A 72,089-nucleotide genomic window follows, 5' to 3' on the forward strand; every position below is an offset into this window, starting at 1 on the left:
TGATTCTATGATTCTATGACCCAAAAAACCTGTAGGCAGACCTAAGTGAAAGTGACCTTCTTATGAGAATTACCCCCAACCTTCTTCTTTTCTTACTCCAGGTGAAACAAAGTAAATGAAAATACTTTGGAAATTCATTTTATAAGGAATTTCCAAGGCAAGTAAAGTATTTTATTTCACTTGAACTGCTGTGAATCTAAACAATTTTAGTAAGTACAATTAAAAAGGTTCCTATTTGCACATACTGCTATTATCAAAGTTTTTTTCCCCCAAAGCAAAGTATCATTGAGATTGGTATGTTTTCCTCCACTTAAGTTTAATGAAAGCATTACTTTAGTTAGATCCTCTTTCAAGGGAAACTTGGAAGGTATCAAAATGCTACCTAAAATGCTACCTAGCAGAAAATCCAGCATAAGTACTGCTACTTTTGCAGTCCTTTAGAGGTTCTTCTCCTAAATAAATAATACTTAGATTTACAGTGTCTGCCTGGTGGCTAGTCACAAGCATCTTTCATCCCAGAGACAAAGAAACGAAAGTATCTGATCTTGAGTTAAATGTATTCGAACACTCCCCTCCCTGGCTCCTGGCTTCTGAGACAAGAAAACAACTTAGCTGTTGTAGCTTTGCCACCTCATCATCACTGGTGGGGAAGGGGCATATCCATCTTCATGATCTCTGTTTCCCTAATCATGCAAATGAATTTGTATCTTGGCACTGGAACTGGACTATTCCCCTAAGTTCTTAGCTGGTTGTCATTAAAATTTATTGGAGTTATGTCATTGGTTTCAATAGGATTGAGACCATGCATTAAATTCTTCTTCCCTTCTTCCCACCCCATCCCTCATCTGCCAGCAAGCGTTACAGACAAGCAATGAACAGGAACTGGGAAGTTTGGGTATGACCATTATCTTTAGGAAAGACTAATGATTTGTATCTATATATTCAAAGGAAACCATGTCACATGAACAGATCCAACCCTTGTTGATTTCAGCAGAAATTATGTACCTAAATACCTCTGACCATCTTTTCCTCAGATTTAATTCAACAGCAATCATATGTATCACTGACAGCTGATGGTAACATCCAGGATGTGCTCTTCATGTCTCTTGTGCTTCCTCCCTAATGTCCTTAAACAAGTACACAAACTGTAAAGAATGCAAGAATTTACACTTACACGTCACTTTGTGTTGTATAGATATGATCAAATAGGGACTCTATGGCCATCCATTTAACAGGTATCCGACCCTATGAGGAAAAAAAAAAAAGCAGCAATGCAATTACTGGTCAGAAAATTAAGTTTCCAAGTGGAAAACCAAGATATTTATCTCCAAAACTGTAACAGATGCTCTATCCATACTCTAATGCTTTCCAATGGACTGAATGATTTGGCATTTCATAAGAAAAACAGTGAGAAGAACAATTGCAAGAGCTTTTAAAACCACTCATTCATTTCATTCCACACATTAAGTAATCTAATTATGTACAATAAAGTGTTGTGTCTTTTTTTTTTCCAGATGGCCACTATTTTCAGTGAGATACACCCAACTCTTAACAAAAAGCTTCATCAAAAGAGTCATATCCTTCAAACATGAATATCTGTCTTCTAACATGATATACACCCTTGCTTTGGGGAAATCTCCAAAGGCAAAAGTGACGGGGAATTATGATTAAAGAAAAAGAACTCATTTATATCAGGGATGATGCATAAATGTCAGCACGTAGATGTTAAGATACCTCTGGTTTCAGAACTGTACCTGGACAGTCACATTCAGTTACTGGATACTAAACTGAACTTACAGGTTGCTACTTTCCACTGTCAGAAATTCACTGATAATATTTGAGATTTTCATGAATATCTGGGGCAGGTTTCTAGCTTTGCTAAATTTCCAGGATGTTTCATAACCTTCACAGGATCACTAGCATTCATATGCCGTACTTCTTGTTCTCATGAAATGCAGATATATATATATATATGCAACAACTGTTTTAGTAGGATTTGAAACTTGTCAAATTTGTCTTTTCCCTGTTTCCCTATGCAAGCAGACAGATGCTTCTTAGGCTCTGAAGAATACGACAGCAATGAGCATCTCCAAAGCAAAGAAAATATCCATTCAGTCCATCAACACCCTGGCAAATAATATGAAACTGCCTTTATGCAAATGTATCATTCTTAAAATACAGAGCAACTGATGTAGACCAGTGTAAAACACCAACGTGAGAAGATAGCTAAATGAATGTGGCACAGCCCTTTTATATACGATCACGTCTTCCAGAAGGTGTGGCTTTTTCCTTCAAAACTTATTTTGACTTATGAAACATTCACACAAACTGGCCTGAAAAAACAGGCAAAGCTATACTGAAAATTCACAGTATTTACAGAAATCTTTTCATAAAATTCTAAAATTTTCACACGCAAAAAAACCTGTTGGCAGCTCATTCATATTAAGTCAGAGAGGGAACTGAACCAACACGACTCATCAACGAGTCAACAGAAAGTAGTGTTCGTGAACGTCAGAGTCTGGGCCTGGGATTGACTTGTAAAAGTTCTGCTGAAGTCAGTGACGGATGCAAACAGGCAGAAAGCAGGATTTGGCTTGCTGTATTTGACAGTATTTTTTTTGAAGAATAAATCAATGACAAGCCTTATCTTGTCTCAGAGTTACTATGTTCAAGCGTTTCTTTTCAGGGAAGTGGTGCCGTGACCCAACAGCTTGTCTTTCTACGAGATCTCGGTCGCAGAGCCCTACAGGTGAAGCATTATGTGTGCTGATCCTGCCGTGAGCGCTGCAAGCAGGCAGAACTGTATCTAGGCACTGACGATAATTTACTGTGGCAGGCAGAATAGAATGGCTTCAAATAACCTCTGGCAGGTAGCATTAGCAGCTAATCTACCCCAACCTGTGATGTACCAGTTTGATTAAGATTTGGTATTTTTACTAAATTAGGAAGTATTTGTAGGAGGCCCTTGCTTCTGGTCTTCTGCACAGATGTGATAATTCCTGAAATTAGGATCTTTATAGAAATTGTCTGCATTTTTTTAAACTCCTTGGGATTTTTTTGTTCATATTTTTAATTACAAATAGGAAGAGACAAAGAAAAATAATGGGGGTTTTGTGCTTTCAAGCAGTGTGGTGAGGAACTGGATAAACGAGAGGGCCCACCTCATTTAAAAATGGGCTGCCCCCTACCTGTAAAAGGGTTAATGGCTGAAAGCTCCTGCACTGAAATTAGGTATCATTCTTCTGTATTTACATTAACAAAACACATGCTATTTTTAAGCATCCTGTGTGGAGTCTCTAGCCTTAAGAAAAAGAAATAAATTATTACAGACTATTTGTCACATCGCTTTTAAAAACCAGCGGACCTCATCCTACTCTTTACATTTTGGTCTGCAACTTTTCACAGGATCACAGAACCGCTGGGCTGGGCAGGCACCTCACCCCTCTGCTCAGAGCCAGGTCAGCCTCAGCAAGTTTCTTGAGACCATTTCAAGCCCGACTAGATATTCTCTGGGCAGCCTGTCCCAGTGTTTGATCACTGTTATAGTAAAAAAAATCTTTTTTATTCCCCTTTAAATGAATTTTCTCATATTTCAAGTAGTGCGCATTGTCTCTTGTCCTGCCACACTGAGAAAAGCCTGGCTCCTTTGGCTTTATTCCCTCCAATCAGGTATTTACACACATCAAGAAGATCCCCCTGAGCCCTCTTTTCTCCAGGCTAAACAAACCCAGCTCTATCAGCTTCTCCTTGCATGTCAGATGCTCCAAGGCCTTAAACACCATAGTGACCCTTCTTTTACTTTTATTAACTTCTACATATTACAAATAAATCTGTTTTATTGATAAGTCAAAAAAAACCCAAAGAGATGGAGGAGGTTATGGCGACTTTTTTTTTTTATGCATATATATATAGATTACCATCCTACTGATTAAGCTCATCATTTTGCTTCATCTTCATTTTTATTTATTTGAAATAAAGAATTATTTTAAGTTAATTAAAAAAATAGCTATTAGAATTTTATTCTGTGCTCAGGTCCTGCAGTATAAATTCACTCTCTTGACTAGGTAATAATTCCCACTACTGTGTTTAATGTGCACTGTACCTTGCTCCTCTTGACATATGAATCTTCTTCATATACATCACGGGAGAGGCCAAAGTCAGAAATCTTCATTTTGCGCCCTTCTGCCACCAATACATTTCTGGCTGCTAAATCACGATGGACGAGCTTTTGGAAGAAACCAACAACAGTGTTTACGCTTCTTGTGGAGGAACCAGCTGCTGACATGTCCAGCTATCACAAGGACGTGCTCAGATCACTACTGCACTGCCCTACCTTCATTTCTGCAAGGTACTGCATTCCTCGCGATATCTGCCACGCAAACGAAATCAGATCGCCCATTGTTAAGGCTCTCTCATCAGGGTTATCCAAATAACTTGAATTTCTGTTGCCATCACTACCCACGTAGCTTGGTCCCACTTTTCGACTTTCCCTGAGAAAACTGCGCAAGGAGCCGTATTTAGCATATTCGACAATTAAATACAGTGGGCCTGCAATAAACCAACACACTGATAAGTAAATAAGTAATAGATATCCATTTAAACTTTTTTCTTTTCAAAAAAGTCTCTTATAATCAACACATTGTTTTAAACAGTCAGAGGCTCCAGCCACACCTGGCCTTTACGTAAAAAGTACTAAATCAGCCATGGAATCATAGACTACTTTTAGCTTACATCCTCTATGCAAAGTGAGTGAGTTTCAGCTGAAATCAAAGCAGAATTCAGGCTCTTGCCTATATTCCCTCATCTAGGTAATTTGAGACTAAGAAAAGAGACAGCCTGCTTACAAATCAGGTCTGTGAAACAACCTAACTTAAAGAAACTTAAAAAAAAAAATAAAATCAAAATACTTTTTTGGAGTGTGTGATAATGAGGTCACAAATCCTCTGCTAATTCCAGCGTTATATTTAAGGTGCCTTCTCAGAGCACTTAAAAACATTCTGACATTTCAATCCATTAGTTTCTCCTCCCCATTACCCACATAAATAATATCCACTCAGTGCTTTAATGCTAAATACATTTGTCTGCTCCATCAAAGCCCTCCCACCCCATACGCTAATGAATTAACTTGGTATTTATTAAAAGCCTGTGACTCAGAAATAATTCACTTCTTTTGGAATGAAAAAATACATTGTACTGAGAAGAAAAAAAAATCCCACCCGCTGGTTCATTACCTTGCTAAGACTCAGAGATGACTCAGTCCCGAATTATTTTCTCTGTCTACAACTAAAAGTGCCACTTGCAACAGAACTGGGTGGGCACAGGTGGCAGGCTTCTGCCCAAGGTTGCAACATGCATGCTGTGATTTTGGGCTGCATAATTAAAGATGCACAAGGAAGAGGATGTTGCCACGCAACTTCATTTAACACAGAGAGCAATTATTCAGACCAATCCCTATGCACAGCAATGAATATGTACTTCACTGGCAGTTTATAATACGTGTCTGAAAATTTTCCCCCTTGAAATATACCTTTCAATAACAGTAGCTTTCAGCAAGTATTTCACAACAAGAAGGAGAGAAAAGTTTTCTGACAGAGGAGAACTGAGTGTCAATCCAACTGTCCAGCTGTATTTTAACAAAAGGATCTACAGCTGGGGTTTTTTTGGTGGTTTGTTTTTTTTTTTTTTCCCCAAAAGGTGCATCTCAGTCCCTGGCTCAGGCCTTCAAAGTGTTGCTTTAGTATGATTAGTAACAACAATAATCAAAACCCCATTCAATTTTAACCCATATTTGAAAATGCTTACTAAGCATCAACATAATATAAAATTATATATTGACTGGAAAAGAAATGGTAGAAGATGGTTTAAATTTATCATAGCTTCAGAATCAAAATGTGTATTGAAAAAAAAAAACCAAACACAGGAAGAATGCTTAGTTACACTGAATTAGCATTTCCCCTTCCCTTCAAACATCACTTTTCTTAAAAGTCCCTCATTTTTTCAGCCAGCAGCAAATTTAAAAGGTGCTCAGCAATTACTAAGCAGTGGTCCAAACCCACCAACAAACTGCTTTTTATTTCCTTGTTTGACGTTTTCATCTCAGTAAGAAGCTTCTAATATTTACCATCTTGACTGCAGGCTCCATAAAGTTTGATGACATGAGGATGGTTGACCTGTTTCAAAAGGTTGAACTCTGAAAGCAGATCTCGCAGCTCACTCTGGGAAGCATTCTCTGCAGAAAGTGTCCAAACACACAGTTGTAGTTAGCATTACTCAACAGTTCTCTATGTACCATCTGAAATATGAGATCAACCATTTCTCCTAGGATTAGCAAGAGGTTGGAAAACTCCATACTTCCCCACAGAAGAGGTATTTCCCCATCTCCCCTTTCCTGCAGTCATTCAGAGGAGAACCAAGTGACTGGGACTGCTACTGTTCTGGCTTGGTAACCTGCTTTAATCATCATGCTGCCCTGACATAGATGACTACAGAGTAGTAGGTCAGCCAAGAATTAGAACCAGAGCCTGCAATGTCTTGAAGGTGCCATGAAATTATTACTGACCTTTTCTAGTGTTCTAAAGTAACTTCTTTAGTGTGAATCAGTGCAATCAAAGCTTCAGAAACATGCAAAAGCCAAGATATTATGTTGATCAAAGACAACGACTCAGCTCTTTTAATTCCCATGATACAGCCCTCTCCTCGTAAATAAATTTTCCAACAGAGTAAAAATCTGCTGTCTACTGACTTAAACTTGTAGCACGCATCCAGACTTAAAGTTCAGAAGCTATATGTACAGCTCAGATTCATTTTACTGGGAGATGTGTGCAGACTTCACTCATGTCAGTGGGAATCATATGACAATATATATCCCCTAGAGGCCTGCTTAGCCTTTCAAGCTTTTTTTTTTCCCAATTCTTCTAACAAACTTCCTCTTTGAATGCACTGGGGCTTGAAGGAGATCTTTAGTCATAAAGACACTGTAGGTCAGAGATAACCTGCTTTCTACCTCATCCTTAATCTCTGACACACAGAACCTCCCTGGATAGTTCCTACAGAGTGTTATTACTGGGCAGTTGACAAGTATGTGGTCACCTTTACTTAAGGCTAATAAAAAAAAAGCTCAGCTTCTGCACTTTGGTACCGTAGTGTATGTTTTTCCATTAAGAGTGTAAGCACCAAAGGATTTATTTACATATCTATTTAAAATACGTGCGCTAATAGTTTACCCTGATCATGATATTTTTTTATTCTATTCTACTGTATGTTTGTATCTGCCATATCTTATAGCCTGAACCTCCACTCAGACTTCACTCTTCTACCTCAGGGAGTGCAATATCAGATAGTCTCTCACTACTGACAGGGACTACCAAAAAATACGCATTTATTTAAAACAAAAATTAACAACGTCAACTTAATGCCTGTGAAAAAGTCCTATTTTTCTAGCTTTAGAACTGTGTAGCAAGTGGAAGAACAGGACAAAGTCTCCCTGTACTGTGCCTATTTGTCTGCTGGAAAAACTAACTTCAGTAGTGCACAAATGGAGAAAATTAGCTCTGAAAATTTATGCCCTTTGTTTTTACAAATTGCAAATAATGTCTGCTTATGTACTGGCTGGTGTTTTCCCCTTTACTTTTATTGTAAGGAGGGCATTTGTATCATGCAGTAGGTTAGATTTAATTCATATGAGAAAAGCAGTAACAATGGGCTGAAAAAATTATCCCTCTGTTCCTTTAAACCTCCATCCATAGCTCCAAGGCTATTTTGGCTCAACTAATTATTTACTGCTCCTCGTTCTCTTCTGAGTACACAACCCCACATTGACAGAGCATGGAGAGTCCTACTCTGGCCTGTCCCTGCCACAGATTGTGCCCATCTACACAGCTCAGGCAGGAGATAGCTGTTCTGCAATAAGCAGGAGGCTTTGCCCATTAACGTACTGGTATACACACCATTCCCTTTTAAAGCCTGGGGCCTAAGCCACAGAAAGATCAGGCAGTGTAGAATCTCTAATACCTGGACAAATCACCTCCTTTGCATCTGTTACAGGGAAGGAATGGGTGATGTTGGCCTGATCCAAAATAACTGTCCTTTATACTTCCTGACAGCGTTATAAAGACCACTGTGAACTAATGCAATCTTCCTTATACTTGAGTTGTCATGTGTTAACACTGAAGTTAAACCAGTAACAACAGACAAATATTTGCAGAATGACAAATGTTCTCCACAGTCAAGTTGGAAAATAGAATTTCAGGTGACTATCTGCAATATAATTTACATTACAAAGGGTTTCATCAGTGTTACTGTAAATGTCAGATCAATTTATTGAAATAAGGTGCTTAAAATAAAGGGTTACTCCTTTGCATTATCAATTATGTCAATTCTTTCCTCATAATAGCTAGGGAAAGCTGAATGTTAAATTATCTGCAAGTAAAAGCAACATGTGACACTAAGTGCACAAATAAATATGAAATGAAATCATTACTGACTTCTTTTGTATATATATTCTATATATAACCAGCACATAATGATACACAGGTCATTACTTAAGTAATGGTTAACTAGACTTCACTTCTGAAAAGAAGTGTTCCAAGAACTTTATTCTTAGATTTTCTCCACTGAACATCTTGCAATGCAGGCAAGCACTTCATAATGCCTTTTTTTTTTTTTTTTAAATAAAATAGTGGTATATGCAGCATCTTTGCTCTCAAGCAGCAGATGATACATTGGGGTTTTTTTCCAGTACAATTTCTTTTTCTATATGTGAAAGAAGCAGGTACATTTGGGGCTGAAAAATACAGAACAGAGATGGGAGCAAGAGCTCAAGGTCTCACATTATCATCTCAACATTATCTACGCACACTTTGTCTTCCCCTAGCTTTAGTCTTTGGGAAAACTGAAGACAACAGGAGCCTGGTCTATTCAATCCACTTTGGCAGAGGTCCTAGTAATTGTAAAGCTGATCAGAAAGTATAAAAGTAGATTAAATTCTCAATTAGAAAAGTAACTTGATAGGCCTATTATGTCTCTTAACATGATTATAACATCTTTTACTTAAAAGGCTTTGTCAAAGGAAACTGGGTAGAGGGGAAAAAAAAAAATCAGAAAGCTTTAACAAGCCCTTGCAATATTCCTATCAATGCCAAACACAATTAAATACATTTCCTATGTTAAGTCAGAGGCTTCTTGCACATCATAAATTAGAATTTGTGGAGATTACTTCCTTGGATCAATGTGATGCAAGCTCCAAAAGTAAGAAATCTGTCAGAATGTAACAGAATGCTGGAAATAGTAAAGGCTGTGACAATGGTTGGTTTTAACTGACCTTTTACGTTCATGCTAGGCCTCTGGAAATCCATTCAGAGGTTACAAAAAATAGTTTTCAAATCATTCCAGACCCCGATGGGAATGTACCTTTCAGCATTTTCACTGCCACAGTGGTATAGCCAGCCCTTCCCTTGAGTCGGAATGCTGTTGCCTTGACAACCTTTCCAAATTCTCCTTCTCCAAGAGTCTTGCCCAGAACCAGGTTCTTCCGAGGGAATTCCCACTTTGGATCTTCCTGTAGGAAAGAAAAGGAACCCTATAAGGTGAAGCAAGAGAAGATGTGGCTAGCTACACCTGAAGCATTTCTGTTCAATAGGAGACCATTCTTCAGGAATAGGTACACTTTGGTGTGCAAGGTTTGGTTGCTCTTTTTATCAGCGTATTCCTATAAAAGCTTCTGAATCCCTAAGTATTTTGAAAGTGTTTTTTTCCATTGCCTTGAAATCACCTACTTCAAACCAGGCCATACACATAATCTATGAATAACGACTTATATTTACAGGTCTGGGAAATTGGATACAAATGAAAAATGAAGTGATACAGGATAAATGTTTGCTTTAAGAATAACTATGAGTACATGACCTTGGACTTCAGAGAGAAGCAAATCAGTTTTACTCACAAAATAAGGCTTTCCTCTTAAGAATTAATCAGAGACAACAATCCTCCTCTTACAAAATCAGTCTTATTAAGCCTTACAGCTGCAAAATGATGACAAATGTACAAACCAGACAAGAAATTAAAGCAAACTGAACACAAGGTCTGTGAAGACCTCAGTTAGATTTGGTGTTGCCATATCATATGAAGTGGCAGTGTTTCTCCACCATGTCTGTCCATGAAAACACACCAGCTGGCTGGCTGGCATCCTGGAGAGTATGCGATTCAACACGGAGAAAGCTACATTAAAGGTATGATAGTGTGACTGGGCAAAAATCCTTAAAACATGGCTAAAACTCACACTCCAACTGACCTACCCACAGCCTGTTTTGTTTTAAACCTACCTTTGTTGTGATACTAGGGCTCATCACAGAGGCTAAAAACCTACTGATTATTACTGTTTAATTGGACAAAGGAAAACCACACCACTGGCAAGAGAGTTATATTTAGAAAAAAACTTTGGCTCAAATTAGGCTTAAGATGTTACATTATAGTAAATCATAACAAAAAATAAAAGAAGATATGTTTTATCCCATTACTTATTAAGTATCTTCAGTTCCCTGCCAGTACATATGGTTTCTGGTTTAGTTGCCTGAATTATATTTCTATGAACAGACTGCATTTCTGTAACATTTTCTGCATGCATAAACAACATGATTTAGAAACAAGACAGACAGAAGAAGAGCGTGAAAAATCACATCAGACTTACTGGTATTTTAAAGGTGTCTACAGACACCTGGTTCTCCATGGAATCTAAGGAAGGCCGGCGGACATTAGTGGAAGAATAACTGATGGGGTAGGACGGGGCTGGGCGCCGGAATGTCATTTCTGCAGAGGCAATAGGTGGCTTTGGAGAATTCTTGTGATATCGATGGATGAAATAGGAAGAAAGGAGCACGGAGATGATGAAGGACAGCAGCACTGCCCCTGCTATCACAGTCTTGCACACTTCATCACATAGTTGCTCTGTGGACCAAGAAGAGCTGCTTAGAACTCTGCTTGTTGTCACCTACTTCTGATTTAGCAGTGCACATCACACACACACAGGTGTGACATAAACTGAACTCAAATTCATTTAATAACCTAGAGGAAAAGCTAATAGCTAATTCCCACTAATTCCTTTTTTATTTTGGACACCAGCAGATAATTGTTTGCCTAACTACCTATGTAAATATAAAGATAGATAGGTTGACCCCATATTCCTTATCTTTATAAATGTAGGCTACTCCCGACACTCTTTAAGACCCAGCCTACCATATGTTGATCTTCTGCTACCACTTATCCTTCTGGAGACCCATGACTGAAATTTGCTTGTGGACAGCAGTTTATGTTAGAGCCATTCAGCCCATCCAATACAGTCTTCTTCAAATGTGAATTTAATAATTAATGTCAATTTTTAGCCATTAAAGGACATTACTCTTCTACCGTTTTAGATTATAAGAAGACTTGGAATATTTCTGCTTTATATTTAACAGAATTATTTCTGTAAACATTGCCTAATGCTGCAGCTGCTTCTAAAGTAACATCCAGTTTTCCTCCACATTTACGACTTCCTTTTTTGCAGAAGCACATTTAGTGTCTTTGGAAACTAAGTTTCTTTAAGCTTATGTGCCCCTAGACAGCATTCCTACAGAATCTCTTCTTGAAGAAACCAAGATCCAAAATACAGTACTTGCACTGTTGTTCATCAGATAATCTTGACTTCAGATACACAGTTAACTTAGCAACACCTGCAACCTGTACCCCAGAAAAAAGTGAAAACAGCACAATACCTTTCCAGAACTTAAAAAAAAAAAAAAAAGGCAAAGGCAAGCAGCTCTTTTTCTTCTTATGACTATGGAAAATTTACTTGAAAAAGCAAATTGAGATATATTCCAAACAATTCAGTTTTAAAGCTGCAAAACACTGTATTTATTTCACACTGTATTTATTATTAGCAATAATACGAATTATTTTTTAAAAAAAAAACCACAACCAAACCACACAGAACAGTATTTAATCCCCATCAATCTTTTCCAAACACCTGTGTAGAGCTTTTCTGTTTAAACAAAAGTCAATGAAAAAAGTAATCCACTCCTCTTAACACCATGGATGCTGGCTATCTCTGACATTCTGAAGCCGAGATTTTCAGAAATGATTATGAGGCTGGAATCACTTTGAAGTAATAGAAGTGGTTATTCTAATTCTCCTAGCCATCTTTGCAAATATCAGATGAGTCTCACTGAAATGCAAATGCTGCTGGAAATTGAAAGGACAACCAACCTGTTTGTCATATAGTAATGGATAAAAGAGAATTTTTATCCAATGACAGAAATAATCCCCCTCTGGAGATTTTTCAGGCTCCATAGTAGAAGTCAAGGTGCCAGTTCTTAATTAATTTTATTTTAGCAGTCTCTGACTAAAAGACGTTCCTTATTAACATGCCCAGAAGCTTATATTGTTGTATATATACAGATGGGAGATACAAACAGAGAAAAATATTTATATGAGAACAGCAGATAATGTTGAAACTTACCCTTGATATCATCTTTCTCACAATAACAGTTCTGTCTTGGGAAGCAGTAACAAATCCCATGTCCTGACTTAATTCCAAGATTTCCCGTGCCTTTCCCATGACCACCAATAATGTCTCCACCTAATCAAATACAGACACAAGCTAAAATTCTCACATGTAGTTAAAGAAGAAAAAAAAAAAAAGGCTCCAAATTTTCCATGGGATTATCCTAGTATGTACGTGAAATTTGTCAGGGCAGTACAGTGTGCAATGAAGACTGGGATTCCTGAAAATTAGGGTAGAATCTAAATTCTGAAACTTCTGAGATCCCAAAATGAGATGATCTTGGACTGGTTGAACATTAAACCTTGATTAGCAGTTATTCCTGTTATGGAAGGCTCTGGATTCAAATTTATCTGTAATAAGAACATAATGATTCTCTTTGCATTGCATAGGTGGGATACTTTCCCAGTTTCAGGTACCTCTTAAAACCTTATATAGAATCCCATTATTTAATGCCAAATATCTACCTCAAACAATCGTCTCTTGGCTGTCCTGACTGTTACCTCATAAAGCATTAGAGTTCTGTATCAATGAGGTCTTCTTACATTTTAAAATTCTCCCTAAAATATCTTCTCTAATGTACTTATTTTAGTTTCTCTCTACCACTGCCATGTGTTTTTTTATGCATGAGATGAGGTACAGTCCAGCGTTACAGACCAGCAGCCTACAGACTTTAGTTCCGTTCCTGGTTCTGATGCCAATTTCCTCTTGGAAAAGTCATCATACTGTCCTGAATAGCATTTGTTCCATTGTCAAATGGAGATGATAATAGTTAATCATGTCTGTAAAATGCCATGGGACAGTCTAGTGAAAGCACGAGAAGTGCCAAGTGTGATAAAAAAATGAATCTTTTGTTATCTAAAAAAGCATTGTTTAATATTAGGAAAAAAGTGCAGCAACTCATACAGAACTACTCTTGATTCCAAGCAGGAGTTCTTCATGCAGAGTGATTGCAACTATAATTCCAAGTAAATAGCATTTTTTCCTGCATATATTATAAATATAATATAGACAATATCTGTTGTGTTATTTTTCATCTATAAACTGCCTTTCATCACAAACAGCATTGTATAGACAGAAACCAATCAAGTTCTCCAAGTTTAGCTGTCTTTCAGAAAAATCGCCTAAACCATAAAGGGATTCAACAGATGAACAAGTTTTTTTCAATATAGTCTTTTTATTTCAACTCATTTTCCTCCATCCCATCTAAATTGACGTTAGAGTGCCGGCATGTTTCTTTTTCATTTCTTTGGTTGTGTAACATAAATTGAGGAAGAGGGTATTCTTTGGCAACATAAAGGCAAACAACCTTTTTTAGAAGAAGTGAAATGGGGACCTGACTATTGAAGCAAAATAGATTTTGACCATCCTTCTAGAGGCCACATCTACTAAACTCTATGCAGCTCAGCTGGTTGATTTTGGAAGAAACTGTCCTGAGACAGTGCTCTCTGAGCTGACACTTGTTGTTTGAAGAAGTGTCAGTGTCCCCAAAAATTCTTGATTATCCCCTCACCAGCCTACTTTATTGCGAATAGGTGATGAAATAAAGTTTCCATTCACCTCAGAAAAAGCACATATATTTGTCTATATCTGCCTATGTTTGAGGACCTGGAAGAAGGGAGAAGCAGGGGATGAGCAGACCCCATCTAAACTGTTCCTGAGTGAGGGGTTTGAAGACAAAGGTGTTTTAAACAGCAGGGAAAGGAGTAGTACATTTTCACTGCAGGTGTACACACTGGAAACATGGAGCTTCTATATGCATTCCAGGGACACAAAAATGTACTCTTCCACCAATGCATTGCCGGTAGGGGAATTCCAAGACTTATCAATATTGTTTTGAATTGTGTGGTGTTTCACATGCTTCTGTTTTAAAGGCTCTCCCTGCTTCAAGGTCATTTGGAAAAGGAAAAACCACAGCCCTATCCCACACTATGTAGAAACTCCAGAAATTCAGAAAGTGAAAACACTGGTGGTTGGACAAAACCAGAGGCAGTGTTTGACTACTGCTGAAAACAAAGACATACAACTTAGCACCGTAATTTTTTTCCATTGTCAGAAAGCCAAAGTTCAGAGGAACTACAAAGAGCAATTATTAGCAAACGTTTAGTCAGATTCACACACTGCAACCAGCCCTGAAGCAGTTACTGACTGCAAGAAAGTCTCTTCTTAGAATGCAATTAGGTTGCCTCTACTTGATAGGCCCAGCCACAGCACCAGTTGTTTCAGCTGAGTGCCCTTGGATGAAATATTCATAGTGTTAGTGTGAGAAAGCAATTTTGGGACTCAAGTACATAGCTATCATAATGATAGATGAATTATAAAAGTACTTTACCAACTGTCTGTGCTTAAGGAATATCCTTATCTCCTCGCATCTGGGGCTTTCTATTCATTGCTTACCATTCCCAAATAAATGTCCCCTGCCGGTAAAAGCTGATAGTAGTACTCCTGCACCTAGGAGCTCCCAAAACACACTCAATTTCATTGTCTCTAAATATACTGCTTTTTGGCACCAGCCCAGTTCTGAATTGCATCAAATCACGTATAAAATTATCCAACTCGTGCATTAAAAAGGCATATAGAACATCTTGAAACCTTGTCTTGCTTGCTTGCTTCTATTTTCTAGTAAGAAAGTATTTCTTTCAGGCTTCTGTTGAGCAAAACATCTGATGCTGCATATGTTGCACATTAAAAATTTTAGCACTGCAGCCTCTGGCACAAATATTTCCAGTTTGAGAATGACAACTGATTACTGTTATTACCAATAAAGTATTCTTTTCAGATGATTAGAGGAGTTACTTGCATTCACTTCAAGCATTTCTGCCACTTTAACGATTGTTTTTATGCATTCGAAGGAAATAATTATCTTTGCTATAAAACTAATTTACAATACACAATCACATTCTTGCATGTAAGAAATACAAAGATGCCTCTTTATGTATTTGTTTCATAGACGGACGTAAGTCCTAGCCCCTAAGAAAATGCTAGATCCTCTAAGACTACATTTTACAATGTAAACTTGGAGTATACAATGTCAGAGCCAGAAGAATTATTCAGAAATATCTGTGTCTGTATTCTTGATTTAGATACTGATAGATAAAAAGATCCACTTCAAAATTATCATCTCTTAGAAAAGTGAAATTGCTCAAGTACAATAAAATGTTTTTCTACCCTTTATATCTTCAGGGTGATTTGTGAACTGCAGGTATGAGCAGATATATGAGTAGAACATAGAAAGAAGTGTTCAATAAACCATACAAATGCATTTGAATTCTACCTTCATAAATGCTATTCATATGAATCTCTGCTTGTATCTTCAAACAGATAAGGCATTGGGCCACTTTGATGGTCACCTGTCAAATAAGGCAGGTGCATTTCCCCAAATGATCCTATGTAAGCACATTTATTTTAAATTTAAATTTGTTTCTTCTTATTTAAATGGGAGGGAGTTCAAATAGGCATGGGTTCTACCATACTGTGCTGAAGCTTGGAAATAGGACATGAACACGCTGAAAACCTACACATTTCAGTAAATACCTGCACTGAAAAACACGACCTGCAAATTAACAGGGGGAGCAGAATGAGCATTGCTGAGAAAACCTTATCTTCCATCACTGTCAGCCAACAGGTGTTGGCTGGCTGGCTTAAAAAAGAACAAGGAGCATGTAGACATGGCATCTGAGGACACAGTCTAGTGGGTAGGGTAGTATTGGGTTGACGGTTGGACTGGATGATCTAATAGGTCTTTTCCAACCTTAGCGATTCTGTGAGTCTGTGAACATTAGTCCACATAACCTTAAATCCTTTGTATGATTCAAATGCAGGTATGACAATGCAGAGATGGCAAACATGCTGAGCGTGCAGAGCGATCTGGGACCAAGAAAGTCAAACTTGAACAGCAATCAGCAGCGTCACAAAAAAGCCCATCCCAAAACATTTCCTTACTTGTGCAGTCTTGGGGGCAGACAGAGGGATCTTTGCTCTCAACTGCATCACACGTGCCATCCGGACAAGTCTTGATACTGGGGGTGCAGGTGGAATAGTTTGTGGTGATCCCTGTGAAGACAGAAACAGACAGCTCCACAAATAGCACGAGGCTTTGAAGGAAAGCTGATCACACCTTAGGGCATGCTGACACACCGAAGAACAGGTCACTTCTTTTTAAAATAAACACTTATGAATGTCTGTAAATACCATCCATTGAACTAACAGACAGACCAACAGCTAAAAGCAACTGGAAGGAATGTATTTTTCACTGTTTTCTGCTTTGTGTCTCTGACAGCCCTTTGGGTATGTCACTTGCAGTTACAGCGAGGATTGCTTGAAAAAGAGGTAGTTGACCATTTTGAGTGTGCAGAGTGGCTTTCACAACTCAGGATGTCTCTACACAATTTCACATGTATTTGAATGTGAAGTTACAAGTAGTTGAAGGGAATTTGTGATACTCATACCGTATGAAGGGATAAAGCATCAACACAAGCACTGCTCTGGAAGAGCCAACAGTACAGACCACAGAAAACAGAGACGCTGCTGTGTGCTCACGGACTGTCTGCTGGGACATGTCTGCTCAGAGAATCCTTCCAAGGAAGTATGTTCCAAACTCAATTCGTAATCGCAGAGATTATCCTGCAAGCCGCACATCACCTGTTCCGGTTACACTGGTGCAAAACCAATTCAACACCTTGCATTTTGTGTATCGTGTTTGACACCACCAGGGACAAGACCAAGAATGACCATTCCATCTTGACAGATTTTTCCCTCCCAGTGCATATTTTATTTGGGTATTATGATTAACCTTTTAGCCACAGCTGCTGTGTACGTTACAATACCATGTTATCCAGCCAAAATAAATCAGTTTATATCTACAGAAGTCAAATGCACAATTATGACTAACAGATCCTTGAATTCACACAACAGCAAGGTACCTTTTCCACTCCCCTGTCTCCACTGGCATCTTCCTGTTAGCACTCCCAGGCCACCACACTCTTCGCATTCAGCACGGTGCTTACTCACAGCGCAAGAGTCAGGGCAGTCCTCTTCTTTTAAAACTGTTGGAAAGAGCGTTTGCTGTCAGGTCAGGACAAGGGAGATGAATATGCAAGTAAGTCAGCTTAAATCAGATGGAAAACTCTGTTCTAGGTGTAGATAGGAAGAAAAGAAAGATGAAGAAAGGAGAGAAAGTCTGAGCTATCAGTAAACTTGAAAAGCAATTAAAGTCCAGATGTTTCTCTTCTGTGAAACAGAAAAACATGATGGCATAGTTATCTTTGCTTGACAGCACACTGTCAATGCCTGGGACTGTAGAAATGTTCTAACATATTGATAATAGAAAAATGGGAACTGTAGTACTTATAGCAACACAAAGCTTTTAATTAAGGGAATAGTAGTTGGGCTGCTGCAGTAGTAGTGTATTTCAGACAGCACAAGCATCTTGCAAAAAGCAAAGTCCACCGCGTGCTTTTGTTTCTTCTTCCTCAACTCGTTTGCTCTTGCCATAGGAGCCGTGATACGATACAACCGAAGGGAGGCAACTGTCAGGTGGAATTGTAAGGTTCTGCACGAAGTGTGATACGGTTTGGAGATAAATTACTACATTTCCAGTGTAATCCTGTCCTGCAGTGGCTGTTGCTGAATATTTCTAACATTCTGCCCTTATGAACTTCTCAGTAAAATAAAGTCAGTGCAATTGCTACATGAATGTTCAGCAAAACTGGGGGTTTTTTGAAGTAAAAATTGGATAGAGAAGTGGAGAGAAAGATGATTGAATACTTGGGCCAGAGATTTGTGGTTTCACATATGTATACTTTTTTTTCCTTCTATGGAAATATGTCAAATAGAAAATAAAGGTGTCACAGACAAACAAAAAAGTTCTTCTTAATCAGATGTCAGCAGGACCATTAGGAACTGCGTATGATACACCACTTTTCTGTGTATTAGCTCTTCAAACAAATACCTGCTACAGGCAGGGCTGAATCAGAACTCAAAACACAAACTTTGCACAAACACATTATCTTCTAGTTCAGGCTGATTTTCATTGTTAATGCTATCAGTTTATAGATCACCCTACTGATGCATCATCTAATACCAGTAACACTTGTAAATAGTGTTGATTGACTTAAGTACTTACGAGTTCCTTCCAATACAATGGTCAGGAGGGTTTTGGCATGTTTCCTGCTCTGCTTGTCCGTAGCTTGAATAGTATATTGTATTTCCTTGCATTCAGGTCTGCGTAGCACAGAGGAATCATTCACATAAAGGCTTCCGTATTTGTCTTCTCGGCCTTGAAGTATGCTGACAGGATAGCAGCTGACATTGAGGGACAGTAACTTGTAGGTGATGTTCACACCACGGAATTTCAGACAGTTTTCGATGCAGATTTTTCCTATCTAGGCTCAAACACCAACAAAGAAATCACAGACAACAGAAACAAAACTATACATAAAAGAACAATAAAAAAATATTCTATGCTTCCCAAAAATATCTGGAAAAAAATTGAGCATATTACACAGTCCAGAATTCAGCATTTAAATTGGGTTTACAGAATTGATATTTTACACTCAATGCAGTACGTGAATGCTTCAAATGTGATTTATTCTCAGTGAAAATGAAGTAAAGCATTGCCATTAACCTCAGGCCAACAGTGGAAATGCAAAAAGCCTTGACCCAGAGGCTCAGCGATATTTGGTGCCCACTGGTGGTGGTCAGCAGTGTTCAGTGAGAAGACGACCCTGTGACTGGGAAAGTCTGAGTTCAGTCCTGCTCTGTCCCAGGACGATCAGTGAGAAAAACTTGGGTTTTGCTTGAGAAAACAAACAGCTCAGTGTGAACAAAGCTGAGACTATTTTCAAATAGGATAGAAATAGAAATGCCTAATACATAATTTTCACAATATTACAGTCCAAAAGTTTCTGGCCAGCAGAGCTCTCTGAAAGCCTTAAAAGGAATAAGAACTTCATTGTTTCCCATTTGCAGTTTTTTATACATTTTTATCTAAAAATGAAAATATGTTGGTTTGCCATATTTTAACTTCTGCCTGTGAGAATATCTATGATAGAGCACTCTTCAGTCTGAAACAATTTATCTAGGAAGCACAGGAACGTAAAGCCCCATCTCCTTTCCAGCTCCTGTAGGAACTGGTCCAAAGCTCACTTTGTTTTTTCCATTCACAGGAGTGGGATTCGGATCAGGTCCAGAGGCATTGGCTTTCCTTGCAGGGGAAACCACAATGTGAAGGGTGGGGTGTTATTTAAGGGAACTCGTTGATGGATTCTTTTCAAATGCTGCAGTTGTGTTTTCAAGTAACACCACTGCTGGTAAAAGCATATCTGTACATCTTGGGTTTTAGCATTCTTATTAAAGAATGTAAAGAAAAAAACCCACGAAACAAGCTTTTGTACTAAGACCTCTTCCTATGAACCTCGAATATTTAAGTCAGAGAGGAAGATTTTGCAGTCCTAGAAGCATACTTTGTCATAGGATAGTCCTACTTCATCTAACTTATTCCTATTCACATCACCGACTGCTCTCTTGGCACCATTCGCTGGGGGTTTTTTGTTGGGGTTTTTTGGTGGCAGTATAACATACAAAGGCTATTAAAGCAATCAGAAGCTGGGCCATTTCTTCCAGGCTGTCTCCTCCCCACAGCATGCTGGGACTGGCAGGAAGAAAAAGAAGTAAAGACAAGACTTCAGCTGTTCATAAACCCTGTCTAGACACAAGGTCTAGACAAGTCCCTTACAGAACCACGTCATCTTTGCTTTGGTGCTGCACTGCAACTGGCAGTGTTTGCAGCTGCTTAGATGGTGTTTCTTTGATGCAGTAGGAGACCATAACCATGTTCCATGACATTAACTTTATAGACTAGATTAAACTGCCCTTTCTGCCTATTCTATCATAACTGCTTTTTCCAGGCACCTTTTTGTTCAACAGAAATTTCCTGCAAAAGGGGATGGAGAAGACAGCATATATTCCAAGTCTCTGCAGAACACACATTCCTTAGAGTAGTGCATGGGCCAGTTTTGCTTTTCTTGTATAATCCGAAGTGAAGCTAAAAATGCCCCCTCTCAAGAAATTTCTACAGAAAAGATGGGCTTTCTCTTTTTGACTGATTCCACCAAGAAAAGCTCAAGCTTGTAACTTTGCCCTACACTGCAGGTTCTGAAGACAGCACAGCTCTCAGAAGCAGCAGAGCACGGCCCCAAGGGAAGGAGGTAGAAGCAGCCCAGTTCTTCTTTCTCATGAGGAGAGTGAAAAATAGCCTGGTACTCAGGATTAACATCAACATACAGGGGAGGAAACTAGAAAGGTGCATTTTGCAACACAGTTAGCAAAATAGACTCTCAGTAGTTAACACAGAAAAACCATTGTCAGAAATAGGAACAGAAAAATCCATCTTTTGAGTTCCAGAGTTTAATAAAGTCTGGAAAATGATAATGTTCCACTTCACTGAATCCCAGGGACGTTCGGACACACAACCTCTCTCAAAATCTCAGCCGATGTTATTCATCATGTGTCTCAGTAAATGTCAATAGAGCTTTAAGTCCTTTGATAAGTTAAATGCCACTGGGCAAGCCTGTACCGTTAGGCCATGCTTCTGTTATTCAATTCATTTAGCTGCTCAAATAGACAAATGGCATCAGCCCAGCAGTTAATCATTTCTTCACGCTCTTGTGTTTTCCTTTGGGCAAGAGACAGTTCAGCCTTCATATTGATTTGGCCCAGTAGTTTTCCTCGCTGCTCTGGCACATCACAGCTAATTATGCAGACAACTTTAATTATGTGAAGTGCTGGGGACTAAGCTGCTTACATTGACTTGTGCTCCAAGCAGAGCACACTGTAAATTCAAACCTTGTCTCAGAAGCGGATGGCACTTTAACAGATAGAGAACACCATCTCCAGAGCCAGGATGAGTTTTGCGATTTGCTGGTCGAGAATCAGAACAAAATCTCTTTGTGAATTTGTGTTTAGGCAGCACAAAGAAAGATCTCTTCCCACAGACTTGCCGTTGTTCTTACCAGAAAAAGTCCTCCCTGCTACTACTGCCACCCAGTGAAACTGCACTGTTAGTGGGAAGTGCCGTTGACTCCAGAATCCTTAAAATACCCTTTTCAGGTGTTTGACCGTCCTGACAACATGCAAAACCAGCAACTTTAAACGTAAACTGGGTTGGAGTTTTTTTTGGTTTTGCATTCTGGAAATAGAAAACTATATACTTCCAAACTTCAAACAAAGGTGTTGAAGCAATCTAGGGTATGCACAGATAAACATGGTTTAACCAAGTTTAATTTAGAATTCATTCATTTGTTATATTATTGTATGCATACAACTATACATAATAATGGGTGTGTGTATATTAATTCATCCATACCTAACAGTTATGTTTCCACACTTTTTACAATTATATTCATGTAGTGTCATAAATACATACAGTTGGGGCCCATTTCTACATGCTAAGAGCTACACTACAAGTATCTTACGTACCTATGCTATGATTTCTTTTGGAGGGAAACCCACTGTTTTCACCCTATGTCCAGGCAAGAGTTTTTTTACACTGCTGAGAATAAAGCTTTCATGATCTGGTGCTGCAAAAAAACCAAACCTAGCATGAAAAATATTGTGGTCTGCACAAAAAGCAAAGAATATATTCTGAAGTTTCTAACAGACTGCAAATTTAAAAGTTGCAGCCACCAGGCATCACAAAATATCATAAAGAAGGAGCTTTTTGTAGGGGGCCAGCTGTGTGAGCACACTTGGTATCTTTCTCTTTTTTTAGGACATATAGGGCAGGCTACGGGTAAAATGTCCCTTGACAAAGCAGTAGCATTTTTATAGGTCGGGAAGGCCTATTCCGTACTCTCAAGCTATAGTGCACATCATCAGATTAAACATAAGGACATGCAATATATCTAACCTTCCTTTTTCTTTCTTTTTACAATTAGCCAGAGGCTTACAGATTAGTAAAACTGAATTCTTCCTTGGAAGTCTTCTAATGAATTGATTTTCTCTGCAATTGTGGTGACCATATTTTAGTCTCACTCCCCCCCTCTCTGCTACAAATACAGTGGCAGCTTTATAGCTTTATTAGCTAGGAGGTATACATTCCAGCAGCTCTCCCCACATGGCTCATTACTGATGTTTTTAATATTCACTTTCATAACATTAGTTATATTGAACTAGTTCCTTATTAATGAACATGTTCCATAGGAATTACATTGTAATTTTCACCTGATTAATGTCAACCTGTTAGAAAGTGTTTCTGGAAGGCATTATTAATGGGAATGGTAGTGATTAAGCTAAAATGAGGGTTAAATTAGGAAACATATTAATTACTAACCAGCCATTATCTAGAGAAAAGCCATTAACATACTGGAATATGTAGAGCTGGGACACATTTCTTTTTTTGCCCTTGATATTTTTCCAGTCATTTACACCTAGACCCCTCAGTGGTTGCAAGCCCTCCAGTCCAGAGAAATAACACGCGTTATTTCTCTCTATTAATACTTCCACGTGTTATTGTGCTCCTCCTCTGTTGTTATGTGATGGGAAAGCTAGCGTCCAGTCTACCTGCTATCCACTCCATCCAGCAACTATCGTATTGATAGCACTTATTTCATCAATTCTACTCAAAACAACTAAAACCAATGCTTTTAACGCATCTCGCCCCAGTGATCTACCTATTAAGCACTGTCTCTAGGAGAGAGTGAATGTATAATTAACACAGTTCTTACTTGTGCAAAGCGTTCAGCATTTCGGTTCACTGTAAACTGGTAAGTCATGTTTGGAAACTGAATGCTGACAGGGAGGATGGAGACATTGAAATGAAGCATCAGTGATCTTTCTGGGCCATGAAATTCTGTGTCATTCACCAGAACATCCAACTGGAAGGAACGATGCTCTGTGACTGAAATACTTTTATTCAGTACCAGTTCTGCAAAGGAGAAGATGAGTTTATTACCAACCCACGTTATCTGCAAATGTGTATTTTGATACAGCAACCCCAACAAAATTATCAAAACTATTCCTAACAGGAAACAGAAGGTGAGTTAAATATGGCAATTTGTTTCTACAGAGTTATGGTCTGTGCCATTCAAGATGTTCGGAGGTGTTCTCTTCTCAGCTACCTGCCACGCCAAGAACCCTACAATCAGAACCTCTTGCTTATCAGTATACACATCATTCCATGCACTTCCTATTCCACAGGTGCACAAACTCCATTTTTTCAGTATATGTTTAAAACACAGTGTTTGCTTAACTTGAAATTTCTCAGCTTTCTTTGGCTCAATATTTACAAAAAGCTGGGAGAAGTTCAAGAGCTCATTGATCAATTGCTAACAAGCAACTTCTCCTTTATTTGAAGGAAGAGACCTTACTGTACTCATGTTGGGTTCCCCTCACTTGGCTGCCATTTGGGCTGAAGTGGATTTCATCGAAGATGTGCTCTACCCGGAATGTTTCACTTATCCAGGGATCATCGGTAATGATGGTTCCTGTGTACTTCTTTCTGCTGCTTTCAAGGGGATAAATGGGTGTGGTGTCTGCATCGTATACAGTTAGCGTTGCAAGGACAGTTCCCTGGAAGGAAATAATAAATGACATTGCTAAATGACCTCAAGCTTTCTTGCTCTGATAACGTGTTTGGGGGCTTGAAATGTTGATCAAATAAGACCTTACAACTTACACCCAAGCTCACTTTCATTCACGTTTATTTAAAGCTTCATGTTACCACTATTTCACACCTATTTGGATCTAAAGATGACAGTGATGTCATATAATCATTTGCGTTTATGTCTAAAAAAGGTGCTAAACTTTTGAGGTAGGAAATGAGCGCACATGCACAGCTCTTTTTTTTTAAATCAGTGTTATTCTACAAAGCTACTGAAAAAAGCAGGTAAGTTAATATGCACACTTAAAAAACATATGAAACACATTCAGACAGGTCAAACTCATTACCCAAATGATAGAAGTGGCTTGAGTTGTCTGTCTTCTGCTTAGTCTGCTAGATTGCTGTTCTCTACTTGGACACTGAAGCCACAGGGTCTTTAAGATTTTAGTTAGTAATAATGTTGTTTGAATTCGTTTAGTTACTAGAAAAGACTGAAATTTCCAAATATGCCTTTTTTTTTTTCTACTGCAAAGTACCAGTGAAATTCACTATGTTCTGAACAGTTGGCAGGCATGTAATTTCAAAGAGACTATTTTCTTTTATAAAACAGTTTTATGAGACCTTCACTTTCTATCATCCAGAGCTAAATGAAACTCACGAATCCCAAAATTTCATCACAAATTTTCAAAAGTAAAAAGAAATTACTTTATGCCCTGACAAGTGTGATGTATTCACAGGTGTCTTGTCAAGACTTGTTCTAGTCGGGAGGTGGCAGCAAACTCCCAAAATCATTCTTTTTCCTTGCAGACAGAAATAGGAGCAAAATATACTTTGAAGGGAATTTGACTACAAAAAAAGAGGTTGTTATGAAACACAAGTCCTCTCACGAAAAAGGCATCTTTTAGGCCCCAAACGAAGAGCTTTTTCTATAGCGTTGACTTATAAAGGGTGGTTGTTCCATTCTGAAGAACCAAAGAGCCCACCTATGTGTTTCTCCACTGAAGCAAGGGGCACACACAAAGACACCCAGGGGTTCAGACCTCTTGAAAGACCACCGTGGCACGGTACGGGAAAAGTGGGAGGGCACCGTTAAAGCAAGATCCTCGCGCTCTCCGTAACAGCCTGACACTGGAAACTTTAACGCCTTTCTAGGTGCAGTGTTTGTCTGCAGAAGGCAAACACTTATCCCAACTTTCTGTTACTGGTACAGTGTCCTAATAAATGCTCTGGATGTAGTTATGATATCTCAGAGAGATCTGTGTGTATGGGAAGGATACACACAAACACTTGCTCCAACAACACTCAATTTTAGTCACCTGGGGGAAGCCACTCTGTAACAAATACTGAGCAGAGTTCAGTACGGGGAGATAGAGTGATCCTGACCAGAGTCTTCAGCAACCATCCATCCTGACCTCAGGAAATGCTCACTTTCCCCTACACCGTTTAATTCCTGACACAAACTCTTGTTCATCTGTGGTCTGAATAAGATATAATTCACTGGGAGGAAGAATTTCACATACTCAGCATTTTACAGTCACAGCTCTGAAGAGCACGGTGTTGTCATGGACTTGATGCCGAGTCCCATTACCCAGAGCATGGCATTTCCTAGTCATCCTGCCTCCACCCGCTGCGCTCCTACCTCTGGGGCCAGGAATAAAGGAGACTATTACCTCTTTCCTGTTGAACTCCACGACAGCATCTGCAGTATCAGTACCATTGGGAAGGAAGGGAGGAGAGTCATCTTCATCCAACACATTCACCAGGAAGGGCACCTCAACCTGCATTTCCCTGAAGCCCTCTCTCACGGTACATTTGGCAATCAGCTCGTATCTCTCTCTCTCTTCTCGATCTAGGCGCTGTGTCACACTCACGCCGGTGGTGTTCTCATTGTATCGAAAAGGCATACCTTCAGCTGAGAAACATAGCCACAGCATTAACAGGGACATTCACCTCCTGTTACAGGACTGTGATAGGTTTTATTCTGTAATACTGTTTTGCAATCTAAGCAAAATAAAAGGCAGACTCAGAAGAGAAGAAAGCTGTGGGCCTCTATAAGGGTAGGCAGAAAATATGGAATTGATGGGAAGATCCTACAGCCTAGAATCACAATTTAAAGCTCAGAATATTCCCAATCTGCTCTTGGCAGGTGCAAACTTTTAAATTCAATCTTTTCCTCATGGAAAGAGATGGTCCTCCTTCCCATCCTCTCTGCATATCTCAAAGGCAAAATCTCCAGGCTTAGGTCACATTGACAAGGCAATTTCCTTCATAGGATCAGTCTAGATCTGCTACACAAGAGATCTGAACACTGCAGCTGCCTATTGCCAGTAAGTGAGCGGTTGAGTTCCAGTTTTACCTGCCAGCAGTTTGTAGGAAATGCTGAGATTCTGACACAGATGAGGAACCAAGGGTAACTGGAGCTGATGAAACGTGCCAGGTGGTTTATTCTCCTTGATGTGAAAGGAGAGATCCATTTCTGTGAAGCAAAGCTGCCTTGCTGTCAGAGAACTGCAAGCTGGTGCAGTAGCATTGATCAAGGAGAGGAAAACTGTGGTGCGCATAGCAGAATCACATTCCTTCTCTTGGAAAGGGTGGGATGAAAGGAAGACATACAGCATCACCTTTGATAGTGGCATCCAGTTTCCTACAGCTTCACAGAAAAAAACCACCAGAAGAAATATTTTATAGAAGACAAGTCAATGCTTCTTTTACCCATTTTGTGCTCTAGTCCATCATTGCACAGAACAACCATTTGTAATCTTAATAACCCCAGTAAGCAAGAAAACCTGATACCACCAACTCTACTTTGTAGAACCTCAGAGATAGATATCAATGTTGTGACATTGACATAAAAGACAACGACAATAAAAAGGTGACTATCAGTAATCAGCTTTTTAATAGGACTGGGTTTTGGAGGGACTGCAGCAAAGTGGGGTGGCAGCAAAATGGCAACAGATAGTCAGGACAGACCCGCAGCATTCTGATAGTTACTAACTGTCATGTAAGTCACAGCATTCTGATAGTTTATACCAGTGGAGGACATATGTCATATTATTTACGTTCAGAGGACAAATTTCTTCATCATTTCAAAATATAAAGAGCTGGTCAAAATATAACATAGAAGTTAAAATCAACGTGTGGCATCTACTAATACACCCTCAAGCCTTAATTATTTTGATTACCTTGGTGTGACTACATACTGATTGATAGCATCTCCGTAACAGATCTAATTCACTTGAAAAGATGCTCTAGGTCACTTTGATCTATACGAACAAAACAAGACTCTCAAGTTCCGGATAGCTATTTGTAACTGAACAAAGAAAAATAGCTATCTGATATTCATAAACGCAGAGTGCCAAAAATGCAGCAAAAAAGGGTGAGATATCAAGGACTTAGCACTTCAAAATAAAGCAGCAAGTGTCTGAAGTTGAACATTTAAACATCAAGGCACTCAAGTCAAAGGGTAGTGTTGATATATGGCTCTTACAAACTCAAGACAGTTACTGCAGACTCTCCAAAAGCAGAATTTCTGTAACTGATCGCAGCGGTATGCCATTAACTCCTCACCCATTTCCTCCTCCACCATCTAATGATACCTAATTTCCTCATAGATCAAAATCACCAAAACCAATTTACTGCTAGAGCATAAAAGAAGGGGAAAAAATGGAGATAATTCATTACTGTCGTTCAATAGTAAGCTTCTCTAACAAAGCCAAATCTCAAGAGAGGGAGAGAGGTACACTTATCCATTTCTTCCAAGAGCTGTTTGGTGTTACATGAAAACGTACTTTGTGAATCCACAGTACCAAAAGTCAAGGCCCATTTATATACAAGTTTGAAATAATCAAACTGCCCTGTTCTGGGCACTAAGCACCCAGCATTAGCACAGTGGGATTAGCTTAATTTGCATCGGTAGATGGACACACTGCAAACCTCAATGTAAAGCTGTGACATACAGATGTAAAATGCTGAAAAAATTTCAAGTAATGCAACTTTCCCACCGTACTGGTGTCTACAGTGTGAGCAGCTGGATCTGTCCCAGGTCAGTGTTTGCTTTGGAATATGGCTCCCTGCATTTGCAGTGTGTTTTGCTGGGTCTACTTCCTTATTTTAAAAGGGCAGAAGCATTTTTTCCGAATTTGATGCTCACATGCTGATGGATAATCTCATGATGTGAATGTACTTGCCTTTAACAACAGATAATTCAACAAGATTGTCTTATACTTACACAGCATGTTAAAGTCCTCTCTATCCAGGCTTTTGCTGAGGTAGAGAAGTCCTGTTCTTTCTCTGATTTGAAACCAATGATTTTCATGGGATCTTGCTCGAGAAATGATGAGATTCTGGCACAGATGAAAGTGGGCCACTTCCCCGTGTGAATCCCTCATGGCATGGATGCGCAGGAGCGGCGTACCTGCTGGTTGATCGATGTAGACATTCTCCGAGTACTCTTTCCTGGGGAAGTAGAGACCAAAGGCAGCTGCAAAGGAAAGCACACAAAAGGAGAGGTGCTCTCAGTTTAAACCATTTTTGTACTGGCATTTTCTTAAGAGATGCATTTCCAAAGAACCAAAGGGTTCCTGCTCTAAGAATTAAATGAGCATTTAAAAAGTTGTGGAAAAAGGCAGATCCTCATATGGTGTAAATAAATATAGCTTTACTGCACTCAAGCCAGGGACGCAGCCACCAAAAATTTGGCCTATAGTTTGTTTAAGCTACAAAATCATCTGCTCTTTGAAAGCGAAACTGCTTTCCTGTAAACATGGCCTAGTTTAAGCAGAATGCTTAATGATGCTCTGCTTGCCAAAGTTCACTGATGTTCATATCTGGAGCTCTCAGCTCATCCATTATCTCACAAATTATATTCAAAGAAGGTAAAAACCTTTGATGGAATCATACACTTTAAAAGCCTAAACACACCCTGTGTTGAGAGAAAACACAGAAATGTACCAATGGCTTGCACACCTTCCCTTGGATTACATAAAACCTCTCTTTACATAGGAGTCCTTTTATGGCTCCCTCTCTTTCCAACAGGCTAGCATGGTACTTTTGGTACAGAAAATGGGCGTTTTTTAAATAAAATTGATATGAAAGCCTTATAAGTATTTTACATAAGACAGATAGGAAAGCTGAGAACTAACTTGCCTGGAGAGGGAAACATACATTTAATTTTAATATAATGGCCATGACTGACTCGTCGTTCTCTGATTTTATTCCCTGACTTCGCAGACATGTACATTTTGGTAGAGCTCAACTGCCTCTTGGTGCCTGTTTCTTCAGCTGATCTCATCTTACCAGCTCTCTGCAATGGCCTCTCTACCCCTTTCCAATGCTTCCCTTCCAATTCTATTGCTTGTAAATATAATCACAGTGGAATGCTTGGTAAGCAGGGAAGGTACGAAGTGATGTTCACTGCCCTCATGCACACTGAAACTCTGGAAGTGTCACTCTTGTACTTCACCCTCACTGACACATGCACCCAGACAAAAGAATGCTTGCATATTGCAGAATTTTGCATCATTTTATCTGACTTAAGAAGTAGTATGGTATATAAAAGTCTCACACATCTGCTGAACAAATGAAACCAATAACAATTTCCATATGTTATTCATGCAAGACTATCCTAGCTTATATCAAGGCAGATACAACTGGAAACAATGGTAACACAGCAGTAAAATTAGGGATATAATGCCAAAACATCTTCCAAATAGCATCAGGCTACAGCACATATTTATTTTTTATTATTATTGGATCCATACACTGTTCTACTGAACAGAGAGAACCGCAAACAAACTGTAAACAAGAGACCTCTAATTTCATTTGGAAATACCACAGAAACCACTCTACCTTGCAATGACTCATGACATCATCAGTATCCCTAGATGCAATTACATCCATGAGATTTACAGAGGCCCATTATTTTTTTTCTACATACACTTTGCAATATATGAATAAAGTGGTTAAGTAATACGGTAGGTGAATTCACTCCAAAGTGAGTAATTCAAAGGAAAGTCAACAGTAATATTTGAAAGATTTAGAAAAGCATTAACTCCTGATATTCCCTGCCTGGAAGAAAACTATTACTTCTGATTTTGGTGTTATCGCCATCTTTTTTGTAACCTAGACTGCTGGACATTTGTAATAAATATCAGGTTTTTTCCCAGTCCATCTGTCTGTCTTTTATGACGTGCAGGGAAACCTGGTGAATGTGCCTTGCTAGAAGTCCTAAGAAACTGGTTTGTTAACAAGAGAGATGAGGTGATATCCAAATAGCAAGTCCAGTCCTAGTGCAAGCAATGACATTTCATTAAGATAGTTTCTACAAAACCTTGATCCTATAATTATGAAAACTTCCTCACCAGAAATTCAACACTGCAAAATCAATGCTCAAGACCAAAAAATTACTTTTGACACACTGAAGCATATAATCAAGGCTTATATACAAGACTAGTGACAGGACAGAGGAATATTTCCTTATTTCCAAGACTGGGGTGAACAGTTCTAACATGAGCGATGCCGGGTGTTTAGCATCAGAAACGCATCACGCGGAGCAAGAACTGGCGCTCTCGCACAGATGTGAGATCACCTGCTGTAAAAGGAGCATATAGCAAATAGAGTATATCTAAACAGTATGGATGTGTAAAGTGTGAAATTGGAAGAGGGGTAAATTGGGTATTTTGAGTTGTAATTATTTATTTCCTTGATCTTAAACAAGTGTGTGTATCTTGCTTTGCTCTACAAATCTGACTGTACACTGCATGCTAGTATGTACGCAGTTGTGTTTAATGAGGCACATGAATAATTATGACAGACACATCCACTTAAGTGTCTGAAATTTTGCATACAACTACACCTCAGCATAGGTCAACATCCTGACTCAATTCCGCACTTGAATCAAAAAGTTAGTGTTTATGCTGCAGACTCTGAAATTCTTTGGCATGAGTTCACAGGGGCAGACTTCTCCATTCCCAGAAAAAAGGGGAAAAATACTGTAATATAAAGATTAGATTTCTCCATGGATAACAGAAATGCAAAACAATGCTTTGTATTTTGAAAAGAGAGGAGGATTCCATTATAAAGTAATTTAGAATTTGCATCACTAATTAACCAGAAATGTTTTTCACAAATATAAAAGCCACTTTAAGAAATTAGGAAAAGCTGCAATAAGAAATTTAAGTAGAAGTAGGACCTTTTTCTCCCTGATCCGAACCTAAAAGCTGATGAAACTAAATTTTATCTATCACAAGTGTTAGCTTTTAGTACATAGCATATTTCTTATTACGGGCAACAGCTAAGTAGAGTTTTAGATGACACCAGTGGATCTAAAATACATTCATGTTTTACTTAGAAACCCCATATTTCAAGTGAAATGGTTTCACTGTAGAAACCTAGATGGTAAACAAAAAAAATTGTGTATTTGATTTAGCCACGTAACAAGATTCACCCAAAGCTGCTGGTCTTGAAATACCTGGGATTTTGAAAAGTGGTTTGTGTGACACTAACTCCATTTCAAGCCCTGAAAGAGACGAGAGGTATGCAACAGACTGCCCAGGTCACAACCACACTCTGCATATAAATCTTTGGAGGCTGATTTTGAAGGAGACCTTTGAAGTAGAAATGTACCACCCACTTCTCTGAGCTCCATTCATTCCTTTAAGCCCTAGTAAGTTAAAACCAGATTCAATAAACCTACCATCTGGCAAGTATGCTGCAGGAGGAAGAGGTTCTAATCCTGGCCACAGTTCCTTGTGTCCTGAAAAAAAAAAAAAACCCCCAAAAAAGGCAATTTCCAAGGACTTGTGCAAGCTTCCTATGGAAGCCAGATGTAGTTTTTATTGAATCTGCCATTTAAATACAGAGGAATTGAGACGGTTATGCTCAAAACTGATGGTTGAAGTGCTTTTGCTTAGGAATTAAAAGCAGAGAAACATTTCACATTACAAGATCAAAATACGCTATGAAAAGGCTGTGCTCTGTAACATAAATGAGTAACAAACACAGAGAGACTTACTGGAATATTTTGTAAACTCTGAATTATTTTTTAGAGGATGCTTCAGCTCTCCTCTATTCTACAATCAGCGCAGAAAACATGGCAACCTCTGATGGATGAGCAATATTACATGATAATAGCATATCAGTAACATACAGAAGAGAAAAGTGATCACGTTTAAGCGGATGTAATGCTACTGACTAATAGCTCCTACAGGAAATAGACACAGTTATGACAGCAGTTTTCCAGTTCAGGGAGAGAAAGCAGATGAAATGGGAGTGGAGAAATGAGATTATATATACTTTGAAGCCTTCATGATTGCTTTTTGAAATAAGGCAATTTTTCACGTGGCTTCTTTCAGACATAAGTGGTTAAGTAAATAATGTGGATTTTTGATACAAATTTATTTTTTTGTAAAAAATTTTTAGTAGTAAAATTTATATATTTTTAGTGCTTTTTTGCTTAACACTGTCGACTACACTAGCATTGGTGGGCTACTCTTGATGAAAACTATTAGACTGACTAGCAGCCTTATACTCTTACCATCAACCATAATGAGCAAAACCATAATTTAACTTATTAGTCACAAAATGAAACAGCCTGAAACTTTTTATGAGTCAAGAGGCAGACTTTACTCTGTGTGTTGGGTTTGTGTGCCAGGGTTTGGGTAGCAGGCGTGGGACTAAAGGGGTGCCTTCTGTGAGAAGATGCTAGAAGCTTCCACAGCTCCAAATCAGACCCACCTCTGACCACAGCTGAGCGAATTAGCACCTCTATGATTAACATATTTAAAGGGGAAAAATAGTACTGGGGAACCCTCAGCGGAGAGAGGATTGGGATGTGGGAGAGCCAAGGTGGACACCCAAGTCAGTATCCAGGGAAGGCAGGGAGGAGGTAGCCAGAGTAGAGGTTCCCTGGCAGCTGTGGTGAGAGGGTTGGTTGTGCCCTGCAGCCGTGGAGGCTCAGGAGGGAGCAGAGACCCCCCTGTAGCCCAGAGAGGGCCCACACTGGAGGCAGGGGGAAGCCTGCAGGAGGCTGTGAACCAGGCTGCTCCTGAAGGACGGCACCCTGTGGGAGGGACCCACGCTGGAGCAGTTCATGAAGAACTGCAGCCCGTGGGAAGGACTCACGTTGGAGAAGTTCATGGAGGACTGTCTCCTGTGGGAGGGATCCCAGGCTGGAGCAGGGGCAGAGCGTGAGGAGTCCTCCCCTGAGCAGGAAGGAGGGGCAGAGACAATGTGCAATGGACTGATCACAACCCCCATTCCCTGTCCTCCTGTGTCGCTCATGGGGAGGGAGGAAAAGAAATTGGGAACAAAGCTGAGACAGGGAAGAAGGGAGGGGGTGAGAAGGAGGTGCTTTCAACATTCAGTTTTATCCTACTCATTTGATTGGGAACAAATTAAACTGATTTTTCTTCCCCAAGTGGAGTCTGTTCTGCCTGTGACCATAACTGATGAGTGATCCCTCCCTGTCCTTGCCTCAAATCCATGAGCCTTTCTTGATATTTTCTCCTCCCCATTCCACCAACGGGAGCAATGAGTGAACAGCCGTGTGGGACTGAGCTGCCAGTGTCACCTAAACCGCAACACTGTGAAAGTCATTCTCCCAAACAAGGTTTGCAACCATCTTTCAAGGTAAAATTGCAGACTTCAGAAAACATGTTTTGAAGCAAATACCCCAGTCATAAGATTTGCTCTGGAAAGGACATGCTTAGACAGCTGGGAAACCATCTCAGACCACACTGGAGATGGCAAGAAGAGAGGACAACCAGCAAATGGTGGGACCAGTGGTCAGGAGCATCCTGTCACCCTGGTGCACAAGGCAAAAAACCCATCCACAACAGTCTTTTCTGAAGTGGTGCAGGCAGTGAAGTGAAATGCAGCAACCAGCTCACTCTTGAACCTGAGATTGAGAACCTAAGACCTCAACCCACAGAAACAGTGAAAGCAAGGCACTGTTCACATTCAAGGTCCACCACCTAGCCAAACCATTTGCTCCAAGCTAAGCAAGCAGGTATCTTACACAGCTCACAGTGAAAACTCAGAGCTTAAATGACCATTTCTTGTTAAGTTACACCATGTCTTTGAACCCAAGGCCCAGTCTCAATTTAAAGTCTTCACATAACTGAAACCTAACATATCTCATTTTGGGTTTCATTACTCGTCATCCCAAAAATGTCGCTCTAGCCTTAATGTTTAGTACCGTTCCGCTTCTTTTCACCATGTCATGTTTTAAGTTACATCTTTTTCCACTAGATGAAAACCATCACAGATGTCACAGTGTCTGCTGAATGAACATGCATTTAAAAACACAAGCACTGGGATGTGTCTTTAAGAAAATTCAGTAAAACAGAAACGGAATGAGGGTTGTTTTTCATTCAGCAATATACACCTATATAACCCACACATCACAAAAGCTTCCCAAAGCTTGCCAGCATTTTGGAGGACAGCACAACAATTGACTAAGAACAGAACAAACCTCATGCAACCAAAATCCTTAATCAAATACCAACATGCATCTCCAAGAAAAGGGGTATGCTATTACCGCAATGATAGCCCCATCATTGTAACATACAGGATTTAATGATGTAATAGATGGACATGGGAGCCGCCTGTTAGTAACCCCCCATTTGTTGCACAGCATCAGATTTCAACAAGCAATTATCTGGCAAGGTGAGTTTTGTGTTCCTGAAATAATTACTTTTGATGAGTAGCCATTATGTTCCATTACTAATATTAATATACCTAATGTCTGGTTGATCAAACAATAAGAGCAACACACTTGTGTATTTTAAATTAAAGGACTTGTCCTCCTTAATGCCCTTCTAGCCCCTACAGAATTAAGAAATAAACTCGCCGACATAAACAAAAAAAAAATCAGTAATTTAGGAAAAAAACAACTGTCACGTAAGGGAAAGGTAGCATTAAACATCACAGCTAGATACAACGCTATGTGTACTGAACACCCTGCAAGGTATCCAAGACAATATCCATCATTTAACACAGGCTGATCCATCCCAAAAGAATAAAAGTGGGTTTGCCAGCATTTAGATGAATGTCTCCTCAGTCAGAGATGGCTTAACAGAGAGAACAATCTCCACATTACACAGGGAAACGCTCCAACCTTTCCTTCAATTCAGCAGCAGGACTGCAAATGAAGATCTCGCCGCTGCACTATCCATCATTGCACTGGGACTCATTTCAAAGGTAATCACCAAAGAAGAGCTATTTCCAATAGACCTGGCTGCACATCACCAGAGAACTAATATTCATCAGGGCAAAACATAACCACGGTTTAAACAAAGCGCCCTGAAAAGCTATAGGAACCTCTGAAAGGCACCCATCACCAAGGGTGGGCTCTGGAGCTCAGCTCATACCTGCAGCTCACAAGCTCCTTTTTTAAGCGAGGGATGAGTTTCAGTGCCAGGAACCACAGGCTGGGGAAGAGCTCGTGCCACGTAGACCCACTTACTCCTCAGCCGACCACGCCATCAGGGCACGGACAACCTGTCCCAGATGGGGACACAGCACCCATGGTGGAGGGACCCTCGGCCCGCTGTGCTCCCCTCTACATGCCAGCACAGCCAGGCACTAGGACGAGCCAGCCCCCCAGATGCCCTACGTGTGTAACCACCCCGCAGGGCAGACCGTTTCCTGCACAATGATTGAAAGTTTCTCCTGGTTTTACACAGAGAAGTCCAGTCAAATTCTGCCACCAGCTCACTAAGTTCAGGCTGCAGCATCACTGCCTGGGTATAACTCAAGTACACTTGAGAGTCACTAGAACAATGACAAATAGAAGAACTGACACGCACCTGACTAACCAGCAATCCATTAATGCGGCTGGGCAACATGACGTTATTTATTTTTAGATGTGTTATTTTTAAGTTGACCGTTACAGAAATTGTAACAGATGTGATATGACCCAGAGAACATAAGAAACTGTATTAAAGTCAAAATACCAGTTTTTTCATAAAACTGCTCATCTGGACCCTCTGTTAGAGCAGACTGGGGAAAGATCACCGTAGAGCTTCATACCAGAATTTTCTCAGTGTATGGTCAAACTTTATGGAGTTGGATAATTGCTAAGTTTCACCTGTTGTGTACATTTAAATGTAGCACAATTGTTAGAGTGTGATAGAATGAATTTCAATAACAGCAGTATCGGTGAGATACATCTGTTTTACAGAATATGATACTTCCAGAGGGAACAGGTCCTTAGCATAAGTGATGGTAAGTAGAAACAACACTTAACTGGAACATATTCCAGACCTGTTAAACTGGTCTGCCTTAAGTTAATTGCTTCTCTTGTGATTTTCCTCACTGTATTCCCATGCTTACATTGAAAACAAAAGCCTGAATTCTAGACTGAAAACACAGAAATTAAGTGCATACAAATATTATATACATATAAAAAAAGCTCAGCTGGCCACCTGTATTAACCTGCTAGAAAGGAAAATGAGAATGAAACCCACAACACATTAATAAGATAGACCTGGTAAAGCCAAAAGACGGATCAGAGAAAAAGAAATTTTGAACATAAGTTTTTAAAAAGTCAAGATCAAAAAACAGACACTAAAATGGTCAGAAAGAAAATATTTCAGTTGGATTTGCGAGAACTGTCAAGACTTTCATTTTAGCCTCAGTTCAAGACTGGCAAATCTGTGCAGCATGGTATCTACCAGAGAATGGGGCAATGGTTCTGCTAAAGCTCTACTGCCAGTCCGCTGATGCCTAGTTCAGGGTGAGGTCAAACCTGCGCCTACACTTCCTTTCAGAGCCTGTACTTCTAAGAAAGTTTCAAACTCACTTTTTAACTTCTGCAAATGCAAAAAAGGCCAGAAGCTTCCTTTCTCTTGCTCCCTTATGGTTTGTTCATTATGGCTTTTTTTTTACTTCAGCAAGAAGGCAAGTTTTTGATGCTTCATTGCTCTAAATGCCACTGTGTCTAAAACCTGAATGATCCCTCACAGAAATTAATGTGCACAGAAAGCTTCTGTAAGAAATTGCAAGGGTTTCTGCAAATGCCTCAGATCCCAATTCTGTCACTCCTCCTTATTGTGTGATTCCATACTTCACTATTAAAGTATGGCTTAATTGCTTGCAAATAACTGAAAGTAATCTTGCTCTATATGAGTACAGAGCTGAAATGTAAGACAAAAAAAACCCGTCTGACTATTGTACTGCAGCACAAATTACATTAATAAACTTTTAATAGAATTTATTTACATTTGAGTCAATTTAGGGTGTTTAAAAGGCAGCATAAAAATTGAGGATAACAATGTTTCATTTTTATACAACTCCAATTCGGCTCTGTGCCGGCAATTTACCATGCTCCTTACGTGTGTATTTCCAATGACCTCTCTGTATTTTGCTTTGACAACTAATCCTGAGTTTAAAAACAGCAGAGAAATGATCTTATAAAGAGCATTAACCCATGCTAGTAGTTGCAAAGTGTGAGGCTTCATTTTAGCATGTTTACAGTAGATGACAGGTAAAAACCTTCACTTAGAACCTGTGAAGATAGAGAGAATGTGTGCATACATATGATACATATGTATCAAGATGAAAACAAGATCCTAAAAAGTCAGTTGGGTTATGAATTTGCAAAAATATACACACATGCACACAGGGAGTTGTATTTTCAGCCATTTAATTTCTTTAAATAGTTCAGCTGGAACAACCCATCAAGAGTACCTGGAGGTGCTTCAGTCTGTTTAAACAGAAACAAAAGGAAAGAATTACGCTATAGTGTCCATGTATAAGAGGCTTTCCATACATCTCCGCTCAATCATCTGCAGGATCATAAAACCCATAAAAGAAAAATCGATTCACAAATCCATAATGTCAAGACATTATTTCTTGTATTACCTGATCCTGAAGTAGCATCTGTGTAAGTCTCTAACAGTTATACAAAAAGAAACAGGATTAATGATAGGTTCAAATTGTATCCCTCTGCAAAAACTATGCAGCCTTTTCCAACTTTATACTAAACATTAATTGGAAATATTTTAAACAAGGATTTTTTGGGTTTGCATGAGATAATGCAAATCATATTTCTGTAACTAAATAGCACCTTGTTCAGTGTGATTCTGTCTAAAGCAAAAGGAACACTGAGAATAAAATAAATGTATTATTAAAAATAGTAGCTCAGTCTTTGGAGACAGACAAAGGTTTCAGCAGTTTCAGCATCAGAATCCAGGAAGCATCTCGACTGAGATTGCTGTAAACACTTCCTCATAATTGGAAACATCTTGTACCATCTTATGTACTATTTTTATTATTTTTAAAGGTAAATAGGAATAATAATGGTTCATAACGTGTATTCTCTCAACATATTCCTCCCCCCAACAGCAGGAACTGGATAGGTTTAGGGGCTAACTTAGCACTGCTGAACACATACAAATAAGAGATTCAAGAATTCAGTGGTTCATTTTAGAATTTAATTGGTCCTGTCTTTTCTGCATTATCATACAATCATAGAATGGTTAGGGTTGGAAGGGATCTTAAAGATCATCTAGTTAAACCCCCCCTGCCATGGGCAGGGACACCTTGCACTAGACCAGGGTGCTCAAAGCCACATCCAACCTGGCCTTGAAGACATCCAGGGATGGGGCATCCACAACATCTCTGGGCAACCTGTCCTAGTGCCTCACCACCCTCTCTGGGAAGAATTTCTTCGTGATATCTACTCCAAACCTCCCTGCTTTCAGTTTAAACCTGTTACCCCTTGTCCTGTCACTACAGGCCCTTGTAAAAAGTCCCCCTGAGCTTCCTTGTAGCCCCTTCAGGTACTGGAAGGCTGCAATGAGGTCTCCTCGGAGCCTCCTCTTCTCCAGGCTGAACAAGCCCAGTTCTCTCAGCCTTTCATCATAGGAGAAGTGCTCCAGCCCTCTAAGCATCTTCGTGGCCCTCCTCTGGGCTCGTTTTGCTTTCACTAATTTCAGTGAACCCTGACAACCCAACACATTTGAGGTTCATTCATGTTGCTCCTATTTCTGGCAAGTAGAATAATTCTGCATTATATGCCAAGACAAGGAGGACTCAGACTGCTGTTTTATTTCTAATTTTTAAAATAAAGACCTGCTTTTCTATTCACCTGCTGTGTGCACTCCCTACTTGCCTTCTAGAATGTGTTTATATATTATGTGTACACAGAGATTGTGATACTTGAGAAGCCAGAGAAGACCAGTGATGTATCTATCACTGTTCTGTGCTAAAACTGACACACTAGCTGTAAATCTCAAACCCATAAAATCCTCAATTAATAATGTAGCGACATACAAGTGCTCTAAACTCTTGTTACACTTCAATTAGCTTTCACATATATTTACTCCAAGAGTGCTGAGCTCATACGCAAAGTAAACAGCATAGCAGCGATTTGGAGAACAAGGTACTGATAAATAAATATATTTAAGTTTCGAGAAAAAAAAAATCCACACACAGTATTTTCTGTGGAATTTGTTCAGCATACTTGGTAAGATGGAAAGGATCCTTAAAGGTAAAGGAAAACAAGCTTAATAAAAATGACATCAGTATCACAGTGCATTCCCTACATTAAGATACAGATATAGATCACTGTCCTGCTTCTTTAATAAATGTAAAGTACTAAATTTTCACAATGCAAAGTCATGGACATGAATGAAAAACAATTAACTGTTTATTTATAACAAAGATCTGTATATGCACAAACTCCTGCATTCCATTATAACTTTAGCTCTTTTCCCCATTTCCTTTCCTCCAGCTGCACTTGATTCTGCATCATCAAAATGAGAGCAAGTCTTCCTGTCAATTATAAATAGAGGGAGTCAGACATCAGGGACCACTTTCTGACAGCTCAGTGGAATTCTGATGCTAATGACCACAAACACCTCCATCTATTTCCTACGCCTAAGTCGTCTTCATAGGGCAAATGCACTCAAGTGAAATATCTAACAGTACTTCTAAGAAATAGCTTTTTTACTCCCTCCCCATCTCTGGATTGCAATAATTAATGTAATGGTAAGCCTTGTCCAAACAGTAACAGTATTGGTTCGGGATAACTGCACAATCTAATTCTTCTTGATCAATAACAGTGGCTCCTCTACCTGAGTCATGGTAACAGGGGTCTGATTTTCAGAGAAATAAAAATTTCTCATTTTCTAGAGAGTAGATGGCTTCACAGCATCTTGATCTATTTTTACTTTGGGTTCTACACTGTTGCACTGGAAAACTTATTTTCTATATTTAGTGCAGATGCGTGAAAATTAGCCCGGCAGACCTCATGTACTGACATGAGAAATAGCTCAGCCTGACCTGTATTTTTTTAATCCACATGTAATATTTCTAGCTTCCCTCATTTTCTCCAGTTCCTGCATCTCATGAAAGAGACAGACAGCAGTGTCATTACTGCCTTACAGCAGGACCCAATCAATGAAAACTTCTGCTGCTGGTGGTTGAAAATTTGCCAGAAAAATGGTAATGACATGAACATCACCCTCTCGCAGGAAAGCGCTGTTATTAAGAGCTGCTATTCTCTTTCCAAACACTCAAGGGAGCTATGAGCCTGCAATTCAATTTTTCAATCCAGGAAGTGAAATCTCAGTGTAATTGTGTGTTTATTTATTTATTTATTTATTTAAAGTTTTGTCATTCATCAACAGAGAATTTTGGTTTAGATTATTATATTTTAGGTATACATTACTGTACTTGAGGTGACCTATGAAATGCAGTGCAGAAGATAAGGTCTTGCAGGTCTTGTAATTTCGTAAATTTTTTATTTTTAATTTCTATGTCTAAGAAACGTACATATAAGCTTCAAATGAAAACATATGAGAACGCCTAAAACATGGTTATGACCTATCTGCATACGAACCTCTAATTCCTTAAGACACTCTGGCAGAGAATACATTTTCTTAAGTGCTCTTACAATACAGACCTGCTTATAAAATAGCTTCATAAAAATCTATATTACATCTGCCATCATTTAAAAATACTGGGGGGGGGGAAGAGAGAGAGAGAGAGAAGAAACCCTGCCACCCCAGCTGCAAACAGCACTGTTTTATTAAACAGAAGAGCTTCTCCTTTGGGGACTTTTAGTCATTACCGCACAGTAGCTAGTCATTATGCAGTTGTCCTGAAGCATACATGTCGTCAGCAGAAGGGCAGAAATCGTATTGACAAGGCTTGGAAACGGGCTGACATAACACTAGTGATACTCGTTTGGCACTGACGGCTCTTCTAGGCAGCTCTCCCCAACTAGCTTTAAGACAGACACGAACAACACTGCATTCCTGACAAGTCATAGGAATGAACTAGAGCAGGCTAAAAGAAACAGTAAAAAAAGCAGCAGTAAAACCTGGGACAGCGGGGGCCTTTAGAGGAGTTTACCAAAGCTTTATTTTCCTTTAATTGAACTTGTGGCTTCTAGCCCAGTCCCTTGCTATGGGGCACCACAGATACAAACCAATCCTCGATTGAAGGCTGACTTTGTTCAATGTTTTTCATAGGTATTACAATGGGGTTTTTTTACGTTAAATGCATTTTTACTATAAAGTTAAATCTTTGCCCTGAGCTTATATTCTCCACTGCCAACAGAAGAGAAAGCAACTATTTTACACCTCTCAGTCACTTTCAGTAAAGGTTTCACTAATCAGAAAGCAACAGCATTTGTACTGTCTTTAATTATTAGCAATTTCTACTACACCGAGGTCTGAGCCAAGCCCTGGGTTGCAAGGATGCACACAGATAGCCCCCCATGCTGACATTTCTTCGGAACTGTAACACTACCGGAGTAGTCATTCTGATCACACCTTTCTGATGTATCGACAAAGCGTAAGCGACAGTCTCAGAGTCAAAGGAAGTACTGATGGCATTCAGTGACTAGCCCCCAGGCTACCCCACCCAAAACCAATATTGAAGCACAAAGTTTATATATTTACATTTTTCTGAGATGGTGAAACTGATGCTTTTTTCCATTTCTGAGCTGAACACACCTCCAGTGCCACCTCCAGTCACACAGATGTAATCTGGTCTTGTTCAGCACAGAATCTCCATGCACGTTTTATCAAGGCATTTTGATTTTTCAACTCCTCAGCAAAGGTGCTTGCTGCACCACTTCATCGAGAGCTCATGTTTTACGTTTGTCAGAAAAAAAACCCTCATTTCCTCTGCTTACCCGTTTTCCTTATCGAGGGAGTAATATTCACAGGCTAAAAGACCATAATGCATAATGAAAATAGAAGTTCACATTTCAACTGAATACCACAGAAACATAAATTCAAAATTTCAGGTTTGGTGTCTCTGCTCAGAAACCGCTACCTGTACCTTAAAAAAATTATTTCATGAAATAGAGTTTCCCTGGAGGAGGAATAAACAGCTGCCTGGCTTGATGCTTTTTGTTGTAAAAACTTAACAAAGCCTAAATTTAAGGAGTACACTTATTTATTCCCATTCTATCATTAATTATAACTGTTAGTTTCATGCCAAAAAGTAACCACAACCTACAAGCCTTTAAAACTATCAGATTTCATTCTATGCTATAGCTACGAACAAAATACTGGCAGTAGGGTGTACTCTTCCTTTCATAAAACTTCTCTGCTGACAAGACTGAAGCTAAACTTCCCTAGAATGTACCAAGTCAGTGCGACCAAAAGAAAACCGAAAAAAACCCCAACGTGCTGGACTGAACTCCTGGGATTCTCATGCTACGTTGAAATAAAAAAATGGTGGATTAGGAAATTCCATATCAAAATTCCAATTTGCAGTTGCAATTAAAAAAAAAATGGAGAAAGCGGAGAAGAACAAAATACGATATGACCTCTGTAACATAATAAAACATCTACAACAATCTTAGGCTTGTGTCAGTGTCAGGAAGTGTCAGTCCCTTGCACACTTCTCCACTTTTAATGCAATTACCAATGCAATAAACATTGATTTCAAGGAAATACAGAAGATTTAGGCTTGCATGAATCAGTCTGAAGGCACTGCTGTTTCCAGTGACTATTCCCTTGGTTTTATATGTTATTAGAAAGGGTCTGTCTTCCCATATTTTTCCATGCACTGAAGAAGACTCTGCCCAGCTAGCTTACCCAACTGATATGCATCTGGAACAGAGAATAAAATTAAAAATCTCATGGTTTCTGGTACAAAGGAACTGCCAGTGTAGCCTGGCACCCTCGCATCACTCTGCCCATGCCTCTGGAGGTACTCAGTGTAGATCTGTCTCCAGGTACTTCAGCATACCAGTTGCCTTGAATACTGCAAATACAGTAGCCCACTGAGAGACAAGAGACAGTTGTGGGAAGCAATTCAGATGAAAGCTATCTGACCTGCTGCAAAGGCGTCCTCCTCACTAGCATTTTTGGGGACAGCATCACGCATACCACATTTTTATACTATACAAAAAATGAAATGTCAAGAGTACTGGAAGGACTCAGTCTGTAGCCCCATTTGCAGTGATGCAAACATAGTCCACCTCCCTTTCTGACTGCATGGCCTTCCACATGCACTTATATACTCACACAGAGAACCGAGTGCTTTAGAAAGATGGAACAACTAACAGGCATCAGGTACTTAAGTTACATGGATTATGGTCATTACTGAACTAAGGGTGGAAATTTGGGTAGAAATATACAAGGATAAGATTCATAGGAGCAGGCCTACTATTTGCCAACATTGTTGACTAATTTCAAGCTCACCATCTCACCCGTCTTGCTGGAAAAGGAGAATCTTGATAACAAACTTACAACAATGTCTCATTAAAGGATGCACAGTTGGTTCAAACATTTCCTTAAATGCCTCAAGGCTTAAGGATCAGGTGTTTTTCATGACCAGTCTTAGCTCTCAGATTGGATATATTTTGAGAAGAGCTGGGTAAAAGGAAAAGGGGAATTGGCTGCAAGATACTACAGTCAGCACTGCTGTGCAAGTCTGTCCCAACCTCACAAAGGGAAAGCCTGGACACACAGCACTTCAGCTCTCCTCCTCAGAGACCACAGGTTAAATGCACATGTGAGTTCGTGCTACTGTGTGAGTAACGCTGAGCCTGTACCAGACTACAGACTCAGATCAGCTGGGTCTGTACACCTTACAAAATACATCTACCTTACAGAACTTTACAAAAACATAGTTTTTTAATACAATCACTAGCCTCACTCAAACTTGCTGAGGCAAAGAACCCTGTAGACTTCACCAGGTTTGAGACTACAGGCAACACTTTGCAAATTCCTTGCGGAAAGGATAGGAAGACAAATTTTAGCATATCCAGAATGACATTAATGTGTGAGAATATGGGTTACAGCTAAGGAGAGAAACATGTATGCCTGGGGACTGCTGCATAAAAATGTTATGTCATAAAGAATGTCTAAGTACTACATTTCAGGAATTTATCCTAAGGAAAACATTTAAAAGTCTCTGCTTCTACTCCCTGGGTAATGACATAAGTTGTTTTAAACTTCTTTGTCCAAAATTTAGGTTCAAAATGGTATTTGGACTATTATCACTATTCCAAGAGTTTAATGTGTTTAAAGTGTTTCTTTGTAGCCATAATTCAGTAATATTTTGGTTTTAAGCTTGGACAATATTCCCTTTTACACTAAAATAAATGTAGCACATCCATTATAATTCTTCAATGATCCTCATCCATTTGAACGAACGCTACTTCACCAAAAAGCCCAGTGGAGTCAGTCAGTCTACATATCATGAAAACCACTGGGTTTTATCGGATGCCATAAGGACTCTGTGGACCTACTCAACTCAAAGCTCTTTGGCCCAATTTTGATCCAATTTTGCCAAAATCCCACTTTTTACACAGATCGCGTTACTCTTGACTGTCAAAATGGGAACGCCTAGCTACATATATTTTATTTTGATTTGTACTTTATGCATTTGATAGGCAAACCTCAGAAAGGATCTCTCATGTTGCTGCAGTGATGATCAACAATGTAATTTTAAAATTAGATTTATTCATTATGGGTTTAATTCACTTTTCTCTGAATAAAGGCAGAGTAAATCAACTTATAGAGCTGTATGAGCAAAATATAGCTCTCTTCTGGAGCAAGAGACAGAGAGTAGAGTTATACAGCAGACCTCCATGGTCATAAGGCGGAGGTCCAGAATAGAATGGGCAACCTCCTTGGCCATATGGCTCGGATCCAGAGTAAAGTGGCTTGCTCGCCTGCAGACTATATATGTTTCTTCAGTAATACCCTAATCACGATAGGTTGGTTCATTTGTCAGACACCTTGCCCATCTCTCATGCCATCCACTTATTAGTATCTTCTCCATTCTTAAAGGAAAATTGAGAAGGCACAAATACATGGCACTTGTTCAGAAACCATTGTCCTGTGCCAAAGATTTTTTTAAAAGCAGCGCATCGCAGAATCACAGCATGCTTGAGGTTGGCAGGGACCTCTGGAGATCATCTGGTCCAATGCCCCTACTCAAGCAAGGCCACCTAGAGCCAACTGCCCTATTACTTAAGATACCTCTTTTATGCTGAGCCCAAAAGAATGCTAGCCAAAAGACATTTTGATCACAGAGACACATTTATAGTCCCAATATTACTTCCTAGATTTTACCTTTAAGAAAATTAAAAAAGTTATATGCAAGTGGAAGACAAACTTCCTAGAAATGTTTCATTTTAGAAAATGAGAACCATCTGCCAAAGAAGTGGCATCATGCTAAAGGATTAAAAGTAGCAACTTTTCAATGTAGCTATGGATTTGAAGCAAACATATATAAATAACAACCACACTTAAATATGTATGCTAATACAAATAGCACTGCATAGGTCTTAGTTATAATCAGAAAAAAAAACAAAATTGCTGCTTTAAACTGTAATCATGTTTCCTCTGGAGCAATTTCGATTAAATCTGCCTCTTAAAAATTGTTTCTAAAACAATTCATTTACTCTGGAAAGGCTTGTAAAGGAAGCTGCTAGCTAACATTCAGCATATCAATCATTAGAGAGTCTAATATTTAAAACATGGAAACAAAGACAAGATTAATACTGCCTGTATTTCTATTCTGTTTTAAACAATATACATCTCAACACTTAAATTTCCTATTGGTTACTCACAGACTGTACTATGTACTAGTACATGCTCGTTCATAAGTATGAACACACACCTGGGAAAATCAAAAACAAGTAGTAATAGAGATACACACAGACAGACTTTGAACCCTCATCTTTTAGCTACAATCAAAACCTGTTTAACATAACTGCTCATACACTTTTATCTAGACAGAGCATTCGCTTAGCATGCACAGATTTTATATCTGAATACATGACTACATCCAGTGTGCCTCAAAATCATAACTAGTTTTCCCAATGTTAACTTTACAGAAGCCTGATTTCCCATAGTTTCACACGCCTCCTAACCTCCCGCGCAGCTTTATTTCCCAAGTTTTCTTTGAATTGTCACAAGATTGGCACCCACAGCGCTCCAGAGCTCAGGCAAACAGAAAAGCCTTCTATTTCCATCTGAACTGGGCTTCTAGTTATCGACAGATAAAAGCGAGTCAAACTGGATTGTCTCCTAAAATAACACACCACAACGCAGTTTCCAGTCCTCGAAACACAGTTCATGTGGTTAAATATAAGCACACAAGTTCTTCCCTGAAGCAAAGGAAGTTACTCATATGTCCTGTGTTGAGCTTGTGCCTTGAGGCTCCGGGGACCTCAGTGCCACAGACCTTTGCCGTTATTGGCAACGCTGGCAAAAGCCCTTTTCGCCCACATTTTGCCTTCTCCTTTCCCTCATCGCCGCCTCAGCTATGCCAATACATTGCAGAACTGTGCATGACTAAAGGAGCGAGCTGGGTTTAAATCCACTCTACCCAGAAGAAGGGTTGCATGAACAACCCAGACCTGTGGTGCCCAGCCCATACAAAGGCGCCCCAGTGGGACGAGAAGAGTGTTACCCCTCCTTTCTCTCTGACAGAGCTTGACAGCCAAAGCTAGGAAAACGTCATTGTTCTTTAAAAGCTGGTGTTTGCAATTCAGTCTATCACATTAAGCATAAATATCCTGAGCTGAAGATGAACATGGTTCAAGGGGATTTTCCAGAAGTTTTTCACTTGCCCTCCAAGTGCCACATGTTCCCTGGGAGAGGAAGGGCTGGCAGCTGGGTGAAGCCCGGGGAGCACTACAAGGCACTGCCAAGTGGGAATTAAAGCTTTGCAGTTTCACTGAATCAAGCTCTCTGGGTAGTAATTCACCGAGGCTGCAACCAAAGACTCCACTTCACTGGCACAACTGGCAGGACTGATGAGATAGCGGCACAAGAGTTATTTGTTTGGAAGATGCATGCAACGCGTCCATCTACATGAAAACGTATGCTAAGGTCTTTTAATGAGGGCTACGTGCAGTCTGATAAGAGACCAGATTGCTGTATTACCTCTTCCACGATAGTCCAGACAGATTGCCGAGCACGGACTGGGTCACTTATGTCTATTTTCATTTTTAGTTTTTGCAACTCCTCTGAAAACTGACAAAAGAAACACTGCAAAACCTCAATGAAAGGGTTGATGGCTTTTGTGTTTTGACATTACTCTGCCTTTGGGATGATGTACTTTCTCACACATTTGATTGATGTAACTAGCTTAACTGATTAATCACTTTGCCTCCTAGCAGTTCCTTCCTGCTTAAATCCAAGGAAACAGTCAATTAGGACTATAATTAATTCTTCCTCTCATGATGGGGTAAATTTGGAAGGTTGTGACCACATAAATGCAGGGAGTGCAGCTGGTTAATCTGCAACCCTGAGCCTCATTCTCCTAATGAACTAACTACAGCTCTCATGCTTCAAACAAGACAAAACACCCAAATACTCAACAGTCTCTTTGGATGCCCACAAAACAGCCCATGGAGGAAGCACAACATTTAACTGGGCAGTTGCACTGAAAAACTGTGAATGTGCTTTTAATGTCAAAGATGTATTAATGGATAACTCAACAGAAACCACCAGAAACTACAAGACAAAACAAGATACTGGAAAGTGGTAAACCAAGATTAAGTACATCCAGCAACTGGGTGCACACAACTAGAGAAATAGGAGTAAGATTTTTAGCACAAAGATAACAACCTTATCTGGATATAATACAGATTCACTACCATGACTTTTTTAACATCTGAAGTAGTAGTTTTTCTAAAATAAACTTCACCATGACAACAGACCTTGAAACGCAGAAATTCATTCAGGGAAATTGCAACCATCGGCTGTTCAAAAGTCAGCCTACACACCTACTGCACACCTTTCTCACTTTGAAGTGAAAGGGTTCAGCAAACAAACATCTAAGGAGAATTTCTGAGAATATTTTAGTAGGTTGACTGCACTCTTACAATTTCCAATTATTTATCTCCAATAACAGTGACTCCACAAAATACAGAGATTTCCTCGTCCAAGGAATTGTGACTTTGGAGATCATAAGGTTATTTTTGTGCAGTAGTTTTTGAAAACATGTTCCAAGCATCTAGAAATTATTCTGGCTAGTAAGATTATATGAAATCTATAATACTTCCAATTATTTAATGTATTTTTATATTGAGCATAATTTGCTACATAAATCTGGTACAGGCAAGAGACATAGTCAGGTTAGCAAACTAGTGGGAATAAGCTACTGAAATTACAAGTGAGCTAAACAAGATGTCTTAATTAAATTTCTTTTGAATGACTGAAGAGGTGAGCCTGAGTTCCATGTATACAAATTTGCTCTCAAAGATCTGGATCAAGCTTCAGAGTGAGATGTTTGGTTTCCTGCCCAGATCAGCTGCAGAGCAATTTCATGAAATTACCACAAGTCAAGAGAGACACATGAAAAATATCAACTTCTGTTTCGCTTCAGCCTTAAAAAAGGCTGAATTTACATACAGTTTAATTTATGTCTGTACTTCAGTCCTTGGAACATTCCAAACAAAAATATCATTATTAACTTACCCCAATACAACATTACCTCCAGACACTCAGCTCCTCCCTGCTCCTTTTTTGTTCCTTTTTAAGTCCCAGCAAAAGGAAAAATTGCTAACGAACGTGCTAAGGAGCATAGCAGTTCCCTATTGTCATCACTATTTACATGGAAACAGCAAATGGGTACTTAAAATAATGATAGTAGTGGGGTAGTAATTTGATCACAGATTCCAGATGATTTCCAGTGTTTAAGGCATTAACCACAATAAAGTTTGATTTATTATTACATTTTCTCTACTAATTCTCCCATGAACGGAATAAAATTGTGTCAGAAAGGAGCAGTTAAGTAAGACAACAATGACCTTATTACGCTGTATGTGTATAAGCAGGGGCACCCAGAAAAGCAATGGATGCACTTTTAATTAAAATCCAAAATATTTATTTTCAATCAAATAATATTTTAAATAACGACTCAAAAGAAAAAAAAAATCATGTTAACCTCATGCCTTTTTTTTTTTTTTCTCAAATAACCAAACAGATGTCCTAATGAAATTTGCCATTATTCTTTCCAGGAGGAGAGAAGCAATGACTTTTCCAATAACTTTAACAGAATTCATTCCAACTCTGTTTTCCTGGACAATTTCTTAGGAAAAAATGGGAAACTGCTTTCCTGAACACTTCTTATGAGGAAAATACCACTAAATCAATTCTCAATGATAGTAAAACACCAGACTAAGCAGGCAAGTGCCATATCCTGCATTCTGTTCTACTCAAGGAATCTGTTCTTTAGTTTTCTTCAAGCTTTTATGTAATTGCAATGATCTCAGTTTTAGCAGGGTGTCACACAAAAGATCCTGTCATATGGTTAGGTGGTCACAAATACAAATCATCAATTAGTGTGCCTAAACAGAAAAGTATTTCTGTGTCTCTACAGAATATACTACTTCAGTATAACTGTTCTCCAACTTTTCCATCTGTATTTTCTTATACATTCTTAAAAACATGGGAAGCTTACTGCTGAACTTCTCCCGTTTTCTAGGTTTCAATCTCTGAACTACATTTGTAACAACTACCAATTTGCCAGTTTTCCACGTAAGGGGAACTACTACAACTGTTCCCAGAACTGGGGGAAAAAAACACCAAAGCAAAGTACCAAAACCAACAAACAGTGAAACTGAAGTATTAAGATAATTTGTTGCTCTTGTTCAGCTATTATTAATGGGAAAAAAGAGGGTCAGAGTAAATTAGCAGTTCATTACAATTTTTGTCAAGAAGATATGTATGCTGCACTGGAGACATTCTGGTATCAATCCTAACACCTTAGAAATGAGGGTATCCTACTGATGCATGGCTGACACAGATGTAGGTTGGGTGCCTAGCAATTGAGTCCTGATTTTATCGGCACTTAGAAATAAAGGAAGTCGATCCTCTGTCAGGAAGCCACATAAAGGAGAAGCCCGCTGCACTGATCACTGTTCCAAGTCAGTGATCTAACAGAGAAAGCTACAACAGCTTGGGAAGCAAAGCCTGGACTGGGAATTCTAAAAACTGGTTCAAAAAACACCTGCTTAGAGCAGCCTCCTGGATCATCCCGCACTGTCGGCTACAACATTTCAGTTTTCTCTGGCTGCATACATTGCCAGGTGATTGGAAAAAAGGCAAATCTGATCTTAAATGTCAATCCTGCCCCAACAATCCCCTGTAAGGATTCAGTATGTTACTTCTCCTTTCAAATAACATTCATTGAAAGATGGCTTTAAGGTTATTGAAAAAGTAAGGTTTCTGACAAGTGTCTGATGGGGTACTGTCACTCTGAGGATCACAATATCCACAAAGAATCTCACTGTCCAAGGTCTCCCAAGCCCACATTCCCTCTTACCCAAACCCCAACCTAACAACGATCAAATACTTTTAATGCTGACTGTATAAATACTCCTGTGATTTAATAACATATCAATAGTAAGACAAAAAGTAGTCATGCTTGTTTATGTATTTATATTTTGGGGGTAATGTAAACAAAGTTTTTAAATCCCCTGCATATTTCTTTCATCCTTTTTCACATCATCTGGCTTAGGACAAGAAAAAGCATTTCCAACACTAGGTTGATAAACACTTACTTGCCCAATCAGAAAAGCACGGGAAAGTTTGAACATGCAGTTCTACAGCAGCTCTAAGCTATTCTAATATGCAAAGGTTTCTTCCTTGCAGAAGATTTTCACAGAATAATTCTCACAAATTACACGGTGTAATTTCTGTGTGGATTAGTGTTCCCAAACCCTTAAAAACAAAAGCGTGAAACGGTATCTCCTCGTGACAAAGTCCCTCCCCATCACTGTAGTACTAAGTGGTCTCACCTTGTTTTAATATATTCCCACTTCCTCCTTGAGTTGTCAAGATTCTTATCCCTGTTTTACACCTGGGGAACTGGGGCACAGAAAGGTTAAGGACCATATCTAAATGGGTTTTGCTGACGAAACTATGTCCATCAGGTAAAATTTCTAACACAGATGTGTCTTCAGAACAGACCTAATCCATCTACAATCTGTGTCTTTAAGGATATAATTTCCTTTACAAAGAGGAGCCAGAAGTAGTAAGGGGAGGGGGATATGATCCAAATACAAAGTTCACCTCAAGAATGCTTTGCACTGACGGTCCTAATACACTGCATACCAGTGAACCCAGGGGACTTAACCAAAACCACACACCCGGCTTTGTCACAGGCACTTCATTTAACTGAGGTCTAATAAATAATAGATTAAAGCCCTGGCTGTGATATCATCTCTTTTCTTGCTGTGATCCTTGTAAAATTGTACAAAAAGGATTTTAAAAGAAGAATTTTTTAAAAGAGGTCTCTCTATGAAAGCAGATTGATAAACAACAGCACAAATTCAAAGTACTGGAACAGGACTTTGCTCAGATGATACCTGCCAATGGCTGAGGCACCGTCCACAGTGAGCAATGCAGGCATCTCCCGAGCAGCTAGAGGAGATGTGAGCGCCATGCTCCCATGCTTGGAAGTACATGAAAGTAGCGTGGGGGCTGCAGGGTGCTGCTGAGCCCCAGATTCCCCTGGTTTAAGCACCCTGAGACCAGGGCTGCAGCAGGGGATACACAAGGATGAGGACTGCAGGGTATGCTGAACAGCTCCATATGGTGAAAGGAACATCACCCACTGCTGGTTTACATTTTATGGATTAAGACAATGCAATAGTAGTGTTACTGACATAGTTTTGATTTTGCCTCTCTAGGTGCCCTTGAGTTCCAAGATTTTTCACTAATTTTTTGATGCTTATCTACCAAAATAAGAAGGGTCTGATAGGAAACAATCATCGCAAACATCAGCAGCTGCTATACTACTGATACAGAGACAGCTGGGTACACATTTCTGCGGTCATTTCCTTGATGAATAGAGTGCACTGTTGCACATAAAAATGGCATTGTCAGCCTCTCTGAAAACACTATAGGTTCAATCCTGATTTGAATGACTGGGACCTGTCTGTAAGAGACAGAAAGACTCCAAAATCTGTCACAGCCCTTGTCCTGCTGGCATTCCGCTCTTAGGAAGACAGTACCTTTCACCAGTAACTCTCAAACCTATAGACATGCATCTGGTTCTGCAGAAGGTCACAACTGACATGTCACTTACATGCACAGAGGACGGAGGTTTTGAAAAGGATACCCGTTCAGCCATCTAGGTCTGCACTCCAGCAGGAGCCTGAAAAACATGCCGCAAGCCCTCTGGGAAGACCAAACTGCTAAGAGCTCTGGGCCCACAGTCCAGGACAGTTGTCAAAACAGCGTATGAAAGAGGAAATCAAAGGCTAAATGGGAATGTGGCAAAGTATGGGCATGCCAAAGCTTGCTCCTACAATGTCATTATTCATGAGGAAGTTAATGACTCTTCCCTTTGTCCACAGGATGTGTTCTCCCCCCATAAGCTATCATTTAAAGAATCAACAAGTACTAACTAAGCATTCTATTAGCAGTTGATATTTAATACTACAGGAACAGAAGCTAGAGTCCCATTCTTGCCAGGCCTCCCAATTAAGGGGAGCATTGTAACTAACAATGCCTTTTGAACTCCAGCACTAATCTCTTGAAACTGTCAATTTCTGACAGGATCTGCACATCAGTGCTTTCGTGAATCACTGGCCAACCATTCTGAACAAAAAAAAACCACCAACCAAACACTAAAAAAAAAAAAACAAACCAAAACCCCACACACACTAAAAAAAAGCCTGTGGTTTCAGAAAAAAAATGAGCAAAATTATGAAATTTACTCACAAGGTATTGCTCCTGACCTTTTAAAGAGCAGTGCAGCAGTTACAAATCTCAGACAGCTGAATTGCTCCATTTTATCAGCAAAGTGAATATTCAGTAACTGATATACTGGTGTCTCAATGAAAAAATGGCCAAGAATGGCTGATACCCCAGTACCCCATGGCACAAAGAGGGAAACTGCCATAACACAGAGAGCTGATGAAGGAAAACTCAGACACTTCGAAATTAAAGCAATCTAGGTCAGTAAATAAACAAATCTCAGAGCAAGGACACAGCAATTCCTTTCTACAGAAAACACGTTTACGCCCTGTACCACACTCTGAAATACTTAAATCGGTTATGACTGTCAGAGCCCTCAGAAACAAACCAAAACAAACAGAAAAACCCCTAACTCTAAACAACCCTACAAAACCACAATGCCGTGATTCAAGCTACAAAAATTTTGGAAGAAGATACCACCTGCATTAACCAACTACAGGCTTTTATATGTTGAAAAAAATACAAGAACAGACCTACAAGGAAATGTATAAGCAAGTGCAAAACCAAGACCAAAACCTAGGAAAACCATTTTCCAAACTTCTTGCTAGTGAGACAGATTAGACTGTGGAACAGCCTTCATTGCTTGGGACAGGTTGAACCGAGTTGGACAGAACACTGGAAATGAATACTGCAGGGAAACTTTGAAACCAGATGCTTTCAAAAGTCCTTTCCATCCTTAACACTTATTATTCTATTATTATTCTACAACGAACAGCTCTAAATTGTTATACAGTTATATAGTTTCCACATTTTCCTTAAAACAGGGACGAGATGTTTGTTGTTGTGAAACTGCTTCTAAGAGGCAAGGCACAGTAGCTTAAGGAAACGAGATAAAACAGTCAGATGTCGGGGCTCTCCCACCGAGTGCTTCAGTCTGAGCGCTCAGTTTAGCAACACCAAGATGTTTATGCTGGCTGCAAGAGGACTTCAAATAGCTTGTCTACAGAAATTACTTTAGAGGAATATTATACATGACATCATCCAACTACATTAAGTCAGTTCAATTACTGCTAATCAACTTAGAATATATCTGTGTAGTTATTTTTAGAGGTTTTACTGAGGTTTATTAGGAGAACATATTGTAGCATTCCCTTTATTAAGATGTCACGATGTTCAACTATTTTGAAAAAGGACAATCTGATTTTTATGCCTTTTGTCTAACATTTCGATTTCTCAACAGCTTTATGCTTTCTTACACTCCCCAGGGTTAGTTTCTTCTGAGGACAAATGTCCATTGATTAACAGTGAAAACACACTGGTTGCTGAGAATTTAATTAGGGTCTAACTATCCAGGAATTTGCTTCTCCCTGCTCATTTGAAGCCCGAGAAAAATGCTCAAAATCCTGACAGCATCCAAAGCAGTTATGTTTCTTGTTTTCAGAGTTCAAAATAACACTTACGGTGTAAAGGACATTAAAGTTCCCAATAAATACACTGGGATAGACAGCTTTATGTTTTGGACGCTGGATGCTACTGGGATGGGGAACTGCTGGTTGGCTTTGCTGAAGAGAAGCTTTAAGTTTTCCTTTGTGACTGACAGAAGCAGAGCAGTGCCGTGGTCTGGAGCAAGGCCCAAAGGCCAGTCCTCAGGCACTACGCTGGCTGAGGCTCCCAGGGTTCTTTCCCTGCAGTCAGTGAGCCATAAGCCAGTCAGTAGCTGGGTTGCAGAGGGCTCCATGCCCCCCACCAGTATCGTGCCGAGGGCAGCGGTGCACAGAAACTTGGCAGTACAGGCTTGGCACTACTATTTGCTACTGTGCAAAAGGTATTTAGCAGCACAGTGGTATGGCAGAGTCTTCTACCATACGACCACTACATGGGAAAACTTCCCTTCTAATTCTCTGGGGAGCAGGGAAGGGGAAACCTTTCCAGCCTCTCTGGTTTTCTCACTCATTCTCTTTAGAGTAAGTGTATTTTAAAGTCATCTTCTGCTTACCTATTCCACATGGATCTCATCTCACTTCTCATGCTACAGTAAGTAAGGTAGGAACATATCTAATATGTTCCTAAGTCAGGAACATATCCATAAAAATAATATTAAACTAACATTAGTGGAGTGAGGATAAGTTAAAGAGAAGGCATGTTTAAAAAAAAGAAAAGTAACACCCTCCCAACTCCCTACTTCCCCCTCCTTTTTGACTAGCTTCTATTACTTGACCAACATTTTTCAAGGGTCTGTTTTGCTTTCTATACACATGTAACTCCCATTACTGTCAGTGGAAATTATGTACGCACATCAGTAGCAAACCAGAGTGCAGGATATTCAGCTCTCCAAGGTATCCATGTCCCTGTTACAGTCATGTTTCAGGAGAAAAGCCAACAAATGTATTTGGAATTCTGCCTTTAAACAAACATCTCATTACAACAGGCACAAGTACTGCCTCACTCTTCCCAATGGAAGAAATACCCAAGAGACAATCCTACTAAAACCAACAAAAGGATGAACAGCATTATTTTTTTTTTCCATCATTCCCACATTGTTGCAGTGTCTCATATGATGAAACTGCTAAAAAAAATATCTAAGAAAAACAAATAAATGCAAGGTTTTCCACTAAGTTACATACTGAAATGGTTAAAAATCTACAGTAATGTTTGAAAATAGTAAAAACTGTGACATTTAGTTACTAAAACTATGAGTGTTTTTCCATTCACAGACCACAAAGAGCTTTTACAATATTGGATTCTCTATCGCCATAAATTGGAGAAGGAAATAAAGAGTGAAATGGAAGAGATTTGGCCAAGAACTGAAGTGACAAGGAAACCATTTTTCCTAACTCCTCATCTGACATTTGGTCCTCGGCAGCCTGTCAAGCATTTCTTGACAAGCCAGTATGATGCCCTCCCAGCAGCCAGAATCCCATGAGATCATGCAGATTATTCTTTTCCACACAAACAATCCTGATATGCAAAAGCTCTGACAATAACCTGTTCATTCAATTTCTTATTATATTCCAAAGTGCGAATAAACCTCCTTTCGGATACCTACACTAGTTTTTTAAGGCATTTACATTCACGTGGGTCTGAAGTATTCTTCTGCTTCTAAGGCAAAGAGTGAAAGACACACGTTAGCAGCATCATATTCATCATTGTATGCATTAAAATCAGAGGAAAGCACTTGATTTCCAGTAAAAGCACGTCTTTTCATTCCACCACTAATCATCTGACACTGCAGTGTTTTCCTTAAACCACACTTAATGATTTATTAAGAAATTAATTCTAATCATGGGCACAGGGATATGAACTACGGTGTCTTTGAGCACAAACACTTGTCCTGCCAGGTTACACACCACAGGACTATAAAAACAATCATGGTTTCTAAAACTCTGTCTTTCCTCAATGCACTTACTGCCCTCTCTCAGCCAAATGAAATTCTGACAGGGTCTCAAAACCAACACAAAAGGTGAAATTGAACTTAATGAGAGTTTTGCAGCTGAAATCCACAAAGCTTGATCCTATCAAAAGTTCTTTCACTTCTATCACAAGGGAAAAATTCCTAATAGACCTTAGCTCCCTTTGAACACCTCTGTTTGAAAGATCAGACCCATATTAGCAATGTATTAGAAGTCACAAGTGCTAGTCTAGACGTTACAGCTACAGCCTCCTCCTTTAGTCTTCTCTAACTCATAATCTGCCTGCTCCAGGTTGTGTTTGTCCACGCAGTTTTCTTGTAATTTGAATATCTCAAAGACCCTGGCCTGAAAATAGCTCTATAAATATCCAGTGCATCAGTTTTATAAGTAGCGGTGATTAATTGAAGAATCTGAGCTGTTACTACCTTGAATAGGAAATGTCATTCAGCAAACCATAGATCATGAAAGCTGGCTTTAAAAAAAACGCCGGAACCATACTACAAGTCAAAAGCATGCAAGCATACAGCATACTATCTGGAAAGAACAAGTACATCCTTGCAACACAAATATACCAATCGCCTGTTTTATTAAACAGCTGTTAACTTTTCAGACAAACCCAACTTTGTGCATAATATCCTTCCCTGATTTACCATGGATACAAAGTTTGTGCATGCAAACATTCAGGGATATTTATTGGTTTGTTTTGTATTGTTTTTCCAAAGGGGTGAAACATAAAGATTGATCCAAGCCCTCTGAAGGTAATAGAGCTTACCATAATGTTTGGACAAAACTTAAAACTCTTTTTGGTAGATGGCCATCTTATTATTGCCTACTACTTCCTTCGTTTATTTACTTTTTTTCTTCTCCTTAAACATTTAACGTACCGGCATCAAAGAACTGCTTGATTCTCAAGTAACATATTGACCTTGTAAGGTATAAGTGAAACAAATAATTTTACTTGTAATGGAAATAGATCTATCATAACAAGATTATCATAACAAGATAAGCACACTGTTGATTAACTTCTAAAGAGATACTGGAAAAGAAAAGCAGCCTCGCTAGCATATTGCATTGTTTTCCATAAGGTGTTTGTTAAACATTGTAGCTATACTGTGATAATGGTTTTCACTGTAAATCTGTTTATTTCATTAGTGGTTTTTTCTCTGTTTTCAATAAATCTCTTTTGCATGTGGTAACATAAAAAAAACCCCTCACTTTAACAATGCAACTTCTACTTTGTTTTACAATTACTGTGGAGGGATGGCCTTGAATATCTGTTTTATTTATCTTTGTCAGAACTATACAGAGAGATGTATGACATATTAAAATGTATGCTCATATTTTAACACACCAACTACCATGTTTCTCACATTTCACTGTAGGAATGATACACAACAATCATTAACGGTTTTCAATACATGATTCTAGCAGTTTTCTAATAAATCAAACAGGCTGAAGAAGAAAGATATCTTAAGTTGCATTGTTCTCAGGAAATTAAAAATGGTTCACAGTACATGATACACATCAAGAGTTGTGAGTAATTATAATCATAGCCTAGCAAAAACAATCTACTTCATAATTTTTTATAGTGTTCGTGACAGTCATACCTAAAAGCTGCCTAAGTAAATTACTTCTGTACTCGAAGACTGAGCGGCTGTAACAGAAGCTGGTCATTGCCCCTGCCTTCAAACAGAGCCTCTCGGAACAGGTGGCTCTCTTTAGATTTGTCTTGGACACAACATTTTCTAAGGTTTTTAGGAGTATTTAGAGTTGGTTGCTCCAGTCTTTTCACTACTAAGTTTCCCGATGAGCAAGCAGTCTGATTCTGAACGTTCACGTGCTTTGCTCTAGGTCTTGCAAGGAGCCTGGCTCCAGAGGAACACAGTAAATCAAGGGATAATGCTCCTGATACAGACCAAGTCCAGACTTAGCAGGGATGTTTTCTTGATCCCACATCCACAGTAAACAACGTCATTTCTCTAAAGCAGCTAATGACAGCAGCAACAATCTGACTGTCAAATAAAACAACCAGCTTTTGGTCTTGCGTATCAGAAGCAACCCCAGATGAGGACCAAGGAAGAATGGATGGAACTGTCAGATGAAGAGAGCTTGTTTCTAAAACAAACTAACTCTGAAATGTCCTTCTATGGCTTGTTATTGCATTAGATTTTCTTGTTCCTTTACTGCAGCTGTCTTTAAAAAGAAAATTTAAAAAAAGGCAAACAGAGGTGTTTACTCAGGGATCAATTCACCTGCTGTTCTGCCGCTCCACCTGCCCCTGTCGCCTCACTACCCGGGGTCCAGCCGTACAGCTGGGATGACTCATCTCTGCACGAGTACATTTCCAAATGATGTATTTTCAGGGGTTTGTTTCTGCAAGAGCAGAAGGAAGGATAAAGACCTTTCCTTAATACCACATCACTCAGTTTGCATCTCTCCTTTACCTTTTTTGAAGCAGAAAAAGCACAGTGGTTGAATCCTCCAGGCTAATGTGTAATTCTCTTCTTTGTAATGGAAGGCATCATAATTCAAGGGCATCTGCATCATCCTCCCCCAGATAACAATTTACTGAAGCAGCGAAAGAGAAAGCGCTTTCAAAGTTTGTTGCAAAATTTCAGATCTGTGTTTGAACGGAGTTGATGGATTTCCAGAAGCAGAGTGGAGTGATCTGCTTTGAATTAGCCATTATCTTTTACATCCCTCCATGTTTCCTGTCATCACAAAAGAAGATGAGTTACCCTTTAACTTACTGTAGAATAATCTCTGACTACCAGCAAAGGAGTAGTTAATGCTATTGGCAAGGATGATTTAGGAGACAATTTCGAAGTTCAGTTAACTATAAAAAACAGAAGTCATACTAAAACAGCGTCATTCATTCTGCATACCAAGCGAGAGGGAAGCTGGGCTTAATAACGCAACTGCGGGGGGATGTGACAGTATGACAGGATATGGTAGTTTCTCACTTTCCTGCTCAACAAATGTGTCCAGCTTTGCTGACAGGAATAGGTGTTAATCAACTGCTGCTAAAATATAATATATAAAGTATGGCATCAGTGCCCAGAACTGTGTTGGCCCAGGTCCGACAGGCCTGAGTGTACGACGACGAAATCCTTACCTTACAGATCAAGCAGATTAATCCTTACTTCACAGATCTCTCATTTAAAGAAACCAAGTAACCTGACAGCTGCAGACAGACCAGGCACACCTTTAGTATTTGGATGAAGGCTTGATTATAAATATATTTTTAGCTGTATTTTTAAGCCTCCTATAATGAAAATGCTTAATGTTTCAGAAAGTTACTTTACAGCCCTTTTGTGTGCCTTAAGAATAGCAGCAAATGCCCTCGAGTCCTTTGATAGTCAGAAATTTTGTTTGCTTTGACTTGTTTCTTTGATTGGCTTGTTATTCTTACATCATTAAATTTGTATCTTAAGGTTTTTTTCCTGAAAAAAACAAAACAAGTCCCCCTGCACGCCTCCCCCACACCCCCCAAAAAAGAGAGGAGGGACTGCTGTGCATTCAAAATTAACATTGGTATGAAACATCATCACCTACAACAGGTATTCCCAACATTTTATATTGCTCTATCTCCCTCAATCCTCATCCCCTCTTTTACAACAACATGCATGTTTATCATCAAGGTTTTAATGGCAAGTGCCACTGGAATAGCTTTTTAATATGGCTTCTTAGATCTTTACTACATGTGACAGACTATCAGCAGCACGAAGCCCATCTTTCAAGAACCAGTGATCAGCATGTAACACATTTTCCCATAGATATTCAGCTGCGAAAGCACAGTATAGAAACACTGACATTGAAAGACCATCAGCACCTCTGGACTATATAGTAAACTAATGCATAATTTAAGAAGTACCACTCCAGAGAGAGTAAAACCAAATACACTTGCACATACTTATATGTGTACTTGACAACAAGTTGACTCTTAATTTTATAATGAGAAATCCAGACTCCTGCAAATGCAAAGCACCTTAAATGCACCTGATTCTCCTCCAGCATTTCAAAATATCAGTAATGTTATTTAGTGAGATCAAAATCAGCGAAACAGTCTATGTAGCATATTTAATTTCATTTTATGTCAGTCTGTAACCTCCCACTTCATATATTATCTTACAACAACTTGTTATTAAAAAAACACTGTAGATATTTAAAACGGAAAGCAGCTGCAAAATTCTGTGTCTTACTCCATGGGTAGGATTGTTACATGGTCTTTGCCAAGGGTTTGAAGACCCTGTTAAATGCTCAGGTAACTCTATGAGTGATCATGATGCTCACTACTGGCCATGTGTTTCACACAACAATCCAGATTGGTAACTTGTTTATGCAGACACCTCTACTAAAACAATCAGCAATGACAAAGTTACCAATGATCACACTTAAATGACTTCTTAAGACTTCAGTGTTAACATGGAGACATCCCTCCCTTTCACAGCTTTTACTCCAAAGTAATTTGCAACTCTGAAAGTTCTCACCAAACTAGTCTTTCATTACTTGATGTTGGGAAAAGTTACTGTGGCAGAAGAAATGGAAACCAGAGCTCCATAAGCAAGTATAGAATCTTTTTTTTTTTTTTAAAAAAGGCAAAAATCCTCAACAAACACCTCTATTAATAATAGTGGCAATTTCATTCTCATCTTAATTATTTTACAGTCTACAGGTTACCTGAAATCTATGAGAAAATCCAATCTTCATTATGTGATGGTAGAAAAGACTGTGACCCCATTAAATGCACTGGTGAACCATTATATGAAAATCTTGCCCATTTTGCTTTTGACAGTACTTTCTGCATTGACAGTTTCCTGATTTCCCCTACACTTCAGTCTGTTTTACCTCATTAAGTAGAACTGACATAAGCAACAGAAAGGAAATATGCATTTTAACACCAGCTTTGCTGGAATTTCCCCAAGCAAGTAAGACAGGAACAGCAGGTGGAGTGTAAGACCTGAATTAATTTGTTAGGGTTCTTAATTTCTTCTTTTACTGGTAATTTTTTTAAAGCCTATTCATTCTAAGCAGGGCTACATTTGGGGGCTCTGGTTAACCCTAACTAAATATGGGCTTTAAAAAAAAAGGTACAGGCAAAAACCCTCAGTGTTGTAACAGTTTAGGCAATATATTCCACGATAGATGGGTGTATCTGCATCTATTATCTAGTAATACCTAACAGCAGTAGTAATTGAAGTTGCTAAAAGGAGGTGTCTGTTGTGAAAAAGGAAAGGTGAGGTGTTGTGCAGTTTCTCCAAGTCAACTCTGTGACAATAATGCTCCTTCCGATCTTTTTAATTAATGAAGAAAGAGTTAAGACTCAAGGTTTTCATTCTATTGAGTACCATCCATCTCGCGCAAGCTACTGAAAAACTAGAGGGGTGGGGGAAATTCAAACTAAATGTTCCTTCCAGACAAAAATCACGTCTAAAAATCACAGATGCTGTAACAGTGCCTGCACTCCTTACCAGGACATTTGGAAAGGTAATCACGTAGCCCCCTGCAATTTCATTTTCAATGGCAGCTCCACACATTTGTAGGTTTCTGTCCAAATGCCAGAAAAGGTGACAAGGTAACAATCCTGCTTTAAATCAAGACTAACTAGGATGGAATTCAGTCCTTGGAAAGGAGGAATAATAGTCTCTGGCTTCGCCATAGTGATATTTCCTGCCTCTATCTTGCGTTCAGAATGGGACACAACCTACTGTTACGCCATGCTGGCACATACAGGGTAAGCAAAAATCTTCTCAGAATAACATTATAGGATTCCACCATATTCCCCCACAGTTTTATTCTTTAAAACACCTTATCAGTTCTTTCCATGAGACCAGTACTGCCAACCAACAGCAGTTAAGTAGCTCACGCCCCAAACCCTGTTTTAAATTAAGTACATTTAAACATAAACAGTTAATTTGAAAATGTTGTGGAATTACCATAAATGCATTACTGAAGCGAAAGATACTAAATGTGGAACAGAACCAACAATGAAAAAAAATACAAACTGCAGTTCTTCAAAGACTCAAATCTAGCAAAGCATTGCATTGATAAAAGGGGGAAGTACAGGAGTGTTCTCAGCAGCAGAACTCAAAGACAGATAAATGGTCCTGGCAATTGCAATTTAGCATTCAGGGTGGAAAACATTGACAGTAGAGTTATAATCCCAGCGCTCATTTTTTCATGGTCTTTCTGCTGTCATTAAATTCTCATTTAATAAGAACTGCCTACCAAACCATAAATCCAGTTTAACTCTAAAGAAAACGGATCCTCAAATCCTGCATCTACTTCAACAAATATTAACACTCCAATACATTTCCCTTTCTGTCTGAGGAAAACAGCACAAGCTCTGTTCTTCTGGGTGACAAGGTTAGGCCATGTGTATATAGACTTTTTCAAGGCTCTAATTGGAAATGCTCAGTGCCAGTGTGAGGTCCTCAGTTCATTGCCTGGGATTTGAGAATGCTGAGCATAGCATTAGAACTTGATTTTGAAAAAGACAAAGACCACCATATATCAAATATATCCCTGGGGATACTCTGAAAACCAGAAACTCCAGGAGCTCATCCTGACATCAAAGTCATCTAGTGTCTGTCTATTCAGCTGTCGATGATTAACAAGATAAGAATTTTGATATCAACTCTCAAATTGCACAGACCACAGACTCAAGTTATCACAATCTCTTAAAGAGCCCTGATTGATGAAACACCAGGCATTAACTTCCGCAGACACAAAAAGGCTGCATTTCTTCTGTTGCCTACACCCTAAGCACAAGACCGTAAGAAGATGAAGTCAAAAGTTTCAAACAGAGGCCGTCTAACTCACCCAAGGCAGGACCAACTATACACAGGCAACATCAGTACATTGCTGTCCCACCCATTCTTCAATTATTCCCAGTGACAGAAAACCTGCAGTGACTTCAGAAAACTAATTCCTCTAGCTCCCTCTTACCAAAATGCTTCCTGGATCTTACTTGATACAATATAAAGTCCGTGCGTCGTTTCCACCTTTACTCCATTTCCACCATTACATACATCTTTATAATATTTCTTCAATAACTGAAAGATTTGAACTCTGTGCTTTCTGAGTTGTCTTTGTGAATAAATATTTCCAGTTGTTTCTATTTTCCTTCAAAACCAGCATTTCCTAAACTTACCATTATTATTCTTTGCACTCCAAGACTCATGAAGGCCAAAAGGCAGCATTCAAAGCCGGATACTGCTAGTCTTCATCAGGAAATAGTCTACTGGCAAGATGGATTTTCAGTGTGACTCCATGTGGTAATTCTTACATTATCACCACCACCAAGGACTAACAAGAGAAGGAAAAAAAAGCCAAACCAAAACAAACAAAATTTTTGTAGCAACAAAACATTTTATAAGATAAGCAAAAGTCCTTGTTATGAGTCTCCTTATTACCTTGACACGTCTAACTACTATACTCACGCTAAGCTGAATTCATGATTACCAATCTAAATACTTAAATAGCTTGCCTTTCCCCTACTGTCTCCTAGAACTTGTGTGGTGGACAAACAAATTCTGAAAGACTTAAGTAGACACTGTTACAGATCCTTCTAATTTGCCTTGTAATTGTCATGTACTTAGGATGTCTATACCATGATGCCAAGATTTCTTGTGCAGAGACAAAGGACAGATTTTTTTTTTTTCAATAAAGTGAAAAATTGCCACCTAAGTGCATGATGCCAGAAGACAAAGCTTTAATAAACTATTGGAAAAATGGTAAGAATGCCAACAAAAATCAAGTCTGTGGGAGCCAGACTTAAAAAACAACCCAGGGAGGGTGGAGGGGAAAAAAAGCAAGAGGTAAAACCTTGGGTATTCCATTCTTACTTATTTCTGTTAGGCATTTGCTGCCCTCAGACTGGTGGTCCAATTTTAATTAGGCTAAAATCTAAGGAGAAAAAGAGTTAAATAAAGACTCAAAAAAAGTACTGAGGCTTGCTTAAATGCTTCAATATTATAAGAGCAAAAGGTCATTTAATAAATATATTCCTTCTTTTACAGAGGTTTCATGGGTGATCTCTCGCAGTCTCTTAACATGATCCTGCTTGTTGAAATTACAGAAACTAAGATTTAAATGTTTAGGTTATTTTCTCCCTTTATCTTTTTTTATATACGAAAGAATCTGGAAAATGTATGTTATAAACTCACCATCCAAAAAGTCCTTAGCAAAGCAATTCAGGACAACTCTTCTGATATTTACAAAGGCAAAAGTTTATCAAAGCAATAAAACTGTTTAAAATGCTTTCTCATTCAGAGCATGTCAGCAATGCTGAATTGAAATGTACAATAAAATTTCTATTACAGCCATACTGTTCCCCCATCATTACTTTAAAACTTAAGATGTTCAAACCCAAAATTTGAACACTCTCATTGCTTCTTTTGTTTCATAAATAGGATGAGCCATTGTACAGAAACCATCTTCCTCATCCTTTTATTTCAATGACATCCACATGCTCAACTTCTACTCTGAATTGTTCAAGAGCAGTAACAGGCAATCGTTATGTCTTGATATTTGTTTCCGTATGTCTTTTGAAAGACACTGTGACTATAAAAATACAAATAGGGTACCTAGTACATAATTCACAGTTCAAAAGCAGCACAAGTGATCCAAGGTAACAGAGCACCAGAAGCTGTTGACAAAACATCTACAGTTCAAGGGAACACCAGGCCTATAGAAAGGGTTAAAGGGCAGATCTTACCTGGTCTAACTCAGGGAAGTTAGTCAGACTATCAAAAGGCTACCCAGTAGCCTTTATTTATTTCACTATCTAGTGAAATAAATAAATATATATACACACATAGAGAGAATTTCATTCATGCTTTCAGTGAAAAGTATCTCAGATGTGTATCTTAGCCGCATTGAGAAATGGTCAGGAGCACTGTATCTAACCCTCAGCTAACAAGGTAGGACAAAAATATCCAAATTAGTTCTAAATATACTTGCCTAGATCCTGTAAACTAAGGCAATGTGGAGCTCGGTGCAAGCTAACCTCACCTACACTCCTGACCAGTAACCTGTGCTGCTTCCGAACCAGCTGCATCTTCGCATGCTGCAGGCAGCAAAGGCAGTCTGAGACATTGCACTTCCTTGCCTAGGTAAAACCTGCATGTCAGAGCCATGACAGCTGCTAGTCTAGGTACATGCCAGGATGGGAACTTTACAGCAAAGGGTAGCAAAGAGAAATTTGGCACCTGATTGTACTGCCCCAGTTTTAACTTTGGGAATTTCTTGCAAATCTCTGATACAGCAGCCCCAGCCTACAACGCTTTGCTGAACAAGGATAAACCTAAGCATATGCATAGGCACTTCAGAGATGTGAGAAGACTCCGTTGAAGTGCTTTACGAAACGACGTTCGTCATACTGGAGGTGCCAAAGCAGCACTTGTTGGTTGTTAATAATAAGCACTGGATACTTTCTCCAAAAGTCCTGTCAAACTTCCAGTCATCACAGTGCAATTTCACGTGACACTATCAAACCACCAACGCACTCTACCCAAATCCACCCTCATTCCCGCACTCCCTGTTTGATTTTTTTTTTTTCCTGGAAAATAATCTTCTCTTTTCCTAGTAAAACCAAAACTTTAAGCCTTTTCCTGATCAAAGTTTTTGTGTCCTCTCCTTTCTCCCCCGTTACTTAGATTTCATGAACAGCACCCTTTTTGTCTTATAGTCTTGCAAACCACAAAACAATGGCAATCTAATTTAGAAATATTTTCATATAATTTGGCAGTGTCTGTTTTTATTCTTTGTAAAAGAAAGCCTGATTGCAGCCCTACAGTACCTGCACATTTCATATCCTCTCCTACTTTGAGATGACCGACTGTCATAAATATATATATTAATCATTCTATAGTGGGTATTCCCGTCCAAATAGACATAATTAATTTAATAAGAGAAAAAAAAATCAGCAGTTTAAACCCAGAGATGACGGTTATGGTCTCACTTTCAGTAAGCCATAGCTTTTCTTCGACTTTATGTTCCATTTTATTGTACTAACCAAATTTTCTCCCCTCCACCCGTGTGAAACAGCAGGAGCACTGGTGGTCAGTGTCTTCCTCCCAAACACACAGCAGCAAGACAAAGAGCTACTTTCAACCCAACAGGTAATTTTTGAGGAACACAGGAGCAGGGGATGGAAAACATAACAGAATCAAATCCGTTCTCACCAACATTTTGTAATCCATTCGTATTTCTTCTTACAGCCTCATTTCTCTTTGCAGCAAAATACTTTGCAGTGTCTACCTCTAGATAACAGGGTACAGAAGGCCACCTCAGCAACAAAGGCAAAAAAAAAATCCAGAAGTGCAGAAGTATGCTCTTAAGGGAGTCAAAGGAAGCTACACTGCAACATCCTTGTTAGGGACCAACTTGAAAGCCTCAGCTCCTGATGCACGAATAGTGTGCTAAAGAACTACCCCAAATCATTCACCTACTCTTCACAAACCACAGAAACATCTCTGTGTCTTCAAGCAACTTGGAGATTTCAGTCTCATCTCCAAGTCAGCTTTGGAATGGCAGTGGCAGGATTACTGGATGCCTGCTCTAATTCAGTGGCAAAACTAGTTTTTAAGGGGCATCAGAGATATGTGAATTTCTGCTCTACTGATGTCAGTATGAGTTTTTCCATTTTGCACGTGAAAAGAAGGGATAATGGAATCATCCATATCAGAAAATTTGGTGCCTCTGAATTAAGAGAAAAACGTAGATTTAATTTTATTATCCGAGATTGAAATTTGTCTCACTTAGAAGAAAGCCATAATGGACACTAAAAAAAACACCCATTACAGCAACACAAGCAACTTAGTTATATCAGTTAAATATAATGTTTAATTAGTTTTCTAAATGCATACACTGAAAAGCCATTAGACAGCCATTAGGAGTAATATATCCATTTTCTTTTTACAATCACCTGATTTAGTTAGCCGGACTTCTAAAGTAATTCAGTCAAACAACATTTTTGGCACTATTATCCCAGTAAAGTTTCCAATTCCCCTATTTGACTACATTCTCTGTAATTTTCCCTTAAGCTCTAAAGTGCTGACGATCATCTTCATTCTGGCAGATTTACAGAGCATCTCTTTGGTAAAAATGCGCCTGGTATGTTTATGGTCCCATTTCAAGACCCAGAAATCAGAAATTATTCAGCTATTTCTATGAAGTAATCTTCAAGAAAACCAGTTTGTCTTTTCTCCCCCCATAAGAAAACATAAAAACATTTGAAGAATAAGATGAATTTAGATACTCTTTTTTTTAAAGAGCAAGCTCCAAAAGGAGCAAAATTCACGTGGCTATTCACATCTCAGCTGACTTACTATTTTATTAACAAAAACTTTCTTAATAACCCTATTAAGTGGCAACGTATCTACATAAAACTTGTCAAAAGGCTCATGACAACTTTGCCAAAACATTGTGAAAGAGCCCAATATATCTCACTGATGAAAGACAAGATGCTATTGTAAAAATAAAGCCTCTGAACAGATGTTAATTCTACAGCTACCTACAGCTTCCTTGATGCTGCTTTTCTTGATACATCATCACTCTAGGGATTCTGTAAAGTTTTCTGGGTCTTTTTCCCGCCCTTTGTGTCAGCTCCAGGATGCCCTGGTATGGGGTTATGTGACAGGCAATCAACAATACATATGACATGCAAAGGAGAATGTCACCGATGGTGGTATTCTACAGAAAACTAAGAGAGTGTGTGAGACAATGAGCAAAAACCTGTAGCACAGCTGTTCACTGAACTTGAATCCTGACCTAACCAAACTAATATGCAAACCTTGTATCTATCCTTTTCCTACAGTAACCACTTTATTTATCCTTGCAATGCTTCAGTTATTTGCTTTCCAAAAGGTAATAGAGAGTTTTTAAAAAAAAAAAAAAGTCATCTAGACCCCAAACAATTCCAAAGTTTCTTTTGAATAATATGGTGAATTTTTAAGCTTTCCTTCTGCCAAACCAAACAAAAGTAGAAAGTAAGAGCTAAGATACCACACGCCTTGTTTACGTAAAGGATTAACCTAAGTTTTGCAACAATACCACTACAAATGCACACACTCAACAAACAGTGTTGGGCAACTTACTACATTTCAGAACCTCGAGAATTCCAGTCAGTCACCAGCTGGCACCACCCTCAGTTCTGGCAGAAAGCTAAAGGATGCCAACATATGAATGACCTTTACACAACAAGGTTCTCTAGAAAACACCGAGCTCCTATTGTATGGGTTTTTTCCAACCCATGGCATATTTCTGTTTGCTAGCTTGCTTTAGCGGGAGACAGCAGCCCAGGAGAGGCGGGAACTATGGATTCTTGTTTACGGTTAGTATATCTCTTCTAAACATGCATAAATCAGTACAGTTGCCAAGTGAGGTACTGAGGAGAGAACTACTGTTTGGTTTCCCTCAAACCAGTTACCTTAGTTCAAATCCTAAAAAGACGAGAATTAGTACTTGCTTCATTACCAGCCTGAGCAGTTGTGCCAAGAATGCAAGTACAGCAACAAGTGAGCAAATCCTTTCCCTCCTGCCAGGGGCCAAAGTGGGGGAGAGGGGAAGAAATGGAGATTAACAAAATGCATGTTTTCTCACCAGTCCTGTCTGCTGTGTCAGTAAGAAAAATTAAAGACATTAAAAGACTATACTGTGACATACAGATGGGAAACGGAACGTGGGCATGCTATTGAATGTTCATCTTGTATTCAGGTGCTGAACCCACACTGTCATACAAACTGGCTGCTTATGTTAATACACAAGAAATCTTGTCTGTTAATCAAAGCCTAATGAATGACTTTTTTTGCATTAAAATGCTGGCTTTTTGTAATGTTCATATTAATTTCCTTTATACTGTCTGTGATAGTAACAAAACCCATGAATGAAGCCAAAGCCCAAGACGGCAACAAACTGACTGGTGGGACTGTTCAAGCCAATGCTGCATCTTGCCCTGACAAGACAGGCAGATACAGGCATCTGAGGTACAGAAAACACAAGAATGAGCAGTAGAGGGAATTAAAGGTAAGACAAATATGGATCCTATTAGCATGAGTTAAAAAAAACAACATGGTACATTACTTTTTTTGTGAAATGGAAAACGCAGCAGAGGTATGTGAGCTTTGGTGCATAAGTTCACTTGTGGAGGAACTGGAAGGCGAAGGTGGGAATGGGAATACAGCGAGGAGGGACACTAAGCCCAGCAGACTGTGAGGTGGCCAGGGAAGAGCCAGAGCTAAGATGATCAATCTCTGGGCAAAACAAAAATAACGAAGTAGAAAAGAATAAAAGCATCAAAATTTATACTCGTTTTCCTACCAAAAAGACCAGTGAGGTTTCAAATTTCCTCATAACAATTAGACCCTCTCCAAATAAGATGCATAAGATGTAATAAAGCACCTCTCACTTTTCTTCACAGATTCCCTTTGCCCTTGCACCACAGCCAGGGTTATAATCTAGCAAAGTAAAATGAGAATCATATACTGCGTGACCACATCACTGCCAAAATGACAGGCACAAAAACAAATTTATGTCTATCTTCAGCCTGGTTCCTGACTCAAATAAAGGGTCTGTGCTCCACCATTTGATCCAATTAGCACTGTTCACATCTAAAGATGGGAGTGTACAGGCAGTCTTTTTTTGGAAGAATCCCATACGTGTTCTTTTCCTAGGGAAAACATCCATTTTCTACCATGAAACACAAATATTACACAAAATATCTAAACTTCGGGGAGAAAAATGTCAATATTTGCACAGTTGGTTTCTGAAGTCTGTCCTTCATCTGGATGCATGAGTTCAGCCAGGAAATACTGTAAATTGTAACCAGTCAAAATAAAACATTAACAGTAAACCTAGCAGCATGCAAATGCACTGTAAGAATTGATCCCATACAGTGCTTCAATGAATATCAGAACTAATACATTCATCAGTAGTTTCATATCGCAGTCAATAACACAGAAAAAGGTCTGAACAGTCTGTACCCAAGAGCACATTTGCTGAAGTAGCATCTCTATTACTTCCGTGTAGAAGGAGGTTTCCCTTCCAATTCTACAAAATACACATACTGTAATGCTTACAAACTTTATTTTCTTCACTGCAAACAGATTATCTCTTCAAAAGTATTCCCTTCAATAACAAAAATTACTTTCCAGACAAGACAATCGTACCAGGTCTTTCCCACAAGCACTCTTTTCTACACTTAACTGAACAAGGTGCTTCTCTCATATCACTGAGCTTTCAGCCGTCAATCAAAACTCCAGTGCCAAACAGCCAGGCAGCATGGTGTGTGCAAGTAAACATCCGGGAGCCCTACAACCTGTAAAACTTCTGAAAAATACATGTGCATACTCCGTAATAAAGACATGCATTTATTTTAATTGACATTGATGACAGAGACAGAAATCTTAATTTGAGACTTATTTTCTCTACTTCTAGGCTGTCGCATGTTAACACCAGTGCCTGCAGGAGACTCGTGCATTGCTTACAGTGCAAAAGCAGCAAGGCTGCAGCCTTTTTGCTTCAGAACAAACGCCCCAGTGTGCTTTTTGAAGCCCGCCAATACAAAAGAAGCAGATCTAATCCTTTCAACTAACAGCATGCTCACCAGATTGATTAATCCAGCTCACTTGGTAAAATGCAATGGCGTTCCAAGTTATGAGAAAACCTTTGGGTTAGTTGTGAGCACATTTTTTAAAAACTACTGTAGTTTTAAGCTTTCCAAAACCCCGCAGTTAGACAAACCGAAGATACATCAACCAACGGGAGCTGAGTGCAAGGTTATGACTGAATGTTAACTTTGGGTGGGAATCCTGCGTGACGAGGTCTTGCCCAAGTAACAGATTACTTGACAACACCCAGCAAGAGCACAACATCATTACTGTTGAGGTATCTCTGGCTTTCCCCTAGGATGGAGCCTACGAAGTTTCACTGCATTCCTCCCCCTGCCAGGGGACCGCAGTATCACACATAAAATAGCTGTTTCTAAACTGGAACTATGCATGCACAGATTTTGCTAATATCTCCAAAAGATACCGACTCACCCTGTTGTCAACTCAGATTTTATTACATAAACAGGAATTAGTGTCACACACCTAAACAAAGTGAAACTGCGCTTCTCCAGCAACCAACACCTCTATGACGTTGCTACTATGCTAGACTTCTCGAAATAACTATGAATACAATTACCCTAAAGTGTGATCCTAAACGTATACAACTTTTCTTCCCTACAGTTTTAGTAAAAATTAAAGGGAACCAAGTATTAAGCCTCACCAGTCGAAGCTGAGAGCACAAATAAAATCAATATTTGCAATTATAAGTTTAAGCAAGTGGTATTAAAAAAGTCTACTTGGCAGTCTATCTTACTCAAATAAATTACCACCTATAATATTCCTCCAAGCTATAGA

General features: G+C 39.2%; 1 protein-coding gene across 1 annotated transcript; it reads right to left on the reverse strand.

Annotated features, from left to right (window-relative positions):
- Positions 1-1,170: 1,170 nt before the first annotated feature.
- On the reverse strand, positions 1,171-32,689 carry RET (ret proto-oncogene). The gene is made up of 16 exons (XM_010160733.1): positions 32,659-32,689; positions 28,360-28,611; positions 26,488-26,781; positions 25,802-26,043; positions 23,899-24,100; positions 23,257-23,456; positions 18,657-18,915; positions 17,455-17,577; positions 16,475-16,585; positions 12,491-12,610; positions 10,685-10,941; positions 9,409-9,556; positions 6,122-6,229; positions 4,334-4,548; positions 4,103-4,225; positions 1,171-1,245 (listed from the first exon to the last, which is right to left on the reverse strand). The coding sequence occupies exons 1-16, from the start codon at positions 32,687-32,689 to the stop codon at positions 1,171-1,173; spliced, it is 2,760 nt and encodes a 919-aa protein (XP_010159035.1).
- Positions 32,690-72,089: the final 39,400 nt, after the last annotated feature.

Source organism: Eurypyga helias, unplaced genomic scaffold, assembly GCF_000690775.1.
Source record: "Eurypyga helias isolate BGI_N326 unplaced genomic scaffold, ASM69077v1 scaffold18161, whole genome shotgun sequence".
In the NCBI taxonomy this organism is placed as follows: Eukaryota; Metazoa; Chordata; class Aves; order Eurypygiformes; family Eurypygidae; genus Eurypyga; species Eurypyga helias.

Bases quoted from the DNA above. Each gene is read 5' to 3' on its own strand.
- RET (XM_010160733.1), bottom strand. From the start codon at position 32,689: ATGGTTTTGCTCATTATGGTTGATGGTAAGA. The intron at 18,916-23,256 runs GTAAGAACTGTG...GTTTGAGCCTAG, and splicing joins ATGCTGAACGCTTTGCACAA to ATAGGAAAAATCTGCATCGA. The intron at 17,578-18,656 runs GTAAGTACTTAA...TCTTTCCAACAG, and splicing joins CATTGTATTGGAAGGAACTC to TTTTAAAAGAAGAGGACTGC.